General features: G+C 38.2%; 1 protein-coding gene across 1 annotated transcript; it reads left to right on the top strand.

Moving 5' to 3' along the window:
* Positions 1 to 2,684: 2,684 nt before the first annotated feature.
* LSM8 (LSM8 homolog, U6 small nuclear RNA associated) lies at positions 2,685 to 50,917 on the top strand. The gene is made up of 4 exons (XM_053716683.1): positions 2,685 to 2,809; positions 5,638 to 5,678; positions 33,108 to 33,235; positions 50,755 to 50,917. Exons 1-4 carry the CDS (start codon positions 2,779 to 2,781, stop codon positions 50,843 to 50,845), a joined length of 291 nt encoding a protein of 96 aa, XP_053572658.1. The 5' UTR covers positions 2,685 to 2,778; the 3' UTR covers positions 50,846 to 50,917.
* Positions 50,918 to 61,719: the final 10,802 nt, after the last annotated feature.

Here is a 61,719-nt window from a genome sequence, read left to right as displayed (position 1 = left end):
GAAACCTAAAGTTTGTGAAAATGTGAACAATTTTTTTTATTTGATCGCATTTGGCGTTGAAATGGTGGCATGAAATATACCAAAATGGTCCTTGATCAATATTTTGGGATGTCTTCTAAAAATATATATATACATATCTAGGGATATTTAGGGATTCCTGAAAGATATCAGGGTTCCAATGTAACGCGCTAATTTTGAAAAAAAGTGGTTTGGAAATAGCAAAGTGTTACTTGTACTTATTGCCCTATAACTTGCAAAAAAAGCAAAGAACATGTAAACATTGGGTATTTCTAAACTCAGGACAAAATTTAGAAACTATTTAGCATTGGTGTTTTTTGGTGGTCATAGATGTGTAACAGATTTTGGGGGTCAAAGTTAGAAAAAGTGTGTTTTTCATTTTTTCCTCATATTTTATAATTTTTTTTAGTAAATTATAAAATATGATGAAAATAATGTTATATTTAGAAAGTCTGTTTAATGGCGAGAAAAACGGTATATAATATGTGTGGGTACAGTAAATGAGTAAGAGGAAAATTACAGCTAAACACAAACACCGTAGAAATTTAAAAATAGCCCTGGTCCTTAAAGGGACACTGTAGGCACAAAATAACTAATCGATGCTGCAAAGAAAATCATATATTAAATATTTTTATAATGCCCTATCTGTTTCAATTACTTACCGTTTAGAAGATATTTGGCTCCGAATTTTTCAACCTTTCCAAACCCACTCTGTTTTTCATTATGCTCGTTGTCCAATCCGGGCTGACAACACCGGTTGGAAGATGGCGACCTTTATTCTTATTGCGCATGCGCAAGATACCGCGACGTCATTGCTCACGTCACTCTCTGTGTGTCTGTTATGTATGCAGTAGACCCGTTCTATCGATCGCGGATCAGAAGAGTTTGCTGCACTGTTAAGGTAAGTTCATTGCTTGCGTCCCTAAATTAACGAGCAATTAGCTTCATACAATATAATCTCCCTAGAATTAACGAGCAATGTTAGAAAAGTTTTAAACATGATTTGTTAATAAAGACCAATATATACAGTATAGTATAAACGATCTCATATTTATTTTTTATTTCATGCAATAGATCTATTATGGATTGTATACAAGTGAATCTCCCTAGAAAAAACGAGCAATTAAAAATAAACTATATAAAACTAATTGTTTATACGGATCAATATATGAAGTATAAACAATCTCTTATTGATAAATAACTTTATTAATACATTTATATTGGTAAATCTTTATATTCATATATGTAAGTAAATAGTATTACATTTATAGATATAAAGATATAAGGCATTGAAAAATTCTACAGTTTCGATTGAACATAAAATGGCTTGATAACAGATTTCATGGATTCAGCATAACAATACACAAGCATGAATCCAATTAACATATGGGCAGTTTCGGCTTCAGACAAAACAAACACGCATGCACAAACCGTAGTAATCCTCTGATAATTATATGCATAAAATAGGGCTAGGATAGGTTACTGATTTCAGATATGAACTGCCCATATTGGAGGGCTGGATTAGGTGACGTCAGGATTAAAAAATAAAACTTATTTTTATGCTGTTATTCAGCTTCGTTTGAATCTGAAAATAGGTTAGTGAGTTATTTATTATATATTTATTTTGAAATATGGGTTCCGTTTTTGGTCAAAAATCCAAAAGATAGTAATCCTTTAAAGGGACAGTAAACCTCAAAAATAATGTTATATAATTCTGCACATAGTGCTGTCATAATTCTGACAGCAGGAGCGAGCTGCACTTTGTGTTATGGCGCGGTCGGGCCGGGCTGTGACTATACAGCTGGCCCGATGCGCTGTGTGAATAAAACAGACCCGCTCAGCAGAGAGCAGAGAGTGGGTCTGTAAAACAGCCGGGTTTTTTTAAAATTAAAAGGGAATATTACGTTTTATAAAGATAAGGCTAATATAATGTTACATAATTCTGCACTATGTGCAGAATTATATAACATTATTTTTAAGGTTTACTGACACTTTAAGGGAAAGAAATTGAAAAATGGCCTTGTCCTTAAGGGGTTAAATATTGTTTCTATCCTGTGAACTTTAAATAAGAATTTTCTTTCTTTCTCAATTTAAATTAGCATTTTACGGTATAAATGTAATACAAGGTATAATTTATAGTATTAATGCAACTTTTATTGTGCATTTTGATAACTATTTTGCATTGTACTAAACTGGAAAAACAGAAATGTATGGAAAGAGCTCATATTGTAAAATGTGCTTAGCCGAATACATGTGAAGGACCTGCTAGCAGTGACATTTTTTTGTGTGATAATTCCTTCCTTGAGTGGAGAGGTGGCCTCTGAGACTCTTTAAAAAAAAAAAATCGAATGTAGCCTCAGAACATTTTTATATTTAGGTCGGTGTCACAGTTAATTAATCAGCTTTTCTTTCTAGTAGCAGAAGGAAAACGAGTGTACGTGCACTATCCAGACAACAGTCACTATAATGCTGCCTTCTACATTATTCAAAAGAAGCGGGTACGCGCTCCGAATTGACATTCACCTTATTTTTTAATTTTTTATATATTTTGTTTTTGCAAAGCATCTTTGGCCACGCCCTCTCAATATACTACATCAGAGTATTGTCAGATTGTGCGTGAAGGTGATTGGTTATTATCATGTCGCTGTAAGATGACGTTCAAGCAGGCGACTTCCGTCTGATTGGTGTCGCGGGTTCTTTGCTTTTATTAGTACAGTACACGCTCGTTCTGGACCAGGCAGCTGTTGGGGATCCTGGATAATGACATCGGCATTAGAGCATTATATCAACCGTATCCTGAACCTGTGCTGTGTGTAGTACGTGAGAAATATGCTGTCAAGGATGTAGAACTAGTGCGCCGATTAAGTTAGATACCAGTTTTAAAATAGTTCATTTTGATTGTTATATTCACTGCTAATGCATCCAGCTGTGCTGCCATATTTATTTATAAGTGCTAAGGAAAACTGTTAAGGATCGAATCAAGAGTAGTTATAGAAAATCTAACACAAAATCCTGTATATGCCTCCATTAGGGAGGAGAGTGTCAGTTCTGGTGTCACGTCAATAATCGTCTCCAGGCATCAAATGTATGATTTTGTTTTTGTGAGTGAAAAACTGTGTGTGTCTTTTCTGCCTGCCTTGGACTGTAAGTAAAATTACAGCATTACTCCAGGTTACAAGGGTGTTTCTGGCACGGCAATGGCAAGCATTGCTTGTTGATATGAATATAGCAAATGCATTATCTTATTTGTAGCATTTCTAAAGACTGCTATTTGGCACACAGAGTGATTTAAAAAGAGATATTATGGTTATGTGGAAAATTTGAAGACATCTGGTATGCATTTATATCATTGAAGAGATATGAATGCATTTAAATAAAAGCAATTTTGTAGTTTAACATACTAGACATTTTTACTAATGTTATTACTATTTCAGCAGCATACACACATATGCTACATGTGACTAGAGCATTAATATTCAAACACCCCAGACAGCTTGCAGTGGTGTGTATTGCATCAGTGAAGACTTACCCAATAGACTGTATATATACGTCATGCTGTACTTTGCCTATTGTAACGCATGACGTGTATATACGTCCGAGCTGTAGAAAGCTTTACATCTGAGAGCTCGAGTTCCTGAGCACCAGGCATCTGCCTGCATATGGTGCTCCGGTTCCATATGAAGACAGATGCCTGATCGTTACAGACGGTGACTCTGCGTGTGTTACCGTCTGTAACCATCATCTACTGGTGCCGGTGGGAGGTGGTCCAGCAGCAGAGTAAGTGGGATGGGCCCTACACGTCTGGAAAAAATATGGAGGAAGGAAGTTAACAATTTATTTTTTCATTTGATCGCATTTGCTGGTGAAATGGTACTAAAATGGCCCTAGATCAATATCTTGGGTTGTCTACTTAAAAATATATATATAGTTTTTGACAGGTAAATAACCACACAAAAAAACAAGGCTCTATTTCTGTTTAAATGGAGTGATAGCAAAAATGCTTAAAGTTCTCTGATATTCCCGGTAGCGAAGAGTTTAAATGGACTTGAAACCCAATTTTTTTTTGCTTAGATGATTCAGGTAGATAATGTTATTTTAAACTACTTTCCTATTCACTTCTATTATCTGATTTATTTTTTGTTTTCTTGATATCCTTTGTTAAAAAGGATACCTAGGTAGGCTCAGGAGCTGCTGATCGGTGGATGCACATATATGCCTCATGTTATTGGCTCACCCGATGTGTTAACTAGCTTCCAGTAGTGCAATGTTGTTTCTTCAACAAATGATACTAAGAGAATTAAGCACATTTTAGAATTGAAGTAAATTGGAAAGTTGTTTAGAATTGTGTTCTCTTTCTGAATTCTCAAAGAAATTTTTTTGGTTTCATGTCCCTTCAATTTCTGTCCTACAAGCTGCTGAGAAGGTGTGTTGTCTGGATGCTGGTGAATGGAGCACTCACTGCATATATGTGTGTATGTCTCTTAAAGGGATAGTCTAGTCAAAAATAAACTTTTATGATTCAGATAGAGCATGTAATTTTAGGCAGCTTTCTAATTTACTTCTATTATCAATTTTTCTTCGTTCTCTTGGTATCTTATTTTAAAAAGCTGGGGAAGTAAGCTTTGGAGCCGACCCATTTTTGGTTCAGCACCAGGGTAACACTTGCTGATTAAATGGCTACATTTAGATACCAATCAGCAAGCACTACCATGTGCTGAACCAATAATGGGCCGGCTTTTAAGCTTTACATTCCAGATTTTTTTAAATAAAGATACCAAGAGAACAACGAAAATTGATAATAGGAGTAAATTAGAAAGTTGCTTAAAATCCCATGCTCTATCTGAATCATGAAAGTTTTAATTTTGACTATACTATCCCTTTAAAATCGGTAATAACTTTTAATAGAAGCGTATTTGCTAATAGAAGCATTTTTGCAATATACAGGTGGCCCTCGTTTTACAACGGTAAAATTTACACCGTTTCAGAATAACAACCTTTTTTTCCAGTCATGTGACTGCTATTGAAAAGCATTGAGAAGCAGTGCATTTATTAAAATAGCCAGTAGGTGGAGCTGTCCGCTTGTGTTGCAGCAAAGCCAAGCAAGCTGAAATGAATCAGTTTAACCAGACCTGAGCTATCGAGCAGATTTCAAAGGAACAAGATCTTCCTGTCTATAAATCAGTCCAGATTGGAATGCATAGAAAGAACTGTTTGCAGAAAAATGCAAGTAAAGTCTGTGTTGTGTGATTATTTTATTAGGTTTATAATGCTGTTTAGCATTTAAAGTCTTCATTTCAAAGCTTTAAAAATAATGTATTAGGTGTTACTTATGACAATTTTAGAGGGGCCTGGAACCTATCTGCCTCACTTCCCATTGACTTACATTATAAACTGGGTTTCAATTTACAACGGTTTCGATTTACAACCATTCCTTCTGGAACCTAACCCCAGCGTAAACTGAGGGCTACCTGTACTTCTATTTAAATGTGCCCATGCACATTTCTATTTTGACCTTTCTATTCCCTTTAGCACATATTCTGTGTTCATTTATACTAAGGATCTTTTATCAATAACTACGGTTTCCATTTTCTCAGTACTTTTCCTTGACACAATGTTTAGGAACGGTTGCAGTAATCACAGCAGATGGGAGGATGATTGTGGTAAGAAACATGTAAATCATTTTTGTTGGAAGGCGTGGTGATAAAAGTAAACTCTTTTTGTATTTCCTTGAAAAAAAATCTAAATACTCTTTCCTTAAAGTTAAGTTTCCACGATTTGAAGGCATAAATGCTACATCACTTATATAATAAGCGGATCGCTACATTTATTTAAACCAATTTTACAAATTTATACTTATTTCAAACATAGTAATCTGCTTACCGTTTGGATGTAAACTCCTCACCACCTCTACTTCCGGATTTTCTATGCTATTTCATATAGAGTGGTCCTACCCGCTCTATACGCATCTCCCAAGCGCATGGACGACAACAGTAAGTATTGCGCATGCGCCAATCGTCGATTTCTAGTACTAAGTACAGCGTTGTTATTCTAATGTTTGGTAGAGTTCCGTGTTGTCCGACTTCAAGATATTACGCCTGCGCGAAATGGGAGCGCGCGCAGAGTCCAAGACGGAGAATTATAGAGTAGCGCATGCACAGTTTAAATAGGAGGCTGGTGACGTAGAATGATGGCCGCCTAACGGCCAGAATTTCAATTGGTTGTTTGAAGAACGTGATCTTGAAAGAAACCCCCCCCCCCCCCCAAAAAAAACTGGTTGATTTGGATACAATGAAAATATGTATTTAATAAGGCGATAATTTAATTTCACGGTGACTTCATACAAGATGAATGAAACATATTAATTTTGGACAGAGAATTGAATTCAAGTTCCAGATACAGGTAACTTAACCTTCACTTTAAAGGGCACTGTAGAGCAAAATTGGCATGCTCTAATTTTCTAGAGCATTAAATTTTAGCACTACAGATCCTGGAAGTCTTTGTATTTAAACCCCTGCGTAGGGATACAACACATTTAAAATACAGCTTTAAAGCTGCAGAGAACTGCCAGTCCCGAGCAGACAGACATTGAGCCAATCAGGAGCAACAGTTGCATTGCTCCCTTGCCAGATGGTGCCTACATACTTTGTTTCAATAAGTTCTAGGTAGTTTTAATATGCAGCTAAGTAACATTTTCAGTTGTAGTTTAAAGGAGTTTTTACTGTAGATCTCAATATTTAAAGTATTTGGTTATAAAGAGAGTGTAAAATTACCCTGGTTATAGGTTACATTTCACTGATCATGTGAACTTGATTTAAGATATCTTGATCATGAATGTCTAAACCTCCGGTTTATGTAATTTGTTTTTTTTCTCCTACAAGATAATGAATTGCCGATAAAGTAAGGATTTTGTGCAGTGGTTATTTGTAGACGAAAGGACACAAATACAATATGAACATTTCTGGGTTTAGATAGAGCATGTATTTTAAAGACTTTTCAAGTTATGATTTATATCAGATTTTCTTAACCTCTTTGTGCCGGCTCAAAAGTTCCGATGTAAACACTTGCTGTAAAAATCAATGCGATCACATGATTTCAGGGCTGGGACTGGATCGTGGGGGACTTCCTAAGCTGTTCGCATGCTCCTTTCCCCCAGGCAGACTCTTGACTGCGTCAAAGGGAGAAGCTACAGGATGCCAATATTAAAGGGATAGTCTAGTCAAAATTAAACTTCCATGATTCAGAGCATGCAATTTTATGCAACTTTCTAATTTACTCTCATTATCAATTTTCTTCTCTTGTGTTTTTTTTTTTTTTTAAATTTTATTTGAAAAAGCAAGAATGTAGGCTTAGGAGCTGGCCCATTTTTGATACAGCACCTGGGTAGTGCTTGCTGATTGGTGCCTAAATGTAGCCACAAATCGGCAAGCACTACCCAGATGCTGAACTAAAAATGGCCGGCTCCTAAGCTTACATTCTTGCTTTTTTAAATAGACACCAAGAGAATGAAGGAAATTTGATAATAGGAGAAAATTAGAACGTTGCTTAAAATTGCATGTTCTATCTGAATCATGAAAGTTTAATTTTGACTGGACTATCCCTTTAAGGTAGGATGTTCCATGCCGTCCTAACGACGTTAAAGCCCAGTGCTGTTAGGACGACATGGAATTCTGTAACGGTGTGAAGGGGTTAATGTTGTTTGATAGACAATATAAGCACTTCACTTTTTTTTGTCCAGAGAAAACTAAAATACACTCGCTGTTCATAATATTAAAGGGCCATTATAGTTGAAAAAAATCACATGCTATAATTCCTTAGCGCATTCAATTGTAGCACTGAATACCCTGTGACTTTCGCTAACTGGAAGACAGGGGAAAATTGTTTATATCCTGTGGTTTTAATTAAAACCAGAGGTGTGTTAGAGGTAGCAATTTAACTATTACTTAGGTATAGTAAGTTTAAATAGATACTTGGTGAAAGACGCCTCTTTCACAGTTCAGATATTGTTTAATACAATCAAAGCTTGTAATTTAGATAAACATTCCAGAAATAAAATATAACTTTTATTGGACATATATAAAAAGATCCAGATTTTAACTGGACTAATTGCTTACAGTTAAAGTACTACACTGGGTAATGCAGAATAAATAAGGGGAAGATTACTTGTGTGATAACATGTACTAGGGAGTATTGAAATATATTTCACTTATTATAAACTGATTAAATATTGTTATATCCGCCCTATAGCCGGTACTGTCCATGAATCAAATTATATATCCCTTTTATTTATTGGTGAAACCTCCAGTGAGTATTCATTAAAAAAAAAAACAACTAAAAGCAACTTGCTGTAGCTTTGTTTATAATGGTATTAGTAGCAGATATGTTGTGATTGTTGTATGTGTACAAATATGTTTGTAGGTACTCGCCTTGTGTAAGGTTCTTGTTGCTCAAGGTGATGTTAATAAATTTAGCAAATAAGATATTTCATTATTCACAATGATGATAAAGGGACACTCAAGTCAGAGCATGCAATTTTAAAGGGACACTCAGGTTAAATTAAATTTTCATGATTCAGATACAGCATGTAATTTTAAACAACTTTCCAATTTACTTCCATTAAAAAAAATGTGCACAGCCTTTTATATTTACAATTTTTGAGTCACCAGATCCTACTGAGCATGTGCAATAATTCAGACTATACGTATATGCATTTGTGATTGGCTGATTGCTATCACATGGTACAAGGGGAGTGGAAATTATTCATAACTTTGAAATTTGTTATAAAAAATATACTACTCATTTGAAGTTCAGACTAAGTGATATTGCATTGTCTTATCTTGCATGTTTGTTTATTATGCAAATCTAATGTGTTGACTGGTCCTTTAATCCTTTAAAAACTTTCCAATTTACTTCCATTAACAAAATGTGCACAGTCTCTTTTATATTTACACATTTTGAGTCACCAGCTCCTACTGAGCATGTGCAAGAATTCACAGAATATATGTATATGCATTTGTGATTGGCTGATGGCTATCACATGATGCAGTGGGTGTGGAAATTGACATAACTTTAAATGAGTATTAGATTTTTTTTTTTTCTGAAAAATGTCAAAGTTCAGACTAAGTGCTGTTGCATTGTCTTTTTATCATGCATCTGTTGATTATGCAAATCTACTGTATTTACTTTTCCTTTATATAGTTATATGCACATTTGCACCTTCCCTTAATAGGGGTAACAATTACTCATCACATTAAAGGGGTAACCTGAATGAGGGTAAGCTCCTACAATCCGGGAGCTGATTTAATTTATTAGCTTTCTAGTAGGGTTGCACCAATACTGATACATAATAGTATCGGTGCCGATACCAAGTATTTGCACGAATGCTTGTAGTAGTGCTCTAAAAACTGCTACTATACAGTTGGAAGCCTACCTGTGAGAGATCACTGTACCTCTTTAAGACAAACCCCTGAAGTACTGGGCAGTTGATAAACTGAGATTTCCAGCTCTGGCTAAAATGGCCCAAAAATATCTTTCTGCCCATGCAGTAGTGTGGAAAGTGAGAGACTGTTTAGCTTAGTGTCAAACGTCTGTACTGATAGCAGAAACAGACTTATAGCTGAACATGCAGAGATGCTTCTGTTTCTTAAAAAGAACTTACGATGAACTTTTGAAAAATTATTCTAATTGCTAGATTGCCTGTAACACAGCTAGTTCTCATCTTGCTCAATTATGCTCAAAACACACTGTACTCTGAGGAACATCCTTAGCTTATATAATTGCAGGAAGAGTGTTCATAGGACAAATTAAGTTAATTCCCATGAACACTCATCCTACAATTATAGTACAAGATTTAGATTACATTTGATTGGTAAGCTTTATCAATGCTCTGTTCACATTTCCAGCTCAATAGACTTTAACGGGGTTGGACATCTGAGAGCATTGGTAAAGCTTAACAGTCAAATGTAATCTAGCCCATAGTGTTGTTCCTCCTGATTAGAACAGTCCACTGTTATTTTTTTACTGTATTGCACTTTTGGTTGGTTGTGATTTTACATTTATTTGTTGTTAATATTTTATTGTAATATTTATTTTATTTATAAACCTGTTCTGTGAAATGTCTTCAAGGTTTTACAACTTTGTGACAACAAGCAAATAAACGGTTATTATTTCATAATGTTTTTTGAGTTACAGTTCTTAATAATTATTAAGAAGCTATCTTAAATCATTAGTCTGTATTGTGCTTGGGAAACTGTCACATGACAAAGTGTTGGTACTTATACTCGGTCTTAAAAAAAAAAATTGTATTTGTGCAACCCTACTTTCTAGTATCAGTACATTCTCATACCACATGTACTTTTGAGAAACGAATAGTCTAATAGAAAATGATTTCTTAGCATTTAACACTAAAGCAAGCATGTGTAAAAAGAGGAGGAGACAACGTTCCCTCAAGGACACAAAGGTGTTTTTTTTTTTTGTTTTTTTTTTAATACTCACCGGAGTTTTCACCAATAATTTTTAAAGGGATATATGATTTGATTCATGGACAGTACTGGCTATAGGGTGGATACAATAATATTTAATCGGTTTATAAGTGACAGATGTTTGTTTCATGTAAGTAGCAAGAGTCCATGAGCTAGTGCCGTATGAGATATACATTCCTACCCGGAGGGGGCAAAGTTTTCCCAAACCTCTAATGCCTATAAATACTCATCTCACCTCACTCATACCTCAGTTTTACAAACTTTGCCTCCTTAGGAGGTGGTGAAGCATGATGTGCTTGATTTCTTCTGTGAAAGGCGCTTCTATGCATATTGAAACCAAGTTCCTCTCTAAGTACAGTATTTGAGGGATGTGAAGGGAGTATTTCCTGATGATACCATGTTTTCGCCTATGGGAAATCTATTCTAGGGCTCTCTGTAAATTCGGTCGCGGGGATTCAGTTGCTGCCTCCCTTTACAGATGGACATTATACTCCTCTACCATTACCTCTGCTGATATGTTTCAGTTCTGGTTTGGCTGTCTGCTATATGTGGATGGGTGTCTTCTGGGAAGTATATATCATTTTTAAGACGCTCTCCGCTATGGAAAGCACTTTATATTATAAAGTTCTTAATGTTTCTATAAGTACAAATACATCTACTGTTATTCCTTCTCAGTCTATTGTATCTGATATTCCTGCAGACGTAATTTTTTTTATTGCTGCAGCCATAAAAAAGGCTATGACTGCTATTCCGCCTTCAAATAAACGTCAAAGGTCATAAATCTAATGAATTTTGGTCAAAGGTCATAAATCTAATGAATTTTGTACTGAATTACAGCATAATGAAATATCCTCTACTGATGAGGGTTCCTCTGACTCAGAGGATCCTGTATCAGAGACAGAAATTGACAAATCTTTTTTTATTTAAAATTGAACATATTTGTTCTCTATTAAAGGAAGTATTGTTTACTTTGGGTATTGAGGAGTCTATTTCTCCTGATAGCAAAGCTAATAATTGTTTAAATTCTGTATTTAAGACTTTTGAGGTTACTCCTGAAGTTTTTCCTATTCCAGATGCTATCTCCAATATGATTACTAAAGAATGGTCTAAACCTGGTACCTCCTTTTAACCCTTCATTTGTGATGCTATATTTGATTTCATTAAGATTAATGTAAAATCTATGTCTTTAGCTATTCTATCTAGAAGAGCTTTATGGTTTAAATCTTGGAATTCTGACATGGTGTCTAAATCTAGATTATTATCTCTATTCAGGGTAATAATCTGTTTGGTTCTCAATTGGATTCTATTATCTCCACTATCACTTGAGGTAAGGGAGTTTTTCTGCCCCAAGACAAGAAATCTAAGGGTATATTTAAAGCTCCCAATCGTTTTTGTTCCTTTCATCAGAATAGAGAACAGAAACCTCTCCTTTCCTTAAGGCCTCTGGCTCTAATTGGAGGCCATCTCCAAATCAGACTAAATCCAAGCCTTATAAAAAAAACAAATCCAGCCCCTAAGACTGCATGAGGGTGAGGCCCCCAAACCAGTTTTTCTGGTGGGGGCAGACTAAAGTTTATTTTAAGACCTTTGCACAGATTCTGTCCAAAATTAGTGGATTCAGAATATTTCTCAAGGGTATTGAATAGGTTTCAGAATGACCTCCCATGGGAATATTCTTTCTTACTCATGTTCCAACAAACCCTGTGAAGGCTCAGGGTTTTCAGAAGTGTGTTTCAGACCTAGCGCTTTCAGGGGTGATTGTACCAGTTCCCCAGCTGGAACAGGGATTGGGTTTCTATTCAAATCTATTCATTGTCCCAAAGAAGGAAGATTCTTTCAGACCAATCCTGGATCTGAAAACTTTAAATTATTTTGTAAGAGTCCCAACTTTCAAGAAGGTGACTATAAGGACTATTCTGCCTTTTGTTCAGCAAGGTCATTTCATGTCCACAATAGACTTACAGGGCGCTTATCTTCACATTCCGATTCATCCAGACCACTATTGTTTTTTGAGATTCAAAAAAAAAAAATGCCAATTCATCAGGGTTAGGAGAAATTGCTCCGGCACAGATGAATATGAGGTACATTCTAAAAGTCTAGCCGATAGCTTGACATCCAGAGGATATGATGCACGAATGGTACACACCCTGAGAGAGCAAGTTAGGCAAGTGGACAGACAGGATCTTTTAAGTGATAGGTTGCACCCTACACAGAACACAAAAGATAAAAAGAAGGAATTCAAGGGTATTACCTTTTGTAACTAACTATAGCCAACAGTTTGAGTCTATCTGTAAGATAGTAAAAAAGCATCTCCCTCTACTGGTGGCGGATGGTGGTCTGGCAGATGTGATAACCAAAGGTTGTAGATTCTCCAACAGGAAGGCCAAAACTATAGGGAATATTGTATCACCTACTGAACAGACCTATACAGGTAGGGTCTTGGTTAACACACAAAGGTGTATACAAATGTAGCAATCGAACCTGTAAGGCCTGCGAATACCTCACACCAGGGAAAAATTTCAAAAGTAAAGTGACAGGCAGAACCTATGAACACAGAGAGGTCTTTAACTGCAGATCATATAATGTGGTGTATTTGTTGACAAGCATACAGTGCCATGTTCAATACACAGGTTTAACAACACGCAAAGTCAGGGAAAGGATGCGTGAACATTTAGGGAATATCAAGGCAGGAAAACTCACTACACCATTGATCCAACACTTTAAACATAGACATTCTGGTTCCTTAGAAACACTTAGATGGACACTAGTGGAAAAGGTTAGATCCAAAAGTAGAGGTGGGGAACTAGAATATGCCCTCTCGAAAAGGGAAGTCTTTTGGATTTTCAAACTGGGCACGAGGAAACCACAAGGGTTAAACTCTGAGTTTGATCTAGTGAATTTTTAGTACTAAATTGAAAATTGTAACTTTGGATACTTACATCAAATGATGTGCCCAACCAATACAAAGACTAGACAAGATAAAAGGTAGATGTATCGTGTTAGACACAATGTAATGTATTTGCATAATTGATGAACGTATAAAAGCTATAGAGAGGAGATTCTGTATACTACTCATGAGCATACCCTTGTCTCTTCATACTGTATAGATAATGATTATTCTTTATTATTTCTGTTCTCCCCACTTTCATGCATTTTGTCCAGTCCTTTATTATTATATTATTATTATATAACACTATATAATCTTTTAGTATTCTTTATCATTATCATTGTTTCTTATTTCAGGGCTAAGATAGTGCCACAGTCACATCATTGAAGCCAATAGACGATTTATCTAGAGGGATTCCTTTAGAGTTCATTTGTGTATATAATTTGCTCCTCTACATAGATAATATGTTCGAGTATGAAAAGGCAGGAGGTATACTCCATCTAATTTATGGTAAAGTATAAATAAAGAACAGAATACTAAAAAAGATTAAAAAATGATCATAAGAACAGTTTATAATACACGTTACATGTTATTAGTACAACAATTACAGGACATTTTGAGTCTTTTCAAAAACTGTGCAAGGTTGAATAATGCTCTGGAAATTTGTTTAGTAGCACAAATATATATACATATGTTGTATTACAGGGCTCGACAAACCCAGGAGCCTGGGAGCCACTGGCTCCTAGAATTTTACCCCTGGCTCCTAACTTTTTGGGTTATTATCCATATATCTATATACAAATCCAACTGTCTGGCTCCTAAAAATATGCCTGGCTCCTAAATATTCTTTCTGGCTCCTAATTTTTGAACATATTTGTCAACCACTTTTGTATTATATAAAAAACAACCAACACAATAATTTTTCAGTATCCATTCTGCTGTTTTAGACTTATACAGGAAAGTAAAACACGTTAAATGTTTGAATATATTATTAATTGTTGGCAAATTAAACATTGCCTAGGAAACCGGCCCCTATATGTGCTTATATACTTTGAATATATGAGAGATTATGAATTTATGTATAAGCAATAATCGTAATTCACAATATGAAATGTTTGGTGGGTGGGTCGGCAGCGTCATTTATTTTAAAGCTGTCCTGAGAAGGACACATGGTATAAGATTTCTTCTGTTATGTGTGATCAGTCCACGGGTCATCATTACTTCTGGGATATAACTCCTCCCCAACAGGAAATGCAAGAGGATTCACCCAGCAGAGCTGCATATAGCTCCTCCCCTCTACGTCACTCCCAGTCATTCTCTTGCACCCAACGACTAGATAGGATGTGTGAGAGGACTATGGTGATTATACTTAGTTTTTATAACTTCAATCAAAAGTTTGTTATTTTACAATAGCACCGGAGCGTGTTATTGCCTCTCTGGCAGAGTTTGAAGAAGAATCTACCAGAGTTTTTACTATGATTTTAACCGGAGTAGTTAAGATCATATTGCTGTTTCTCGGCCATCTGAGGGAGGTAAAAGCTTCAGATCAGGGGACAGCGGGCAGATGAATCTGCATTGAGGTATGTAGCAGTTTTTATTTTCTGAATGGAATTGATGAGAAAATCCTGCAATACCGTTATAATGACATGTATGTATACTCTACACTTCAGTATTCTGGGGATGGTATTTCTCTGGAATTACTCTGTTAAAAGTACATTAAACCTTTGAATAGGTATTTATTATGTTAAACGTTTTTGCTGGAATGTAGAATCGTTTGCATTTTCTGAGGTACTGAGTGAATAAATGTTTGGGCATTATTTTTCCACTTGGCAGTTGCTTGTTTTAAATTGTGACAGTTTCGTTTCTCTCTCACTGCTGTGTGTGAGGGGGAGGGGCCGTTTTTGGCGCTCTTTGCTACGCATCAAAAATTTCCAGTCAGTTACTCTTGTATTTCCTGCATGATCCGGTTCATCTTAACAGAACTCAGGGGTCTTAAAACTTCTTTGGAGGGAGGTAGATTCTCTCAGCAGAGCTGTGAGACTTATATATTGACTGTGATTAAAAAACGTTGTGTAATTTTTATGTTTCAAATTTAATTATTGTTACTTTACTAAGGGGAACAAACCTTTGCTAAAAGTTGTGTTGTTTTTAAGGATTGATGCTATAACTGTTTTCAGTTCATTATTTCAACTGTCATTTAATCGTTTAGTGCTTCTTTGAGGCACAGTACGTTTTTGTTAAATAAGATTGTAACCAAGTTGCAAGTTTATTGCTAGTGTGTTAAACATGTCTGATTCAGAGGAAGATACCTGTGTCATTTGTTCCAATGCCAAGGTGGAGCCCAATAGAAATGTATGTACTAACTGTATTGATGCTACTTTAAATAAAAGCCAATCTGTACAAATTGAACAAATTTCACCAAACAGCGAGGGGAGAGTTATGCCGACTAACTCGCCTCACGTGTCAGTACCTGCATCTCCCGCCCGGGAGGTGCGTGATATTGTGGCGCCTAGTACATCTGGGCGGCCATTACAGATAACATTACAAGATATGGCTACTGTTATGACTGAAGTTTTGGCTAAATTACCAGAACTAAGAGGCAAGCGTGATCACTCTGGGGTGAGAACAGAGTGCGCTGATAATACTAGGGCCATGTCTGATACTGCGTCACAGCTTGCAGAGCATGAGGACGGAGAGCTTCATTCTGTGGGTGACGGTTCTGATCCAAACAGATTGGATTCAGATATTTTAAATTTAAATTGGAGAACCTCCGTGTATTACTAGGGGAGGTTTTAGCGGCTCTTAATGATTGTAACACTGTTGCAATACCAGAGAAATTGTGTAGGTTGGATAAATACTTTGCGGTACCGGCGAGTACTGACGTTTTTCCTATACCTAAGAGACTAACTGAAATTGTTACTAAGGAGTGGGATAGACCCGGTGTGCCGTTCTCACCCCCTCCAATATTTAGAAAGATGTTTCCAATAGACGCCACCACACGGGACTTATGGCAAACGGTCCCTAAGGTGGAGGGAGCAGTTTCTACTTTAGCTAAGCGTACCACTATCCCGGTGGAGGATAGCTGTGCTTTTTCAGATCCAATGGATAAAAAATTAGAGGGTTACCTTAAGAAAATGTTTGTTCAACAAGGTTTTATATTGCAACCCCTTGCATGCATCGCGCCGATTACGGCTGCGGCAGCATTTTGGATTGAGTCTCTGGAAGAGAACCTTAGTTCAGCTACGCTGGACGACATTACGGACAGGCTTAGAGTCCTTAAACTAGCTAATTCATTCATTTCGGAGGCCGTAGTACATTTAACCAAACTTACGGCTAAGAACTCAGGATTCGCCATTCAGGCACGTAGGGCGCTGTGGCTAAAATCCTGGTCAGCTGATGTAACTTCTAAGTCCAAATTACTTAATATACCTTTCAAGGGGCAAACTTTATTTGGGCCCGGTTTGAAAGAAATTATCGCTGACATTACAGGAGGTAAGGGCCACGCCCTGCCTCAAGACAAAGCCAAAGCTAAGGCTAGACAGTCTAATTTTCGTCCCTTTCGGAATTTCAAAGCAGGAGCAGCACCAACTTCCACTGCACCAAAACAGGAAGGAGCTGTTGCTCGTTACAGACAAGGCTGGAAACCTAACCAGTCCTGGAACAAGGGCAAGCAGGCCAGGAAACCTGCTGCTGCCCCAAAGACAGCATGAACCGAGGGCCCCCGATCCGGGACCGGATCTAGTGGGGGGCAGACTCTCTCTCTTCGCCCAGGCTTGGGCAAGAGATGTTCAGGATCCCTGGGCGCTAGAGATCATATCTCAGGGATACCTTCTAGACTTCAAATTCTCTCCCCCAAGAGAGAGATTTCATCTGTCAAGGTTGTCAACAAACCAGATAAAGAAAGAAGCGTTTCTACGCTGTGTACAAGATCTGTTATTAATGGGAGTGATCCATCCGGTTCCGCGGTCGGAACAAGGACAAGGGTTTTACTCAAACCTGTTTGTGGTTCCCAAAAAAGAGGGAACTTTCAGGCCAATCTTGGATTTAAAGATCCTAAACAAATTCCTAAGAGTTCCATCGTTCAAAATGGAAACTATTCGGACAATCTTACCCATGATCCAAAAGGGTCAGTACATGACCACAGTGGATTTAAAGGATGCTTACCTTCACATACCGATTCACAAAGATCATTACCGGTATCTAAGGTTTGCCTTCTTAGACAGGCATTACCAGTTTGTAGCCCTTCCATTCGGATTGGCTACGGCTCCAAGAATCTTCACAAAGGTTCTGGGTGCTCTTCTGGCGGTACTAAGACCGCGAGGAATTTCGGTAGCTCCGTACCTAGACGACATTCTGATACAAGCTTCAAGCTTTCAAACTGCCAAGTCTCATACAGAGTTAGTTCTGGCATTTCTAAGGTCGCATGGATGGAAAGTGAACGAAAAGAAAAGTTCTCTCTTTCCTCTCACAAGAGTTCCATTCTTGGGGACTCTTATAGATTCTGTAGAAATGAAGATTTATCTGACAGAAGACAGATTAACAAAGCTTCTAAATGCATGCCGTGTCCTTCATTCCATTCAACTCCCGTCAGTAGCTCAATGCATGGAGGTGATCGGCTTAATGGTAGCAGCAATGGACATAGTACCCTTTGCACGTCTACATCTCAGACCGCTGCAATTGTGCATGCTGAGTCAGTGGAATGGGGATTACTCAGACTTGTCCCCTACTCCTGAATCTGGATCAAGAGACCAGAAACTCTCTTCTATGGTGGCTTTCTCGGCCACATCTGTCCAGGGGGATGCCATTCAGCAGGCCGGACTGGACAATTGTAACAACAGACGCCAGCCTATTAGGTTGGGGCGCTGTCTGGAATTCTCTGAAGGCTCAGGGACAATGGAATCAGGAGGAAAGTCTCCTGCCAATAAACATTCTGGAATTGAGAGCAGTTCTCAATGCCCTTCTGGCTTGGCCCCAGTTAAAAACTCGGGGGTTCATCAGGTTTCAGTCGGACAACATCACGACTGTAGCTTACATCAACCATCAAGGAGGGACAAGAAGCTCCCTAGCAATGATGGAAGTATCAAACATAATTCGCTGGGCAGAGTCTCACTCTTGCCACCTGTCAGCAATCCACATCCCGGGAGTGGAGAACTGGGAGGCGGATTTCTTGAGTCGCCAGACTTTTCATCCGGGGGAGTGGGAACTTCATCCGGAGGTCTTTGCCCAAATACTTCGACGTTGGGGCAAACCAGAGATAGATCTCATGGCGTCTCGCCAGAACGCCAAACTTCCTCGCTACGGGTCCAGATCCAGGGATCCGGGAGCGGTTCTGATAGATGCTTTGACAGCACCTTGGAACTTCGGGATGGCTTATGTGTTTCCACCCTTCCCGCTGCTTCCTCGATTGATTGCCAAAATCAAACAGGAGAGAGCATCAGTGATTCTAATAGCGCCTGCATGGCCACGCAGGACTTGGTATGCAGATCTAGTGGACATGTCATCCTGTCCGCCTTGGTCTCTACCTCTAAGACAGGACCTTCTGATACAGGGTCCATTCAAACATCAAAATCTAACTTCTCTGAAGCTGACTGCTTGGAAATTGAACGCTTGATTTTATCAAAACGTGGTTTTTCTGAGTCGGTTATTGATACCCTGATACAGGCTAGGAAGCCTGTTACCAGAAGGATTTACCACAAGATATGGCGTAAATACCTATACTGGTGCGAATCCAAAGATTACTCCTGGAGTAAGGTTAGGATTCCTAGGATATTGTCCTTTCTACAAGAAGGTTTAGAAAAGGGTTTATCGGCTAGCTCATTAAAGGGACAGATCTCAGCTCTGTCCATCTTGTTACACAGGCGTCTGTCAGAAAATCCAGACGTCCAGGCCTTTTGTCAGGCTTTAGCTAGGATCAAGCCTGTGTTTAAAACTGTTGCTCCGCCATGGAGTTTAAACCTTGTTCTTAACGTTCTACAAGGAGTTCCGTTTGAACCCCTTCATTCCATCGATATAAAATTGTTATCTTGGAAAGTGTTATTTTTAATGGCTATTTCTTCGGCTCGGAGAGTCTCTGAGTTATCAGCTTTACATTGTGATTCTCCTTATTTGATTTTTCATTCAGATAAGGTAGTTCTGCCTACAAAACCTGGGTTCTTACCTAAGGTAGTCACTAACAGGAACATCAATCAAGAGATCGTGGTGCCTTCCCTGTGCCCGAATCCTTCTTCAAAGAAGGAACGTCTTCTACACAATCTGGATGTAGTTCGTGCCCTCAAGTTCTACTTGCAGGCAACTAAGGATTTTCGACAAACGTCTTCCCTGTTTGTCGTGTACTCTGGTCAGAGGAGAGGTCATAAGGCTTCGGCTACCTCTCTCTCTTTCTGGCTTCGTAGCATAATTCGTTTAGCCTATGAGACTGCTGGACAGCAGCCTCCTGAAAGAATTACAGCTCATTCTACTAGAGCTGTGGCTTCCACTTGGGCCTTTAAGAATGAGGCCTCTGTTGAACAGATTTGCAAGGCTGCAACTTGGTCTTCGCTTCATACTTTTTCCAAATTTTACAAATTTGACACTTTTGCTTCTTCGGAGGCTATTTTTGGGAGAAAGGTTCTTCAGGCAGTGGTTCCTTCTGTATAATGAGCCTGCCTATCCCTCCCGTCATCCGTGTACTTTTGCTTTGGTATTGGTATCCCAGAAGTAATGATGACCCGTGGACTTATCACACATAACAGAAGAAAACATAATTTATGCTTACCTGATAAATTCCTTTCTTCTGTTGTGTGATCAGTCCACGGCCCGCCCTGTTTTTTTAAGGCAGGTAAATATCTTTTAAATTATACTCCAGTCACCACTTCACCCTTGGTTTCTCCTTTCTCGTTGATTCTTGGTCGAATGACTGGGAGTGACGTAGAGGGGAGGAGCTATATGCAGCTCTGCTGGGTGAATCCTCTTGCATTTCCTGTTGGGGAGGAGTTATATCCCAGAAGTAATGATGACCCGTGGACTGATCACACAACAGAAGAAAGGAATTTATCAGGTAAGCATAAATTATGTTTTTTAGTCCGGATAGGCAGGTCACACAGCTAATGCCATTGGCCGAAACGCGTCAGCTGACCTGTGACGCTGCTGACACATCCGGATACTGTGATTACAGTGGAGGAAGAAACACTGGTCGTATTTTAAACGTGAAAGAAATAAAGGTGTTTTTATTGAAGCAAACTCCCCGGTTCATTCTTATGATGTATCAGTACATTTTTGCCTGATACCGGGTGGAGCCAAAGGAGACACGGCACATGCTGGGAGAGGAAAGTTTTTGCACTGGGCAGAAATGAGGAAGCCGCCATTGATCACAGCTTACCCTGAGAAGGAGATACAGTGGACGGAAGGGTGCTATTTTCAAACAGACAATATCACAGCAGTAGCATATGTCAATCATCAAGGGGGGACTTGCAGTCCTTTAACAATTAAAGAAATATCTCTGATACTTTCTTGGGCGGAATCCAACTCTTGTCAAATCTCTGTGATTCATATCCCACAATTGGGAAGCGGATTATCTCAGCTGTCATTCTTTACATCTGGGGGAGTGATCTCTCCATCCAGATGTGTTTTTTCAACTTGTGCAGATGTGAGGTCTTCCAGAAATAGATCTGATGGCCTCTCGTCTAAACAAAAAAGTTCCCAGATACCTTTCCAGGTCCAGGGATACTCAGGCAGAAATTATGTATGCTCTAGCAGTTCCCTGGTTTTACCAACCTGCTTACATTTTTCAACCTCTGGTTCTTCTTCCAAAGGTGATCTCCAAGATCATAATGGAACAATGTTATGTGTTTCTGATAGCACCAGCATGACCTCACAGGTTTTAGTATGCGGACCTTGTCCGAATGTCCAGTTGCCAGCCTTGTTCACTTCCTATAAGACCAGACCTTCAGTCTCAAGGCCCAGTTTTCCATCAGGATCTCAAATCTCTAAATTTGAAGGCATGGAAATTGAACACTTAGTTCTTAGTCATAGAGGTTTCTCTGACTCAGTAATTAACACTATGATACAGGCTCTTAAGTCTGTTTCAAGGAAGATTTATCATAGGGTTTGGAAAACATATATTTCATGGTGTTCCACTCATGATTATTCTTGGCATTCATTTAGAATTCCTAGGTTTTTACAGTTTCTTCAGGATGGTTTGGATAAAGGGTTGTCTGCAAATACTTTGAAAGGACAAATCTCTGCTCTTTCTGTCTTATTTCATAGAAAGATTGCTAAGCTTCCTAAAATTCACTGTTTTGTTAAGACTTTGATTCGTATTTATTAAATCAATTTCTCATCTTTGGAGTCTCAATTTGGTTTTAAAGATTTTGCAGGCTCCTCCTTTTGAGCCTATGCATTCGTTGGATATTAAACTACTTTCTTTCTATTTCTTTCTTTTGGATATCTCTTCTGGTAGAAGAGTTTCTGAATTGTCTGCTCTCTTGTGAGTCTCCTTATCTGATTTTCCATCGATAAAGCTCTTTAGGTCAAGTGCACTCAGTGTTGTGAACGGTGGAGCCTGTATTGAAATGGCTGAAGCATTATGCAGTAGCCAGGTAGGGACAGTATAGTACAAAGCATGTCTTGTGATAGGGAGTGTTACCGTCCGCAACTTGTCTTGTAGGCGTTTTTCAGTCCTACCGCTTTAGCGGAGACGGAATATATTGTGTCCTACCTTGTTTGCTGCCTTCGCTCCCTCCCTCCACTGCCTCGTATCACTTGGCTCTCTGCACTTTCCTGGAACAGACCACGGCTTCTTGCCGTCCTCTAGGTCTTCCACTGCGCTTTTTTGCAATGCTTCTTGTTATAGTCCAGGATAACTCCTTTCCATTCAAAACTTCTGAGACTCGTCTCATGCAAACTGCATATGGTCTTTCAAGTTAAAACAAACCAGCCGACTCGCGTTTCACCCGTAATCCTTTGCGAAAAGGGCTTCATCAGGGCTGTCATTCATTGGGTATGCCATTCTTTTATCAGGCTTGCTCCGCCTCTCTTTGCTTAATGGCATTTAAGGTGGACTATTGTTATTACAATGTACTTCACTTATTTCATTAGTCTTAATCCTTCTCATGCAAACATATCATTCGCTTTCATACAATGGCATTCACACTGTATATACAGTCATATATACATATTTACATCTTAATTCAGGAGATAAACCTCAACCTAGTTAAGATTTTCCAGGGTATACGTATACAGAAAGAAAACATACTTTAACCATACATGTAAACATTGATAATGTAGAATTAAACACCTTTTCATAGGATAATGCACATTTCTAGAATTCGGTTTATATGTACCCATCTATTTTCATCAATTTTACATATACATTCTTTAATTATTAGTAGAAAAGGACTTCTGTCCCAGTACGGTATTTCTTACATCTTTTGTTTTTACACATTTTTATATACAGTTGTGCTCATAAGTTTATATACCCTGGCAAAAATTATTTTTTGTGTTATTCATATTCTCTGAAAAATGGCCAAGAAATCTTGGCCATTTTTCAGAGAATATGAATAACACAAAAAACTTTTCCTTACACTCATGGTTAGTGTTTTGCTGAAGCCATATATTATCAATCAACTGTGTTTACTCTTTTTAAAGGGACAGTCTACACCAGAATTTTTATTGTTTTAAAAGATAGATAATCCCTTTATTACCCATTTCACAGTTTTACATAACAACTAAATATACCCTCCTAGCGCGATATCAGTACAGTAATCTCCCGGTCTGCAAGTTTCTTATGAAACCGTCGGGAGATTAGATACAGCGCCTCAGAGACAAATTAGTATAATTACACCCGCCTAGGGCAATGTCGGTACAGTAAACTCCCGGTCGGCATGTTTCTTATGTAACCGCCGGGAGATTAGATAAAGTGCCTCAGACTAAGCCTTATAACAAACAGGTAAACTAAATAAACCCGCCTAGGGAGAAGTCAATACAGTAATCTCAGAAACTAAGCCTATCAGTACAGTCATCTCCTGGTCGGCATGTGACAACAGAAACTACCCAAATGACCCTGATCAAAAGTGTGCATACCCCAGTTCTTAATACTGTGTATTGCCCCCTTTTAATATCAATGACAGCTTAAAGTCTTTTGTGGTATTTTTGGATGAGGCTTTTTATTTTCTCAGATGGTAAAGCTGCCCATACTTCCTGACAAAAAGCCTCCAGTTCCTGTAAATTCTTGGGCTGTCTTGCATGAACTGCACGTTTTGAGATCTCCCAGAGTGGCTCAATGATATTGAGGTCAGGAGACTGAGATGGCCACTCCAGAACCTTCACTTTTTTCTGCTGTAGCCAATGACAGGTCAACTTGGCCTTGTGTTTAGGATCATTGTCATGCTGGAATGTCCAAGTACGTCCCATGCACAGCTTCCGGGCTGATTAATGCGAATTTTCCTTCAGTATTTTTTGATAACATACTGCATTCATCTTGCCATCAATTCTGACCAAATTTCCTGTGCCTTTGTAGCCCCCCCCCCCCCAAAAAAAAACAAAAACATTTCACAGTAGGAATGGTGTACCTTTATTCATAGGCCTTGTTGACTCCTCTCCAAATGTAGTGTTTATGATTGAGGCCAAAAAGCTCAATTTTGGTCTCATCACTCCAAATGACTTTGTGCCAGAAGGTTTGAGGCTTGTGTCTGTGCTGTTTGGTGTATTGTAAGTGGGATACTTTGTGGCATTTGTGTAGTAATGGCTTTCTTCTGGCGACTCAACCATGCAGCCCTTCTTTCTTCAAGTGCCTCCTTATTGTGCATCTTGAAACAGCCACACGTCCTGTATTTCACACAAATTTATTTGTGGGTTTCTGCATCCCAATTTTCCTGGCAGTTGTGGCTGAAATTTTAGTTTGTCTATCTGACCGTGGTTTGGTTTCAACAGAACCCCTCATTTTCCACTTGTTGATTAAAGTTTGAACACTGCTGATTGGCATTCTCAATTCCCTGGATATCTTTTTATATCCCTTTCCTGTTTTATACAGTTGAACTACCTTTTCCCGCAGATCCTTTGACAATTCTTTTGCTTTTCCCATGACTCAGAATCCAGAAACTTCAGTGCAGCACTGGGTGAAAGATGCAAGGGTCTGTCAGGAGTCCAGAAACTTGTTGACCTTTTATATATATACACACACACACACACACACACACACACACACACACACACACACACACACACACACACACACACACACACACACACTACAAGCAAACAGATCACAGGTGAGGATCGTTACCTCTTTAATAGCCATTCAAACCCCTTTGTGACAACTTGTGTGCATGTTATCAGGCCAAAATCACCAGCCTATGTAAACTTTTGATCAGGGTCATTTGGGTAGTTTCTGTTGTCATTATGATTTAAAGAGTAAACAGTTGATTGATAATAAATGGCTTCAGCCAAACACTAACCATGAGCGAAAGAAACGTTTTTGTGTTATTCATATTCTCTGAAAAATGGCCAAGAAATGATAAATTCTGCCAGGGCCCAGAGGCAGAACTTTTAATAGTGAAAAATTTTCTGCAGTGTCTCTATGGAGCCAGTGTTGCTGTGTTTGTTGCCCTTACTCGGTGTGCATGAGGACAGGTTCATGTACAGGCTCGCTGATGTCTGCTGTACGTTCCCACAGTGTCAGTCTGCCTGGGAACCTGCTCTACTGTACTGCTGGGCATCTTTATGCTTATTTTGGAGGGACTGCTGCTTCATGCTTATACTGCTGATGTATTATATATGCTTCCTAAAGAATGGCACTTTTTATTTATATATATATGTGTGTGTGTGGAGATCACAGAAGCTGAAACTTTACCAAATAAATGTATTGGATAAATGGGGTTGTGCACCCTTACCAAGCCTCATTTGGGAAAAGCTTCAGCCTTTGTCATGTATAACAGAATATTTTTTTTCAACTCCTGAGGTTGTAATAAAAAAAAATAAATAAATAAAAAAAAAAATATATATATATTTATTAAAGAACAAAAAAACAAGTATTTTGTTTGGCTCCTTTACTCCTAGAATACATTTGTTAAGCCCTGACTTACCTTTTCTGCAATGTGCTGTTAACCTGTACCGCACTGGATTTCAGGAAGTGGGAGGAAATTTAAGAGTGAGGAACGTAGCAAATATTTACATTGAGATAGAATGGAACAGTGACAAGTGCAGGCAAATGTTTTCCACTGCCGTTCTTTCTGTGTTCTGCCTTGGGGTGCCAGGGTACGTAAACTTATGAGCACAACTGTATAGCCCAAGCAGGTTTTCAGTATCAAGATAGGCCTCGGGTTCTTGGATAGGGGGATAGATTCTCTTCAACTCATCACAAAAATGATCTTTTATTTATTATTAATGTTACTATAGGAAATTCAGTACTTATGATTTTTGTTTCTTATTATAAGAAACTGTCATATTCCATTTTTTCATTCAAGCCAAATGGGGATAACGTTTTCAAAGTATACATCCATTTAGTTTCTTTTTGTAGCAGGCATTTATCATCATCACCACCTCTTCCAGATATTATTCCTCTATCAATACCAATAAACTTAATTGATTCCGGATTTGATTCATGGTATTGCAAAAAATGCCTTGCCGCACTCGTGTCCCTAGAGGAGGTAATATCATCTCTGTGTTCTCTTATGCGGTCCTTGATTTGTCTTAGTTTTTCCGACCTAATACTTTGGACACGAACAATAGAGAAGATATACCACCCGAAGGACTCACAATTAGTAAAGTGCTTTATCTGACCTGTACCAAAAACTTTAGTTCTTACCATAAAAGGGCAATACATACATTTTCCACAAGGTGAATTACCTACTACTCTTTGTGAGCTTAGCCAATTGCCCATATGCGCGGATCTTACATAGTTGCTTGTCACCAGAGCGGGTCTTAAATTTTTTGCTCTCCTAGCCGTCATTAGTAAGATTGTTCCCACTACTTTTACACCTTCATCTTGAAGTAAGCAATGCCAGTTCTTTTTAAAGATTGATCTCAGGGTTTCCCACTGGCAGTTATATTACTAAATGTATCTAATTGACTTTCACCATATTTTCCCCCCTTTTCATATAGGAGTTTGTCTCTTTGTGTGTTTCTTGCTCTTTTTTATGGATTTTTTTTTAATAACCTCTTCTTAAAAATATGTTCTGCATCTGGTCTGCATGTTCCTCAAATTTCTTATTAATTGAGCAGTTCCTTCTTATCCTAAGGAACTGTCCCGTTGGTAAACCCTTCTTTAAACTTAGTGGGTGTGCACTAGAGGCATCAAGAATTTGTGGCTGTACTAGAGGCATCAAATAACTATTTGTGGCTGTACTCTTTCTATAATTCTCTGTAGTCAGAGCTGTACCTTGTTTCTTGATCTTAATATCCAAAAAATGCAATTCTAGCTTATTTCATACATTAGTAAAATAATGGAACTGAGAAGCGACTACAAACAAAGTTGCGGAAGGTAACACTCCCTATCATAGGGCATGCTTTGTTGCAAGCACTTATTAACAGCTAAACACTAACAACTGCTAACTTGCATCTGCTTAAACAATACGCTAATCTGCTTCTGCTGAAACATACGCTATATGCGTGCAAAATATCTGTGACTAAGTTGAGATATTAACTGACAACTATCTGCATATATGAACAGAAACTTGCTCCTGATTAATAATAACTGGATATGCTGTGAATTGCATGTCTTTTCTTTTTAACAGTGTACCAGCGCTGGCCACTACCAATTTAACCCCTTAACCACCGACGACGTATGGGGTACGTCCTCCAAAAAAATACAGTTAATGACCGAGGACGTACCGTCGTCTGTCTTTGAAAGCGGTGGAAACTTCCAGCCGCTTTCCTGTTATTGCAGTGATGCCTCAATATCGAGGCATCCTGCAATAACAATACTTAGCCATCCGATGCAGAGAGAGCCACACTTATTTTAGTACTGGCAGACTTTCTGCCAGTACTTAAGGTGGCGGGACAATTGTGGGGTGGGGGAGGGAAGAGAGCTGTTTGGGAGGGATCAGGGGGTGGGATGTGTCAGGTGGGAGGCTGATCTCTACACTAAAGCTAAAATTAACCCTGCAAGCTCCCTACAAGCTACCCAATTAACCCCTTCACTGCTAGCCATAATACACGTGTGATGCGCAGCGGCATTTAGCAGCCTTCTAATTACCAAAAAGCAACGCCAAAGCCATATATGTCTGCTATTTCTGAACAAAGGGGATCCCAGAGAAGTATTTACAACCATTTTTGCCATAATTGCACTAGCTGTTTTGTAAATAATTTCAGTGAGAAACCTTAAAGTGAAGGTAAAGTTTGAACTATCTATAAACACTATTCAATTGTTAACATCATAAATAATCTAATCGCTAACTTATTTTCTACATGTCATCATCTATTTCTCCAATAAACATGATTTATATTATCCCTACCGTGGTGTAACGGACTCCTCCCATCAGCCATTTCCTGATGTCTGACGTATAGAGCGGTCCCACTCGCTCAATACGTCTCTCTTAGGCTCGTTTACGTGGATCACAATAAGTACGCATGCGCATAAAGGGATTTCAGCCTCTGATCTTGTTTCCCATTTGGAGAAAGAAGCCTACGTATTGCAACAATTGCAATAGGCATGCGCAAAACAGGAGCGCTTTTCTTCCAAGGAAGAGAAAAGAATAGGAACGCATGCGCATATTGTCAAACAGGGCAATGACGTTGAATGACGGCCAGAATCTCAATTGGCTGCTGGAAAAACGTGACCAGCAAGTAAAAAAAAATTACATGAACGGGTTGAATTTACATATTGAAATAAAGTAAGTAAAAACGGCGAAAACAGACTTTAGAATAAAATTTTAAAAAATTGATGAATGAAAGTGCCATTCATTTAGGCTGGGCTGTATAATGCAATAATGAGATATAACTAACTTTACCTTCACTTTAAAGTTTGCGAAAAAGTGAGCGATTTTTTTTTTTTTTTTTTTTTTTTAATTTTTTTTTTTGTAATTTTTTTTTTTTATTTGATCGCATTTGGTGGTGAAATGGTGGCATGAAATATACCAAAATGGGCCTAGATCAATACTTTGGGTTGTACACTACACTAAAGCTAAAATTAACCCTACAAGGGGGGCGTGGCCAAGCAGTTAACATGGAAGGACGCATTATCTGCAGCTCGCCAGAAAATTTACCTAATCTGCCGAATTTTGCTTTCTAAGGACAGAATTTACAGCAGGGATTCCTGTTAATGGAAGTATGAGCTCAGGGCGAGCTGCTGGAACCTATTCTCAGCTATATTAAAAGTCTCTATTTTTACACTCGAAGGGCTGCGGCCTACCCGCATGAACTTGGCGTTTCCCCCCCCCCCCCCCTGGCCACCTGGGTTAAGGGGCCGTATACAGAGTCTTAAAGGGACATTATACACTCATTTTTTCTTTGCATAAATGTTTTGTAGATAATCTATTTATATAGCCCATAAAGTTTTTTTTTTAAATTAATGTATAGTTTTGCTTATTTTTAAATAACATTGCTCTGATTTTCAGACTCCTAACCAAGCCCCAAAGTTTTATGTGAATACGCTCGACTACCTACTCCAGCTTGCTCCTGTTTGTGTAAAGGGTCTTTTCATATGCAAAAGAAGGGGGAGGGGGGGGAGTGTCTTATTTGCCACTTGCAGTGGGCTTTCCAACTGCCTTTTCAACAGAGCCAAACTGACAGCTTCTAAGTAAGTTTTTAAACAGTTTTATACTGGATTTTTATATCAGTATCTGTGCATATTATTCTTTATACTAGTGTCTATTACATGCAGTTATATGAAAATGAGTGTATACTGTCCCTTTAAGGGAAGCTCCTACCACACCATCGGATAACACTCTGCCGTAGACCGTTTCCTTACCCTGCCTAACAGCTATGGATCGTGCCCAGAATTTGACGTGGGGGACTAGTAAAGCTTTTGAGGGATCACTACGGCCGACTAGAGCAGCATATGGATTCATTCATTGAGAGCCGCAAGTACCCAGAGGCAACGCAATCAACCTCCCCCCTTACAACGAATGTCCTGCCTAACATAACAGTTGCAGCGGAGCGGCAGATCTGACTGAGATACGCAGTAGGAGTGCACACACGGAGGTGATCTTTCTCTTATGTGAGGTAACTGGAGCCGTAGCTGCAAAAAGGCCCGCTCAGCAACCGGACTATCATGGGACCATGATGAGACTTGTTCAGGGGAAGTCTCAGACACCTGTAAGTAAGAGAAGATCTCAGGGAACATCCACCTATGTGTCTGTATGGCAGCTGGATTTGCTGCCCCGGTCCACCCTCACTGAACTACTTGAGTGCAAAATTGTACAACGTCCCTACTCACAAACGTTGGTTTGAAAGTCTCATGTGCTGCAGCCATAGAGTAAACCGGAGTGGGTTAGCTCTGAGAGTTCCGTGAGGGGCTATGTGCTGAACTTCAATGTGGACTTGATTTCACTGATTTTTTGCACAGCAGCTTAGTTATCTGTGTTCCCTTTTTTTTTAATTTTATTAGCTACACTTCTGTTTAGCTGGACATAATATTGGGTCCCTTATCTCTCATCCAGGTTAATGACGACTTTGCTGTCTGATGTTGTATTTTATATGTACTGGCTCTGAAGACATGCTTATAACTCAAACTATTGACACTCTAACCAATTACTACAGTCTCCTTACTATCATATGCTAAAAACCTCCTTGTGTGGGGGGTTGGATCATGGGTTATTCAATTGATTCATGTAAAACAGCTTATCCCTGTATTTTATAGTGCATATCCTAGTAGAATGTAAGTTCTCATATTTGCATACTAGCCTGTTTGAATGTTTTGGGGATGTGTAACTGTACATAGTGACAAGAGGGCTTGCCAAAGCTCTAGAGTGCTATTGAGATTTATTCATAGTGGTAAGGAGAGTATCCTGAAGACTGTAGTAGACAGCTTTTATAGTTGAACTTTTGAAGATAGAGGTGTAGGTCCTGGGTAAACCCTTATTGCAATGTTATTCCTATCATTAAAAGCCCTGGAGCGACTATAGCAGTCTAATAGATCTCCCGGGATTAAACACCTAGCAATAGTATCTGTACTAAACCTTGTCTCACATGGGAACATAGAGGCACAGTTACCCCTTTTATATAATATCTTCTGCTTCTTTACCCTTTACTATCCTCTGTTTATTTGGCAGAGTTAAGTAGTCTCTGCCCTGCTCGGAGAACCTTAGTTTGCTCTCTGAGCCCCACCACAGTGTATGTTGAATTTATATATCTTTATGTCCTCCCCTTACCCTTTTGTCTTTTTGTTTTATTCTTGGACCCACGTGGTCCTTGTGGCATAGGAGGATGAGCGAGTAGTTTAGGTCCATAAGTGACCTATCTTTACTTAAAACCCCCAGCTTAGTTGGCTTCATTAAGGCCCAAAAGTGGCCTCTACTGTTTTGTTTGAAGACTGGGACAAAAATGAGGGAAGTTTTAGGTTTGCTCCCCTAGCATTGTACCCTGCAATCTGTAACTAGCTACTGAACCTGTTATATGTGAACTTTAATGTAATGTGAGCAAAATATGTGTTTGGTTTTTCTCTCTCAATACAAATTTATAAAAATTAACCCTACAAGCTCCCTAATGAACCCCTTCACTTCTGGGCATAATACACGTGTGGTGCGCAGTGGCATTTAGTGGCCTAATTTCCAAAAAGCAACACCAAAGCCATATATGTGTCTGGTATTTCTGAACAAATGGAATCCCAGAGAAGCATTTGTGCCATAATTGCACAAGTTGTTTGTAAATAATTTCAGTGAGAAACCTAAAGTTAGTGAAAAAGTGAATGATTTTTTTTTATTTGATCGCATTTGGCGGTGAAATGGTGACATGAAATATACAAAAATAGGCCTAGATCAATACTTTGGGTTGTCTTCTAAAAAAAATATATATATACCTGTGAAGGTATATTTAGGGATTCCGGAAAGATATCAGTGTTCCAATGTAACTAGCGCTAATTTTGAAAAAAAAAGTGGTATAGAAATAGCAAAGTGCTACTTGTATTTTTTTGCCCTATAAATTGCAAAAAAAGCAAAGAACATGTAAACATTGGGTATTTCTAAACTCAGGACAAAATTTAGAACTATTTAGTATGGGTGTTTTTTGGTGGTTGTTGATGTGTAACAGATTTTGAGGGTCAAAGTTAAAGTGAATGTCAATTTTTCTGTTTTGTGTAATCTAGTTTTGTAGTGATTACTGAGATTAAGCATACCGCCGCAATAAATGTTTAATAAAATGTGTATTTTAATGTTTATTTTATATATGGCATATCGCTCATTCGCTTACCCGCTCCTCCCACTCACTGCTTCCTAATTTTCATCCATATTACGTAAACAGCAGTCCCACCCGCTGTTTACGTATAGGCACTGCACGCTCCCGTGTCTATTTTACATTGCGCATGCGTTACTTTTACGGAGACCTTTTACATCCACTAATCCAAAATTGACAATACAGAGGAAATGAAAGGAATCCGTATAAGAATGTAACGCTACCCGTGTTTATTAGTATTGCGCATGCGTGGAATGTGCACGAGCTTACAATAGATTAGCTCGGCACCAAAGACGAACGCATGCGCAATAAGGACCTATTACGTAATGAGAAGAGGGTGGGTCCCCCCATGGTTAGAGCCGTTATTGGCTATTAAGACATCAATCAAAAAGGTGAGCAACAGAGCGCGAATGCCGGGCGGAGGACGGTTTAGCCGCAAATTGATATAAATTTATGAAAATAAAGGTATCGATCTAGAAAATTTAAATTTGATGAATGAAACTCGGGTTTTTTATTGATATTTGATAGACTGCTGTTTAGAACGAAAGATGAGTTTACATTCACTTTAAAGTGTGTTGGGTTTTTTTTTTCTCATATTTTATAAAAAAAAATTTTTATAGTAAATTTATAAGATATGATGAAAATAATGGTATCTTTAGAAAGTCCATTTAATGGCGAGAAAAACGGTATATAATATGTGTGGGTACAGTAAATGAGTAAGAGGAAAATTACAGCAGAAATGTAAAATTAGCCTTGGTTCCAAACGGTCAGAAAATGGAAAAGTGCTCTGGTCACTAAGGGGTTAAAATAGATCAGTTTCTTTTTTGTGTGCACACATTTTTTTGGTTCTGGCAAGGACAGTAGACTTTATAGTTATAACAAGGAGCCATATATGCTACTCTATGCTCTAACTTTATATGGTTGTTTTTTTTTAATGTATAAATGGGTAATAACCTTTACTGCACCTGCAATATTCTTTTGGTTTCAGTCCTTGATTTTAGAACTGTATAAATAAATAGCTGTTTTTTCCAATTAAACAAGAGTGCTGTTTTCCCTGTCATCTAAAGGTATCTCTAGACTTTGAGATCCTAATCTCTATCTGGTATTTTTTTGTTTGAATTAATGCAATCTAATTTTACAATATCATGTAGAAAAAACTGGCCGCACTCAAATGAGGTTTAAAATTTCTTTGTTAAACAAGAGTTTAAAAAAAGAATATATGGGAGTGTTCCAAAAATGTCTTGTTTGTTTCACGCCTACATGGATGCTTACTAAAAGACTATATAACTTTTTTTTTTTTTTTTTTTTTTTTTTAAAAAATCAGTTATTTTTCTGTTTGTGTGGGGTTGTTTTTTTTTTTTTTTTCTTCTAACCCTTGTTTATCTTTGCCATTGATTTTCTCTCTTTATTTCTGCGTTTAGGGAACCCTCAAAGGTTTTGATCAGACAATAAACTTGATTTTGGATGAGAGTCATGAAAGGGTATTCAGTTCTTCACAAGGAGTGGAACAAGTAGTGTTGGGATTGTATATTGTAAGAGGAGATAATGTGTGAGTATAATATTATTTTTTTTTTTTGTTTGTTTTTAACAAATCTGTTTCCTTTCCTATGCTCATCGGTTAGCAGACTTAAAGAGATACTAAACCCAAATATTTTTCTTTCATGATTCAGCTAGAGCAGTGGTCTCAAAGTACAGGCCCTGGGGCCATTTGCGGCCCCCAAGATAGTTTCATAGGGCCCTTCTTTGTTTAATAGATAAACCATTAATTTTGGCTGTCAATTCTTTTTTAGGGTTCTTAGAAGTGTAACTAGTTGATGTTCTATATAGGCACTCGCACAATAAATACAGGGAGTGCAGAATTATTAGGCAAATGAGTATTTTGACCACATCATCCTCTTTATGCATGTTGTCTTACTCCAAGCTGTATAGGCTCGAAAGCCTACTACCAATTAAGCATATTAGGTGATGTGCATCTCTGTAATGAGAAGGGGTGTGGTCTAATGACATCAAAACCCTATATCAGGTGTGCATAATTATTAGGCAACTTCCTTTCCTTTGGCAAAATGGGTCAAAAGAAGGACTTGACAGGCTCAGAAAAGTCAAAAATAGTGAGATATCTTGCAGAGGGATGCAGCACTCTTAAAATTGCAAAGCTTCTGAAGCGTGATCATCGAACAATCAAGCGTTTCATTCAAAATAGTCAACAGGGTCGCAAGAAGCGTGTGGAAAAACCAAGGCGCAAAATAACTGCCCATGAACTGAGAAAAGTCAAGCGTGCAGCTGCCAAGATGCCACTTGCCACCAGTTTGGCCATATTTCAGAGCTGCAACATCACTGGAGTGCCCAAAAGCACAAGGTGTGCAATACTCAGAGACATGGCCAAGGTAAGAATGGCTGAAAGACGACCACCACTGAACAAGACACACAAGCTGAAACGTCAAGACTGGGCCAAGAAATATCTCAAGACTGATTTTTCTAAGGTTTTTTGGACTGATGAAATGAGAGTGAGTCTTGATGGGCCAGATGGATAGGCTCATGGCTGGATTGGTAAAGGGCAGAGAGCTCCAGTCCGACTCAGACACCAGCAAGGTGGAGGTGGAGTACTGGTTTGGGCTGGTATCATCAAAGATGAGCTTGTGGGGCCTTTTCGGGTTGAGGATGGAGTCAAGCTCAACTCCCAGTCCTACTGCCAGTTTCTGGAAGACACCTTCTTCAAGCAGTGGTACAGGAAGAAGTCTGCATCCTTCAAGAAAAACATGATTTTCATGCAGGACAATGCTCCATCACACGCGTCCAAGTACTCCACAGCGTGGCTGGCAAGAAAGGGTATAAAAGAAGAAAATCTAATGACATGGCCTCCTTGTTCACCTGATCTGAACCCCATTGAGAACCTGTGGTCCATCATCAAATGTGAGATTTACAAGAAGGGAAAACAGTACACCTCTCTGAACAGTGTCTGGGAGGCTGTGGTTGCTGCTGCACGCAATGTTGATGATGAACAGATCAAAACACTGACAGAATCCACGGATGGCAGGCTTTTGAGTGTCCTTGCAAAGAAAGGTGGCTATATTGGTCACTGATTTGTTTTTGTTTTGTTTTTGAATGTCAGAAATGTATATTTGTGAATGTTGAGATGTTATATTGGTTTCACTGGTAAAAATAAATAATTGAAATGGGTATATATTTGTTTTTTGTTAAGTTGCCTAATAATTATGCACAGTAATAGTCACCTGCACACACAGATATCCCCCTAAAATAGCTAAAACTAAAAACAAACTAAAAACTACTTCAAAAACTATTCAGCTTTGATATTAATGAGTTTTTTGGGTTCAATGAGAACATGGTTGTTGTTCAATAATAAAATTAATCCTCAAAAATACAACTTGCCTAATAATTCTGCACTCCCTGTATAAATACAAGCGTCCAGTGTAGACTCCCACCATGCACTGCTTGGATAAATGTAATTTTTAACATTGTTATACAGTTCCAGAACGATCACTTCACTTGGCACTCGCAAGATAAATGTAGACAATTGTATATGTCTGTTGTGGGCTACAACTCCCACCATGCACTACTACTTGGGTAAATGTCACTTCCAGTTCCTAGTATATCTAGCACTTATTCAGTTCAAGCGGCCTCCCTGGGCGAAGAGCACTTGGCCAGGGGCCCCCAGATACATTGAGTTTGATACGCCTTAGAGAGAGCATACCATTTTTTTAAGCAAATTTCTAATTTATTACTTTTATCAATTTGTCTTCATTCTCTTGGAATCTTTATTTGAAAAATCAGGAACAAAAGCTTTGCAGCCAGGCCAATTTAGGTTCAGAACCTGGGTTGCACTTTCTGATTGGATAGCTAAATGTAGCCACTAATCAGCAAGCCCTATCCAGGGTACTGAACCAAAAATAGGCCAGCTCCAAAGCTTTTATTTCTGCTTTTCAAATAGAGATACCAAGAGAATGTAGTAAAATTGATAATAGGAGTAAATGAGAAAGTTGCTTAAAATCACATGCTCTATCTGAATCATGTATTGACATACAAACTGCTTCATGTACTTCCTTTAAGTCTATGGGTTTTTGAAATGTATGTTTTTTTTTTTTTCTTTTTTATAAGAAAACTCTTATTTGGCTTTTAAAGATTATGTACATACTGGGTGCTTTTGATAAGTAATCAGAATTTTTTTTTCTGCTATTGAATGTACTGATATTTTTCTGAAGCACATTTACAATCCAGTAAACAAATCGGGTTTTTGAAATCTTAAACAAATAGCAGCGCTCACCTAGGTGAAGTGTCAGAAAAGAAACTAATTAGCCGAACTTTTAAACCGAACCTTCAAAAATATTAATATATGGGACTGTTCCCTCAATGTTACACTACCCAATTTCACAGATTCAAATAACAATTGTATGTGTATATATACACTTCAAAGATATTTGCACACTTGTAAATATTTGTAATGATCTTAAAGGCTATACCAGCCTTAAAACATACTTTATCTTCTGAGGAATGTCTATTTCCTGCGTGCAACAATATCTTTAATTCAATCTTGGAGTCTGGTGCCGCCTTTCTCAAGGACTGCGATAGCCTGTCAGTCCTCTGGAAACGAATACTGTGAAATAGACAAAAAAGGGACAGGCGCACCAGCGACTCATGGTATCGATTTATTACAGCTTAAAGGGACAGTCTACACCAGAATTTTTATTGTTTAAAAAGATGGATAATTCCTTTATTACCCATTCCCTAGTTTTGCACAGCCAACACAGTTATATAAATACACTTTTTACCTCTGTGATTACCTTGTATCTAAGCCTCTGCAAACTGCCCCCTTATTTTAGTTCTTTTGACGGACATCCATTTTAGCCAATCAGAGCTGGCTCACCTGAACTCCACGTGCGTGAGCACAGTGTTATCTATATGACACACATGAACTATCACCCTCTAGTGGTGAAAAACTGTCAAAATGCCCTGAGAGAAGAGGCAGCCTTCAAGGCCTAGAAATTAGCATATGAACCTTTCAGGTTTAGCTTTCAACTAAGAATACCAAGAGAACAAAGCAAAATTGGTGATAAAAGTAAATTTGAAAATGGTTTAAAATGACATTCTCTATCTGAATCATGAAAGTTTATTTTGGTCTAGACTCTCCCTTTAAGTACACACACACATACAATATATTGCACTTACTATAAGTAAGTAAAAAAACAAGACTTTATAAAAATTATTTCGGATAGTTCTTTGTATGCTCCCAAAGCTACCGGTTCCTCTGATCGAGTGTCTGTGATGTCAAATGGATGGGGCTTATTATAGGTGGCATAAATCTGAGCTCAGGATACCACCACCACCTGTAATAAGCCCCATCCGTTTGACATCATGGACACTCAATCACAGGAACGGGCAGCCTTGGGAGCATACAAAGAACTATCTGAAAGGATTTTTATAAAGGCTCGTTTTTGTTACTTCTAGTAAGTGCAATATATTGGGTGTGTGTGTACTTAAGCTGTAATAAATAGATACCGTGAGTCGCTGGTGCTCCTGTCCCTTTTTTTTTTTTTTTTTTGTCTATTTCACAGCTTTTTTTGAAATGGTGCAACAATTCTATATGTGCAAATGGCATAGGAGAGAAGACTTAATTTTACTTTCAATGGTGGCAGATTCAACAGATATTTTTAACAAAATCCTACTTTAATAAAAATAGATAATTAAGTAGATTAGATTTCTAATGGAATGGATGAGTGCAAGTAAGGGTTTAGAGTCTACGGATATTATACTTATTCTCAATTTTGACATACAAACTGCTTCATGTACTAACAAAGAATAACATTAAATGGACAGTCAACACCATAATTTTTGTTGTTTTAAAAGATAGATAATCCCTTAAAGGGACAGTTTACTCAAAATATTTCTACCCTTTAATTTATTCCCAATGATCCACTTTACCTGTTGGAGTGTATTAAATTATTTACAAGTAGCTCCTTTACCCTTATATTGACATTTGAAATAGTTGATTTAGCATGTGGTATCCCCACCTATTCTGAAAGTTTGTGGCCGCAGGTCCAAGCTATAGATAAGCTTTGTAAACACAGCCAGTAGAAGAAATTGCACTCCTAGTGGGATATAGCTGAGATAAGGTAATACAATGTTGATTTCCCATTGTTCTCTCCAAGTACTGGTGTTTGTTTTATGGACAGATATAAGATAAAGAAGCAGGTATATGTAGATAATGTGATAAAGTAATGAGATCTGATTATACCTACAAGCTCAACCCATTTTATTAGGTTGTGGCTTCAAAACACGAAATCAGAGCTTTAATAGACACAAATAATCCTTAAAAAGCTAATTTTCATAATTTTTTTACTCTGCAGTTGGTAAAAAAGCAATTGTAAACACATTAAGGGAAAACATATTTCACAGTATACTGTCCCTTTAATTACCCATTCCCCAGTTTTGCATAACCAACACATTTATATTAATATACTTTTTACCTCTGTGATCACAGTGTATCTAAGCATCTGCAGACTGCCCCCTTATTTCAGTTCTTTTGACAGACTTGCAGTCTAAGAGAATGAAATAAGAAGAGGGCGCCTCATAGTGTAGTACGACCTTTGTGATACGGTATGTAATAATGGTAAAAAGAGGCTTACCAGAAATTATGGCACTGTACTATGACCAGTGCTATCAGACGGACTAGCACTTTCCAGCGGCTAGCACACTGTTTCCCCGTGTTCCTCGTCAGGGGCAAGATCTAGCGAGTGTGACAACTCAGAATGTGAAGACGGACAGCACCAGAACAGCAATCAGGCGGACAACTTCGTTAATGTTTAAAAGGTAAACGCTTTAGTCACATGCAACGCGTTTCTCTACCACAAACTGGTTGTTTCATCAGGCAATTGTAAAAGCGAATACAAAGTATAGTAATTGCTACAATTAAATACATTTTCAAGGTAAAAAGCGGAAGTTGTCAGACTTAGGTGTGTCCAATGGGCACAGGTAATACAAATGAGTATGTGATCTTGTGAAACAGTTCTCCAGGTGAAGGAGGTATAATCAGTAATACAGATGGTAAAATATTCAAATGTGAGCCATAGCGTATGATTGGTACATATTCCTCATTAGAAACGTCTCATCAATAAAAACAGTCTATCATGAATATGAAGATCGTACATAAATACACAATAAAAATTTTTTTTTAATAAAAACATGAAAAAAAAATTATGGTGTTTCTTATATTCTTATATATTCAACATATAAATCTTTATAGTACGGGATAGGAAATTTTTATGGCATTTTTGGAGGCTTACATGCCCAAATGTCAATCGATTGCTTTATGGATAATGGAACAAAGCACATCGAAACCAACTAATACAAAGAGAAAGAGAGAATGATGATATTAATCTATATGAAAAATGATAATAATCTGTATACATCTAATGTATTTGAATTTAGATATTTATCCAGGACTAAATATGTTGATGGATTGAATGTTTGCGCCAGTGTAAATATGAACTCATGTCTAAACCTAAAGAAAAAACTAGTTAGTGAACATTAGAAGTATAACTAATGTAGTGAGTAGATGAAGGCACAAATCTAAAATGCATTTGTGAGAGGAAATACAAACAAAATTAACAGTGCTAATGAAACACCAGGAATCGCTGCTGTTTTAAAAATGATCCAGATTAGAATTTTTCTTTACTCATAAATCGATATATGAAATCTGTTCACATTATTAAAATATTTTAATTGTTCTTTATTCATTGCTCAATGTGTAGAATGTATTTGAAGAGCAACAAGGAAAAATTGACTATCTTTTATTGGATCTCATTGTGAAGCATGAGATGTGATTAAGAGAAAACTTGCAATATTATTTTTAGTTAAAAGGAAAACTCTGAAACTAATGTATGCGTTGATCGGTTCGTAGTGTATATTCAGTGTATCAGTGATTTTAATATTCATCAGAATCACCTATATGATTGTATAGGCCTCATAGGTGTGTCTCCTAATATTATTATAAACAATCATAACGAAATACTGGTTATGATATTAACCAAAATGTTTTGTGTGAATATATAAAGATGTTTAGTGTGAATATGTAAAAACTAATGATCATTGTATATTATGCCCAGTATCATCATACTAGGTCTACAATCAACTTATGATGACATTTGCCAAGATGTATTGTGTAAATATATAAAACTGATGATCATTGTATATTTAAAATATTATTGGCCGTGGTAATTACCCTATTCGTATTCTGAAAAAATGAATTTCAAATTCTTGCAAATATTTTGATGAAAAGGAATAATATAATGTTGAACAGATAAAATAGTAAACATGATAATTATTAAAACATGCTAGGGTATATAAGACGGATATATATTAAGGGTACGAATCATTCAATGTATGAACGTGTGGGCATGTGTTAGTTATGAAATTACCAATGAAGTGAGCAAATGAGTTTGTGATAGTTGGGATGTATTTGTGAGTGTGTCTAATATGATAGGGAATATATGTATCTGTATGTCTAATATGGTAGCAAATATTTGGTGATATGTGGTTCATCTACAGTGAACAATCTACGTGAACGAGAGGAAATGGAACATATTAGTCAAGAAAGCAAACCTATGTAAGCTAGTATAAAAGTGTCTAAATATATCGCGTAAAAGCAGAGAATGGGTGATAAGTAATCCATCTACAGTCTACAATCTGCATGAGTCAAAGGGAATGAAACAATTGAGTCCGCAAAGGGATTAGGACGGTTGGCATGTAAACATTTATTGGAGGGCCAGATGTATTGGTTAGATTAAATTAGGCATAAAAACAAGTCTATGGAGTCAAAAAGAAATGGAAATGATAAAAAATTTAGTTAAAAGCTGCTAAATTGAGATTCGCGTTTAGACCTGATGGATAAAGTGTCTTTAGTTTGTAAATCCAATAGGTCTCACGTTGTCTTAGTTTAGTTAATCGATTATAATCAGACGATTTGGGAATATAATCTATTGGGAAAAATCTAAATATACCCGATTCCCCATTGTGTTTGTGTAAACAGTGATTTGGAATACTATGTTTAATTTTAATTTTTCTACAGTTCTTAGAGTTACGAAAATGTTCTCCCCATCTAGTTCTGATGGTCCTGATAGTGCGGCCTACATATTGTAGGCCACATATGCACTCTATTACGTAAACCACAAAGTTTGTTTCACAATTGAGGAAACCGGAGATGCTAAAGGTTTCCCCTGTGGCCATCGACTTGAAAGTTTTCAAGCCTGATTTGATGATCCACAACCAGTTTTACTTTTATACTTTGTATCCGCTTTTACAATTGCCTGATGAAACGACCAGTTTGTAGTCGAGAAACACGTTGCATGTGAATCAAGCGTTTACCTTTTAAACATTAACGAAGTTGTCCGCCTGATTGCTGTTCCGGTGCTGTCTGTCTTCACACTCGCTAGATCTTGCACCTGACGAGGAACACGGGGAAACAGTGTGCTAGCCGCTGGAAAGTACTAGTCCGTCTGATAGCACTGGTCATAGTACAGTGCCATAATTTCTGGTAAGCCTCTTTTTACCATTATTACATACCTAATCACAAAGGTCGTACTACACTATGAGGCGCCCTCTTCTTATTTCATTCTCGTAGAATCACCTTCCACCGGGTTAAGAGGAGCTGCCTGAACTCACGTTCACTGCCTGCAGAGGATTCCTTTAACCGCCTGCAGAGGATTTTTTAACTGCATTGGAAAACAAGCAAGTTTCTACATATGAACTCTGTTTCATTTTAAATTTAGATTTTAATCCGCTTATTAATTACCATACTAATTACTCGTTTCACAGCAATTTTTTATTGTTACATTCTTTGTCATACATTTTTTTGTTATATTATTTCATATCCATTTTTTATCAATTAATTTTTTCAGAGAGCGCTCCTCTATTAGATCCCCCTCTGGGATCTATATATTAGACTTGCAGTGTAGCCAATCAGTGCTCACTCCACGGTAAATTCACGTGTATGAGCTCAATGTTATCTATATGAAACACATGAACTAACGCCCTCTAGTGGGGGAAAACCTGTCAAAATATTTATATAAGTGGCGGCCTTCAAGGTCTAAGAAATTTGCATATGAACCTCCTAGGTTTAGCTTTCAACTAAGAATACCAGACGAACAAAGCAAAATTGGTGATAAAAGTAAATTGGAAAGTTATTACATGCTCTATTTGAATCGTGAAAGTTTTTTTTTTTTTTTTTTTTGGACTTGACTGTCCCTTTAAATAAACATGTATTTTACCTGATCCTCAAATAGCACTAAATAGGACTAAAATTGTTATTGATAGTTTACATTGTTTTTTTTACCTTAAATGGAATTTTGTGTCATCTCAAAATGTAATATGTTTCTTTAAAATTAATTTTCTTGTCCTGAATACAAAAACATTTGTACTTGTCAGTCTTGCAAGGGCATGTGTCTCTCTTTACTGATAGAACTGTGAAAGTTACCAATTTGTAGAACTTGCACATCTGCTGATGCTGTTTTTCATGTTAATTTGAACCGTTTAAAAAAAAAATTTGATGTAAAAATATTTCCATGTGTTTAAATGCTGTTTTTTATGTTCATGATATAAAATGAAATGGACAGTCAACACTAGAATTTTTGTTGTTTTAAAAGATAGATAATCCCTTAAAGGGACACTGAACCCAATTTTTTTTTCTTTCTGTGATTCAGATAGAGCATGCAATTTTAAGCAACTTTCTAATTTACTCCTATTATCAAATTTGCTTCAGTCTCTTGGTATCTTTATTTGAAAAGGAAGAATGTAAGTTTAGATGCCGGCCCATTTTTGGGGAACAACCTGGGTTGTTCTTGCTGATTGGTGGATAAATTCACCCACCAATAAACAAGTGCTGTCCAGAGTATTAAACCAAAAAATAGCTTGGCTGCCTTCTTTTTCAAATAAAGATAGCAAGAGAACGAAGAAAAATTGATAATAGGAGTAAATTAGAAAGTTGCTTAAAATTGCATGCTCTATTTGAATCACGAAAGAAAAAAAAAATGGGTTCAGTGTCCTTTTAATTACCCATTCCCTAGTTTTTCATAACCAACACAGTTATATAAATTCCCCTTTTTCCTTTTGTAATTACCTTGTATCTAAGCCTCTGAAAACTGCCCCCTTATTTCAGTTCTTTTGACAGACTTGAATTTTAGCCAATCAGTACTCACTCCTCAGTAAATTCAAGTGCATAAGCTCAATGTTATCTATATGAAACACATGAACTTACGCCCTCTAGTGGGGAAAAACTGTCAAATGCAGAGGTGGCCTTCAAGGTCTAAGAAATTAGCATATGAACCTCCTAGGTTTATCTTTCAACTAAGAATACCAAGAGAACAAAGCAAAATTGGTGATAAATGTAAATTGGAATGTTGTTTAAAATGACATGCCCTATTTGAATAATGAAAGATTAGTTTTTTTTTTTTTTTTTTTTTTTTTTAACTTGACTGTCCCTTTAAGTGCAATGACCCTTTTAAATGGCACCTCCCCTTGTACTTTCATATCAAGTACGTAGTCAGTGGCCTTTGTACTCCATACTTTCTGGAAATTAAAAATGGTTTTTTTTGTGGTACCATAAAGCATCACTTATTGTTGCAGACTACTTTTAAAATTTCTCCCCTTTAATGTAATGTCTCTTCTAGTTCATGTGTATATTTTTATTTATATATATATATATATATATATATATATATATATATATATATATATATATATATATATATATATATATATATATATATATTCTCAAACAAAGGAAAAAGGTTAGTGCTGCAAAGCATAAAATGTAAAGAAAACCTAATGCAAGATAAATATATTAGGTATAAATAATGAAAAAAGTAAAAATAATCATAAAAACAAGACTAAATAAAGTCCATAAACACATAGGTAAAGTAATAAGTCAGGAGCAAAGTGTTGAATGTTCCAAATGTTCCCAGGAAATCTTCAAATACAGTTCCCCCAAGGATGTAAACTTACTTGAAGAACCCTCAATCCATATGAGGTAAATCAAGACGTAATCACCATCCAATCCCTCTGATTTCAGCAAGCCACTGCTTCCAGATGCAAGTCTCCAATAACTCCTGAAGTATCCGTAGTTAGAAACTTTCAGACCACCTCTCCTCCAAATAAAGCTTCACAGATGCTCATAAAAAGCAAGGAGAAAGAAGAAACACTGATAGTGTAATAACGTTTATTGAAACTTAAAAACACACACAGTGAAGAATTACTCACAAAGGAGACCTCAATAAATGAGGTAAATTTCCATCAAAACACCAAAGAACTGTGGCATCCAATCAAATCAGCTGGGATCCAGTAAAATTAGGCAGTCAGTAAGATCCTTACGCGTTTCAAAGGCCTGGGTGACTTTCGTCTGCCTTCTTCATCAGAGGTACCTGTATGCTATCCAAGATCAAATCTCAGATAGACAAATACCAGACAGATCTAATTGCCTTCAAAAATAGGAAGTTAGAAACTGTCAATCAGGATTATATACAAGGAAAGGTCTATAAATGGTTAACATCCACACCAGACACAAGAACCAGGAGGAGACAGAGAAGTAGACGGGTTCACTTTGATACAGTAGATACAAGTGGGGGAGAATCCACGGATACTGACAGAAACCCCTCTAATACTTCTCTAACTCCACCTGGTACATATAGACACCAAAATCAGTTTTCTGGTCATGAGTCTAGAACACATTCTACACCCAACCATCTTTTAGGGGTAACCACCCGCTCTCGCGGTGGGGGCGGCATCATAGACCCCATATTAGGCGGGCGGGGCATCAGTCACCGACCCCCCAGACGTCCACGACAGAGGACATAGTCATCAATTTGAGTACACACACCCTCTCTGACTGTGAACGTAGAGTCCTTAATAAAGGGCTATCATTTTGTGCCTAGCACAACTCTATCTGAATTTGATCTTAAATTAGATTTGTACAAATTGAATAAATCTTTGAAGGTCAGGGAGTTTTTTCAAAACACTGTCTATTTAGACTAAAACCCAGGTAGAACTCAAATGTAAAATACCTAGCAGTTTTGAACCTACTATCAGCAGCCCTAGCACCAAGACATTTGTCAGATTAGTCACTCAACCTGGAAACAGCTAGAAATAACTCTTTATGGACACACAATCTGTCCAAGGATGAACGCCTAGCGATAGACACTCCAAGATGACCCCTCTATAGTCATTAGGCCCGCCGATAAGGGCGGGGCCATTGTTATTTTGAACTATAGTGATTATCGATCAGACATTTTGACACAGTTGACTGAGACATTGACTTATACTGAGTTATCTAATGATCCCACCATGAGATTTAAAACACAATTAGATGGTTTGATCGCACTGGGTTTTGAACAGGGATGCTTGTCCGAACATATTCGTGACTTTTGCATCACTCCCTGCCCTAAAACACCAATCTTATATTCTATTCCCAAGATCCACAAGACGTTGGATCATCCACCAGGCCGGCCCATTGTGTCGGCGAGAGATTCGCTGACACAACCTGTGGCACAATTCGTGGATGTACTATTGCAACCTGTGGTGATTTGAAATAAGGTCATATATCATGGATACAGGTGACTTTATCCGTAAGATACGAACTGTTGACGTCCAGCACGATGACTTGTTGGTCAGTCTGGACGTCAACAGTCTGTATACCATTATTCCCCATGTTGAGGGTCTTAAAGCAGTGCAGGAACATATTACAAATAACTCTCTCTATGAAGGTCCCCCTGTGGAATATTTTCTATCTTTAATTGAATATTGTCTGTATAAAAACTACTTTCGATTCGAAAGTAAGTTTTATTTGCAAACAGCCGGCACTGCCATGGGTTCCTCCATGGCTCCCTCATACGCCAATATATACATGTCCCAATTTGAAAATCTCTATCTGTGGAATGCCGTCAATCCAGCTGTAATATGTTATTACAGATACATTGATGACATTTTTATGGTATGGCGGGGGACCATGGAGGACCTTCAAAAATGGTTTGAAGTGTACAATATGGCCACCAGTAATGTGAAATTCAAAATGACCGTCAATAAGCAGACTATAAATTTCCTTGATTTGACTGTCTTCAAGAATGCTCAGAGACTGGGTACCACTTTATATCACAAACAAACTGACCAAAATTCCATATTAAGAGCAGACAGTTGCCACCCTCCAGCCTTATTAAAGGGTATAGTAAAATCTCAGTTCTTCAGAACTATGAGAAATAATTCCGATGTTACTACTGGGCTTTCCCAATTGGCAGGAGTGGGTGAGAGATTCCGTGACGGGGGGTACAAAACATCAGTTATCCAAGACACCATGACCACAGTGTCCACATTAACCCAAAATGAACTGATCAAGCCTACACCAAAGAGGGATACGAGTAACAAATTAATTATGTCCACCACGTTCACTCCAGCTACTAAAAATACAGGCCGCATTTTACATCATCATTGGCCCATAATGTCCTCCGATCCAAAACTACCATTTACTCGACAGTTGCAACCTCTCAAGCACTCCATTACGTGCACCACTACACACGTAGTGTACCTACTTTTCTGCCCATGCTCGTGCTTTTATGTGGGTAAAACCTCTGGCACGTTACGTGAACGCATGGCAAATCACCGACACGCAATAAGAACTGCATTGAAACAAGGAGACTCTGAACAACCGGTGGCGCGTCATTGTGCCAATCAAGGCCATGCGGTTTCCTCCATACGCTACATTCTGATTGACCACATACCTCCATTGGACCGAGGAGGGGATCGAAATAAAACACTACTTAAACGTGAAGCCCAGTGGATATTCAAACTTGGAACTATATATCCAGGGGGATTAAATACCACGCCTGATTTCAAGAATCTTGTATGATCCTACTGGGTAGTGCTACCTACTTGGGGTACAACCTAGGGGCATTGTGGCTACGTGTAGTTCCTAGTCCCCTTGCGCTTGAGGGAGGCTCGTTACTTACGACATAGACAAAGTAGGAGTATTTGCTCCTATCTCTGTTTGTGGAAGCCTGGCCTTATAGGTATAGTTACCCATTTTTGCACTATATACCCTAGGTGGGGACATTTCTGATACACACACCCCTAAATTGAAGGGGTTAATTAGAGGGACAGCCTTGAGGCATTCAATGGCTCAGACAGCCTGATTATATTTGGACCTATACAAGCTGGTCCAGTTTTTCTGCGGTCTCTATATTAGTGGATAATGAAGAGTCTTTACTATATGTACACCATAATTATCTTTACTATATGTATACTATGATCTTTACTATATGTATATTATGGCATCTTTACTATAAGTATATTAAGGCATCTTTCCAGATTTGGGTATTATGGACATAATATTTGTTAGAGAGAGATACGTGGTAGCTTCTATCTATCTCTCTCTCTCTATATCTATATTCTATAAATTTGATCAGGCTGTGCCCTTAAGGTCTGATAGCCTCTCGCAGAAAGACTGGGTTTGATACATGTGAATACACATTGATAATCTCTTCCCTACAGGGCTATTTAAGAATATGTTGGGCCAAATATATTGGCTGGTGTATTTTTACATATGCACTCACTACTCTCTTGGTAGATTAAGGTTCCAATCTTACTCCCTCCTGATTTTAACACATTTCTTATTAAAATACCCTATCTGAATACATACCTGTCTATAGAACAGAATCCAGTTATAATCAGATACTGTATGCATACAGTCACTTTATATACTTACTATATTATATGCAGTCATTTACCATAACCGAAGTAGACTAAGCCCAGCAACAATTCCCACTTTTATTTTTAAGTTTATTTTAATTTAAAATTGATGTTCTAATTTTTTTTATTTCAAGTTACTTTGTACTTATTTATCTGCACTCTGGCTTTGCACTTATGAGATTAAGAGGTATTGTCTCATATCTACACATATTAGGTTTATGTGGTATTGTTTACATGGTTTAACTCGCCTAGCATGACTCACTGTGGTTTCCAGTAACCATGACTACAATCACCATGGCAAGCTATATACACATATGTACATGATCGGCCAGTATGTTATATAACTATGGCGATCCGAATACCTAAACACATCACATGCTTCAGTTTGATTCACTACTTGCATGTTTGTATAAGTGACATTAATTTTGTTTAAGAAGCATTGTGTATAATTTGAGTTGTTTAAGGTTGTTTAATAACACAGCCGCAAACCGGAAGTGCGATAACACAACTTCCGGTAAATGCCAGCACTGTGGAACGCAGAGTGCGTTCCACGCTCGAGATTTGGCGCACTTTTTGGAGAAGCACTAGGTTTGTGTGTGATATCTAGACACTATAAAAGGTTTGAATTATGTTTGTTCATTTATGCTGATGAAGGGGTTGTGAACCCCGAAAACGTTCCGATAAAAAAAGTTTTGTGAATGTCCTGTGAGTGCATTTACATCTTTCTATGTGCTTTGTATATCTGCACCCAGGCCGTTATCTCTTGGTGGGCTGAACTGGAAATTGGGTTTGTTATATATTTATGTATAAAATGGTCGTTTGGAAGCAAATACGTCCTATCTAATGTAGAAAAATTGGTTACTATGAACCTAATAATAGACTTGTGACAATAGTAAAGGACTAGATAATGGCAGCGTGCTGCCTCTGTATTGAAACTGAGTACCCCTGTTTCTGTAAAAATGTATGTAAAAAGAGCAAAATTCAATATTGTAAAAGAGGCGCTAAGCTATATAATATTATACTTAGTACATCATATAAAGGCATAAAGTTTAGTTCACAAATGATATAGGGTAGTGTTCAGAGATCCAAATATTTGAAATCTTCACAGTAGTTAGTCGAGTAAGAATTTACTGCTTGCCAGCTGTTACCTCCATCATATAAGGTAAGGAATTTGCCCAGTTAGAGATGATGCACTGTGGCTTCTCAGTCTCTGCCCTGGCGAATATCCACGATATTTTGATCAAAAGTAGTCCCTCTTTGGGATACTGGAGCTTATGAGAATGAAAATCCTGGACTCTCTTTGGCGGGATGTATGTGGACTGTAATTAGTCTGTGTATCTCTCTTTTTAATGGTGGTAGGAATCCTTTATCCCTTCTGATTGATATTTAGGGTGGTCTTCCCTCAGATGGTGAGAATCTCCGTTCCCTCAGGTAGTAGTTATGATATTATGCATAGGAGAAAAAGAAAGCACATAGCATAATATTTTTTTAAAACAGTATAAATAATTTATTAGGTAATAATATGCGCTTACATTATAAAACCTCAATCATTTATGAGGTAAGATAAAGACATATAGGTAATATAGGCTGTATCCTGAATTCCAACTGTGATGGTGGTATCACAAAGATAAATCCAAAATATACGAAAAATAATTCATAAAATGTCCTTGGGTTGTATGAGGTGTATAAATCACCTGATAGGCAACAGTTCAGTGTATGTCACTGTATTCCTCAAACAATGAGGCTATGATGTTTTAGTGCTATATGTACAGTGAATACTCTGCAGCAAGAAACAGTAATAAAATTAAATACTGTGCAGCAAGAAACAGCAATAAAATAGGTCAAATCTAAAAATTTATATAAAAAAGCGATCAATAAGCAACAAATCGATGCAATAGACAATTTGTAACAAAAAGTCGTATAAGAAGGCCCTGTCCGCCCACTGTGAGTAACCTTACGCGTTTCGAAGTCAAATGCGACTTCTTCGTTTCTTGCTGCACAGTATTCAATTTTATTACTGTTTCTTGCTGCAGAGTATTCACTGTATGTGTGTATATATATATATATATATATATATATATATATATATATCACTTAAACATCATAGCCATCATCTCTAACTGGGCAAATTCCTTACCTCATATGATTGAGGTAACAGCTGGTAAGCAATAAATTCTTACTTGACTAACTACTGTGAAGATTTCAAATATTTGGATCTCTGAACACTACTCTATCATTTGTGAACTAAACTTTATACCTTTATATGTTGTACTAAATATACTATTATATAGCTGAGCGCCTCTTTTACAATATTGAATTTTGCTCTTTTTAAATACACACACACATATATACATATATATACATACATACATACATACATACATACACACACACACACACACACACACACACACACACACACACACACACATGTACGCACGTGCTCCCGTGGAGTTATTTAAGAGTCATCCCTGATTGGCTTAAATGCATGTCTGTTAAAAGAACTGAGATAAGGGGACAGTCTGCAGAGGCTTAGAAATAAGGTAATCACATAGGTAAAAAGTGTATTAATATAAGTGTTGGTTATGCAAAAGTGGGGAATGGGTAATAAGGGTGATTACTTATCTTTTTAAACAATTGATTCGGGCATAGACTGTCCCTTTAAGATTGGGGGCCCCAAGGATGAGTTTATAGGACGAAGGGGGCAGTGACGTTCTTAAAAAAGTAAAAAAAAAAAAAAAAGGTAAGTGTCTTAAAGGGACAGTCTACAATAGAATTTTTATTGTTTTTTGAAGAACGATAATCCCTTTTATTACCTATTCCCCAGTTTTGCATAACCAACAGTTATATTAATTGACTTTTTAACTCTGTGATAACCTTGTATCTAAGCATCTTCTGACAGCACCCTGATCACATGACTTTTTATTTATCTATTGACTTGCGTTTTAGCCAATTAGTGCTGTATTCTGCTGACTCTTCAATAACTCAACGGGCGTGAACACATTATCTATATGGCCCACATTAACTAGCAGTCTCTTGTGAAAAGCAAATAAAAAAGCATGTGATAAGAGGCTACCTGTAGTGGCTTAGAAACAGGCAGAAATTTAAAAGTTTAAATGTTATCAAGTATATTAATATATCAATGTTGGTTGTGCAAAACTGGGGAATGGGTAGTAAAGGTGTTTTATCTTTTTAAACAAGAACAATTTTAGTGTGACTGTCCCTTTTTTAAAGTGGTTGTGTCTGTCTGTGGTTGTCAGTTTTTTTTTGTTTTTTTTTTGTTTTGTTTTTTTTACTAGTTTTCTAAAATACTTTGTTTTTTTCCAACAGGGCAGTTATAGGAGAAATTGATGAAGAAACCGATTCTGCACTGGATTTAGGGAATATACGAGCAGAACCTCTGAACTCTGTTGTAAATTGATTTGACAAGGAAAGGAATTTGTACATTTTGGTTGTATATGAAATTACTTGATAAACTATTTTTACAAACTGATTGGAAAGAACATTTATTTCTGCTGTTTTTTCAAGTTTTTATTGATGATACACCTATGTAAATGAATTATTTTTTGCCTTTTTAAATCTTTCTTCAACTTAAACGACCATAAATGTTTTCTACTTCTGTATAGAAAGTTTGGAGTCTGTGACTGCATTGTTTTGATGTTGTTTTTTTACCTAATACTTGGTTACTTGAATCATTTAGAATTTGACACACAATTTATTTTTCTCTGGTATGTCAACATACATAATTACATTATACCTCCTTGAAGGCAGCTTTTTATTACCTGAAAAAGATGATTGGCTGTCTAATGTTCTATGGTGACTTTTGATTGACCAGACAGCTGTCAATGTTTCCTCAATTCAAGTTGTAATATATATGTTTTATGCTTTTCTAAGTGTGCGTGTGTGCAGAATAAGAATAAGTATTTTGATGTTTTCTTATTGTAAGATGTGCGAATGAACAAAAACTACTACTAAAATAGGACAGATCTTAAGGAATCTGACAAGGGAATGGATTTAAAGTGAATGTAAACCCGGTGTGTGTCCGGATTTTAAAAATCCTATTAAAAACAGGGGGCACTTTCATCAAAGTTTACATTTTAGCCGTTTTGTTAAAATACTTACCTTTTCTTCTTGCAAAGCTGGATCAGCGCTCCCCCCGCCCATCGCTCGTCTCTTCTTACGTCAGCAATGACTAATCCAGCTTCCTCCAATCACGGCCCCCCCTGGACAAACATTGCCTGAGGCCATGCCGTGATTAGGGGAAGCCGGAGTCTTCATTTCTAACCTACTAAGAGACGAGCGTTGGGCGGGGGAAGCGCTGCTCTGGCTTTGCAAGAAGAAAATGTAAGTATTTTAACAAAACGGCTAAAAATTTAAACTTTGATGAATGAAAGTGCCCCTGTTTTTAATAGGATTTTTAAAAACCGGGCACACATTCCTCAAAGTTTACATTCACTTTAAGGATGGTGGAGTTTTATTTATTTTACCATTTTCAACTTATGTTTGGATTTAATGTAATGTGGAAAACAAAATTAAACTTTAATGGTTCAGATACAGCATTTAATTCTGAGACTTTTCAAGTTTATCAAGTTTACTTTGTTCTTATAGTATCATTTGTTGAAAATCATACCAAGGTATGCTCAAGAAGAAGCAATGCACTACTAGGAGCTAGCTGGTGACTGGTAGCTACACACAAATATCTCTTGTCATTGGCAAAACTAGATGTGTTTAGTAAGGTCTCTGTAGTGCATTGCTGCTAGGGATCTAAATTTTTAATTATGTTTAAAAGAACACTAAAATCAGAATTATATTTTCATGATTCAGATAGAACACTCAGTGTTAAACAACTTTCCAATTAACTTCTATTATCAAAATATGCACAATCCTTTTTTAAAAGCACACTTTCTGAGGCACAAGCTCCTACTTAGCATGTGCAAGTGTTCAGTGTAGATGCATCTTTTTTTTTTTTTTTGGATGCTGTTTGTTCATAGAGCCCTATATATAGCTGGATTTTCTTTCCTAAGTGGGAATCCACTATTGTTTGGCTCATCTTTGATCCCAATACGTGTGGGGCAATCTGAAGTTAACCCTTTGGCTGTTTGACCGGAAGGATAAGCTCGCTGGACAGCTTTGAATAGTTCAGCCTGCACCTGTGGCACTTCTCAAGTGCTTTATATCCAGTAAGTGATCCTGTATCGTTTTGTGGGGGTCCCTTTACCTACGATTTCACACTATTGTGGCGCCTCCTTTTGTCTCCCTTGCATCTTGTAAATGGCTGTCACATGAGGGAAGAAAATGTTTCTTTTACAAGATATGACACGTCCACGGATTTCATCCTTATGGGATTACGCCTCCTGGTCAGTAGGAAGTGGCAAAGAGCACCACAGTATATATATATATATATATCTCCTCCCTTCCCTCCCACTCCAGTCATTCTCTTTGCCTGTGTTAGTGATAGGAAGAGGTAAAGTGAGGTGTTAATTTAGATTTTTCAATCAATAAGTTTTTTTTAATTTTAAAATGGTGCCAGTGAGTACTATTTTTCTCAAGGAGAAATCGTCAGTCAATAACTTCCCAAGAGGAGTGGAGACATCTTATTTTCTGCCCTGATGTTGATGATCTAAGCAAACATTATCGAAGATCTTGCTGGTTCCCACAGAGTGGTTGAAGGTAGTGTAAAGAAACTAGGGATGCACCGAAATGAAAATGTTCTTTGCCGAAACCGAAAATGACAATTTTTTTTAAAAAAAATGGTTTTAAAATATTTTTTTTTTTACTTTTTTTCTACAATTTTATTTATAATATTAGAGATTAATGAATTTAATGAATCTGAAATTAAAAACTACAAGCCAATAAAATAAATAACCACACTTTTATTGAAAGTGACACCAAAATTGGACAAAAAATAAGAAAAATCTGTTTCTGTTATAAAGTATAGATTGAAGAATAATGTATTGTTGATATTAATTTAAAATCAATATACATTCTTCAGTTCTATGCAACAAAATCAGATTTAACAGATTTTCTTAACAATTATCCAAATAAAATATAGTCCTAGAAATTAAAACTATTATATCTATGTAAAACAGTAAGGGCTAGATATTGCATTTACATTTGATTGGTAAGCTTTACCAATGCTCTGTCTGTCTGATTAAATTTCCAACTCCATTAAAGTCAATATGAAGTTGGAAATATAATCAGAGCATTGGTAAAGCTTATTAATCAAATATAATCTAGCCCTATGTCAACTCAAGTAATGAACTCAAACGAAACAGCAGCTTTAGGCTAGATTAATGCAAGTACTAACATTCTAATAATTATAACACATAAGGCAAAGGGCCTCTAGTAATTTCTAACTTGTTTATGTAAACTAAACCATATTTCCAATTTGAAAATTATTTGCAAAACAACAACAGTGCAAGAGACAACAGTAAAACTAACCTCACATTTTAACCAAATGTAACCAAGTCAAGAACAAATGTTTTCAGGGCTACACATTTTTTTTTAACCCCTTAATGACCAAGGATGTACGCCACACGTCCTCAAAAAAATTACAGTTAATGACAGAAGACGTGTGGCGTACGTCCTTGGTCTGGAAAGCAGCTGGAAGCGATCCTGCTCGCTTCCAGCTGCTTTCCGGTTATTGCAGTGATGCCTCGATATCGAGGCATCCTGCAATAACCCCCCTTGGCCATCCGATGCAGAGAGAGCCACTCTGTGGCCCTCTCTGCACCGGACATCGGTGGCCAGTATCGTTGGTGGGTGGGAGCAAGTCTGGGAGGCGGGTGGGCGGCCATCGATGTGCTGAGTGGAGGGGGGCGGGACAGACGGGAGCGCGCGCGTGCACGGGGGGCGGCGGGCGTGCACGGGGCGGGAGCGGGAGGGAACCGCTACACTGCAGAAAAATAAAGCTGTAAAAAAAAAAAAAAAGTTTTGAAAGCTGTAAATAAACAGCTAAGGGATCTGGAAGAGGTGGGGGGTTGGTCTTGGGGGGGGGAAAGCTACACTACAGAAAAGGGCATTTCTTTCATGTAATTAGCAAGAGTCCATGAGCTAGTGACGTATGGGGATATACATTCCTACCAGGAGGGGCAAAGTTTCCCAAACCTCAAAATGCCTATAAATGCACCCCTCGCCACACCCACAAATCAGTTTTACAAACTTTGCCTCCCGTGGAGGTGGTGAAGTAAGTTTGTGCTAGATTCTACGTTGATATGCGCTCTGCAACAGGTTGGAGCCCAGTTTTCCTCTCAGCGTGCAGTGAATGTCAGAGGGATGTGAAGAGAGTATTGCCTATTTGAATTCAATGATCTCCTTCTACGGGGTCTATTTCATAGGTTCTCTGTTATCGGTCGTAGAGATTCATCTCTTACCTCCCTTTTCAGATCGACGATATACTCTTATATATACCATTACCTCTACTGATTCTCGTTTCAGTACTGGTTTGGCTTTCTACTACATGTAGATGAGTGTCCTGGGGTAAGTAAGTCTTATTTTTGTGACACTCTAAGCTATGGTTGGGCACTTTTATATAAAGTTCTAAATATTTGTGTTTAAACATTTATTTGCCTTGATTCAGGATGTTCAATATTCCTTATTTCAGACAGTCAGTTTCATTATTTGGGATAATGCATTTGAATAATCAATTTTTTTCTTACCTTAAAATTTGACTTTTTTCCCTGTGGGCTGTTAGGCTCGCGGGGGCTGAAAATGCTTCATTTCTTCTGTTATGTGTGATCAGTCCACGGGTCATAATTACTTCTGGGATATAACTCCTCCCCAACAGGAAATGCAAGAGGATTCACCCAGCAGAGCTGCATATAGCTCCTCCCCTCTACGTCACTCCCAGTCATTCTCTTGCACCCAACGACTAGATAGGATGTGTGAGAGGACTATGGTGATTATACTTAGTTTTTATAACTTCAATCAAAAGTTTGTTATTTTACAATAGCACCGGAGCGTGTTATTGCCTCTCTGGCAGAGTTTGAAGAAGAATCTACCAGAGTTTTTACTATGATTTTAACCGGAGTAGTTAAGATCATATTGCTGTTTCTCGGCCATCTGAGGGAGGTAAAAGCTTCAGATCAGGGGACAGCGGGCAGATGAATCTGCATTGAGGTATGTAGCAGTTTTTATTTTCTGAATGGAATTGATGAGAAAATCCTGCCATACCGTTATAATGACATGTATGTATACTCTACACTTCAGTATTCTGGGGATGGTATTTCACTGGAATTACTCTGTTAAAAGTACATTAAACCTTTTAATAGGTATTTATTATGTTAAACGTTTTTGCTGGAATGTAGAATCGTTTGCATTTTCTGAGGTACTGAGTGAATAAATGTTTGGGCATTATTTTTCCACTTGGCAGTTGCTTGTTTTAATTGTGACAGTTTCGTTTCTCTCTCACTGCTGTGTGTGAGGGGGAGGGGCCGTTTTTGGCGCTCTTTGCTACGCATCAAAAATTTCCAGTCAGTTACTCTTGTATTTCCTGCATGATCCGGTTCATCTCTAACAGAACTCAGGGGTCTTCAAACTTCTTTGGAGGGAGGTAGATTCTCTCAGCAGAGCTGTGAGACTTATATATTGACTGTGATTAAAAACGTTGCTCTGTAATTTTTATGCTTCAAATTTAATTATTGTTACTTTACTAATGGGAACAAACCTTTGCTAAAAGTTGTGTTGTTTTTAAGGATTGATGCTATAACTGTTTTCAGTTCATTATTTCAACTGTCATTTAATCGTTTAGTGCTTCTTTGAGGCACAGTACGTTTTTGTTAAATAAGATTGTAACCAAGTTGCAAGTTTATTGCTAGTGTGTTAAACATGTCTGATTCAGAGGAAGATACCTGTGTCATTTGTTCCAATGCCAAGGTGGAGCCCAATAGAAATGTATGTACTAACTGTATTGATGCTACTTTAAATAAAAGCCAATCTGTACAAATTGAACAAATTTCACCAAACAGCGAGGGGAGAGTTATGCCGACTAACTCGCCTCACGTGTCAGTACCTGCATCTCCCGCCCGGGAGGTGCGTGATATTGTGGCGCCTAGTACATCTGGGCGGCCATTACAGATAACATTACAAGATATGGCTACTGTTATGACCGAAGTTTTGGCTAAATTACCAGAACTAAGAGGCAAGCGTGATCACTCTGGGGTGAGAACAGAGTGCGCTGATAATACTAGGGCCATGTCTGATACTGCGTCACAGCTTGCAGAGCATGAGGACGGAGAGCTTCATTCTGTGGGTGACGGTTCTGATCCAAACAGATTGGATTCAGATATTTCAAATTTTAAATTTAAATTGGAGAACCTCCGTGTATTACTAGGGGAGGTTTTAGCGGCTCTTAATGATTGTAACACTGTTGCAATACCAGAGAAATTGTGTAGGTTGGATAAATACTTTGCGGTACCGGCGAGTACTGACGTTTTTCCTATACCTAAGAGACTAACTGAAATTGTTACTAAGGAGTGGGATAGACCCGGTGTGCCGTTCTCACCCCCTCCAATATTTAGAAAGATGTTTCCAATAGACGCCACCACACGGGACTTATGGCAAACGGTCCCTAAGGTGGAGGGAGCAGTTTCTACTTTAGCTAAGCGTACCACTATCCCGGTGGAGGATAGCTGTGCTTTTTCAGATCCAATGGATAAAAAATTAGAGGGTTACCTTAAGAAAATGTTTGTTCAACAAGGTTTTATATTGCAACCCCTTGCATGCATCGCGCCGATTACGGCTGCGGCAGCATTTTGGATTGAGTCTCTGGAAGAGAACCTTAGTTCAGCTACGCTGGACGACATTACGGACAGGCTTAGAGTCCTTAAACTAGCTAATTCATTCATTTCGGAGGCCGTAGTACATTTAACCAAACTTACGGCTAAGAACTCAGGATTCGCCATTCAGGCACGTAGGGCGCTGTGGCTAAAATCCTGGTCAGCTGATGTAACTTCTAAGTCCAAATTACTTAATATACCTTTCAAGGGGCAAACTTTATTTGGGCCCGGTTTGAAAGAAATTATCGCTGACATTACAGGAGGTAAGGGCCACGCCCTGCCTCAAGACAAAGCCAAAGCTAAGGCTAGACAGTCTAATTTTCGTCCCTTTCGGAATTTCAAAGCAGGAGCAGCACCAACTTCCACTGCACCAAAACAGGAAGGAGCTGTTGCTCGTTACAGACAAGGCTGGAAACCTAACCAGTCCTGGAACAAGGGCAAGCAGGCCAGGAAACCTGCTGCTGCCCCAAAGACAGCATGAACCGAGGGCCCCCGATCCGGGACCGGATCTAGTGGGGGGCAGACTCTCTCTCTTCGCCCAGGCTTGGGCAAGAGATGTTCAGGATCCCTGGGCGCTAGAGATCATATCTCAGGGATACCTTCTAGACTTCAAATTCTCTCCCCCAAGAGGGAGATTTCATCTGTCAAGGTTGTCAACAAACCAGATAAAGAAAGAAGCGTTTCTACGCTGTGTACAAGATCTGTTATTAATGGGAGTGATCCATCCGGTTCCGCGGTCGGAACAAGGACAAGGGTTTTACTCAAACCTGTTTGTGGTTCCCAAAAAAGAGGGAACTTTCAGGCCAATCTTGGATTTAAAGATCCTAAACAAATTCCTAAGAGTTCCATCGTTCAAAATGGAAACTATTCGGACAATCTTACCCATGATCCAAAAGGGTCAGTACATGACCACAGTGGATTTAAAGGATGCTTACCTTCACATACCGATTCACAAAGATCATTACCGGTATCTAAGGTTTGCCTTCTTAGACAGGCATTACCAGTTTGTAGCTCTTCCATTCGGATTGGCTACGGCTCCAAGAATCTTCACAAAGGTTCTGGGTGCTCTTCTGGCGGTACTAAGACCGCGAGGAATTTCGGTAGCTCCGTACCTAGACGACATTCTGATACAAGCCTCAAGCTTTCAAACTGCCAAGTCTCATACAGAGTTAGTTCTGGCATTTCTAAGGTCGCATGGATGGAAAGTGAACGAAAAGAAGAGTTCTCTCTTTCCTCTCACAAGAGTTCCATTCTTGGGGACTCTTATAGATTCTGTAGAAATGAAGATTTATCTGACAGAAGACAGATTAACAAAGCTTCTAAATGCATGCCGTGTCCTTCATTCCATTCAACTCCCGTCAGTAGCTCAATGCATGGAGGTGATCGGCTTAATGGTAGCAGCAATGGACATAGTACCCTTTGCACGTCTACATCTCAGACCGCTGCAATTGTGCATGCTGAGTCAGTGGAATGGGGATTACTCAGACTTGTCCCCTACTCTGAATCTGGATCAAGAGACCAGAAACTCTCTTCTATGGTGGCTTTCTCGGCCACATCTGTCCAGGGGGATGCCATTCAGCAGGCCGGACTGGACAATTGTAACAACAGACGCCAGCCTACTAGGTTGGGGCGCTGTCTGGAATTCTCTGAAGGCTCAGGGACAATGGAGTCAGGAGGAAAGTCTCCTGCCAATAAACATTCTGGAATTGAGAGCAGTTCTCAATGCCCTTCTGGCTTGGCCCCAGTTAAAAACTCGGGGGTTCATCAGGTTTCAGTCGGACAACATCACGACTGTAGCTTACATCAACCATCAGGGAGGGACAAGAAGCTCCCTAGCAATGATAGAAGTATCAAAGATAATTCGCTGGGCAGAGTCTCACTCTTGCCACCTGTCAGCAATCCACATCCCGGGAGTGGAGAACTGGGAGGCGGATTTCTTGAGTCGCCAGACTTTTCATCCGGGGGAGTGGGAACTTCATCCGGAGGTCTTTGCCCAAATACTTCGACGTTGGGGCAAACCAGAGATAGATCTCATGGCGTCTCGCCAGAACGCCAAACTTCCTCGCTACGGGTCCAGATCCAGGGATCCGGGAGCGGTTCTGATAGATGCTTTGACAGCACCTTGGAACTTCGGGATGGCTTATGTGTTTCCACCCTTCCCGCTGCTTCCTCGATTGATTGCCAAAATCAAACAGGAGAGAGCATCAGTGATTCTAATAGCGCCTGCATGGCCACGCAGGACTTGGTATGCAGATCTAGTGGACATGTCATCCTGTCCGCCTTGGTCTCTACCTCTAAGACAGGACCTTCTGATACAGGGTCCATTCAAACATCAAAATCTAACTTCTCTGAAGCTGACTGCTTGGAAATTGAACGCTTGATTTTATCAAAACGTGGGTTTTCTGAGTCGGTTATTGATACCCTGATACAGGCTAGGAAGCCTGTTACCAGAAGGATTTACCATAAGATATGGCGTAAATACCTATACTGGTGCGAATCCAAAGGTTACTCCTGGAGTAAGGTTAGGATTCCTAGGATATTGTCCTTTCTACAAGAAGGTTTAGAAAAGGGTTTATCGGCTAGCTCATTAAAGGGACAGATCTCAGCTCTGTCCATCTTGTTACACAGGCGTCTGTCAGAAAATCCAGACGTCCAGGCCTTTTGTCAGGCTTTAGCTAGGATCAAGCCTGTGTTTAAAACTGTTGCTCCGCCATGGAGTTTAAACCTTGTTCTTAACGTTCTACAAGGAGTTCCGTTTGAACCCCTTCATTCCATTGATATAAAGTTGTTATCTTGGAAAGTGTTATTTTTAATGGCTATTTCTTCGGCTCGGAGAGTCTCTGAGTTATCAGCTTTACATTGTGATTCTCCTTATTTGATTTTTCATTCAGATAAGGTAGTTCTGCGTACAAAACCTGGGTTCTTACCTAAGGTAGTCACTAACAGGAACATCAATCAAGAGATCGTGGTGCCTTCTCTGTGCCCGAATCCTTCTTCAAAGAAGGAACGTCTTCTACACAATCTGGATGTAGTTCGTGCCCTCAAGTTCTACTTGCAGGCAACTAAGGATTTTCGACAAACGTCTTCCCTGTTTGTCGTGTACTCTGGTCAGAGGAGAGGTCATAAGGCTTCGGCTACCTCTCTCTCCTTCTGGCTTCGTAGCATAATTCGTTTAGCCTATGAGACTGCTGGACAGCAGCCTCCTGAAAGAATTACAGCTCATTCTACTAGAGCTGTGGCTTCCACTTGGGCCTTTAAGAATGAGGCCTCTGTTGAACAGATTTGCAAGGCTGCAACTTGGTCTTCGCTTCATACTTTTTCCAAATTTTACAAATTTGACACTTTTGCTTCTTCGGAGGCTATTTTTGGGAGAAAGGTTCTTCAGGCAGTGGTTCCTTCTGTATAATGAGCCTGCCTATCCCTCCCGTCATCCGTGTACTTTTGCTTTGGTATTGGTATCCCAGAAGTAATGATGACCCGTGGACTGATCACACATAACAGAAGAAAACATAATTTTTGCTTACCTTATAAATTCCTTTCTTCTGTTGTGTGATCAGTCCACGGCCCGCCCTGTTTTTTAAGGCAGGTAAATATCTTTTAAATTATACTCCAGTCACCACTTCACCCTTGGTTTCTCCTTTCTCGTTGATTCTTGGTCGAATGACTGGGAGTGACGTAGAGGGGAGGAGCTATATGCAGCTCTGCTGGGTGAATCCTCTTGCATTTCCTGTTGGGGAGGAGTTATATCCCAGAAGTAATGATGACCCGTGGACTGATCACACAACAGAAGAAAGGAATTTATCAGGTAAGCATAAATTATGTTTTTATTACGTCATTTTTGGCGCGGACTTTTTTGGCGCAAAAAATTTTCGTTGTTATTTCCGTTGTCATACTTGTCACCGGAAGTTGCATCATTTTTTGACGTTTTTGCGCCAAAAGTGTCGGCGTTACCGGATGTGGCGTCATTTTTTGGCGCTAAAAGCATTTAGGCGCCAAATAATGTGGGCGTCTCTTTTGGCGCTAAAAAATATGGGCGTCATTATTGTCTCCACATTATTTAAGTCTCATTGTTTATTTGCTTCTGGTTGCTAGAAGCTTGTTCACTGGCATTTTTTCCCATTCCTGAAACTGTCATTTAAGGAATTTGATCAATTTTGCTTTATATGTTGTTTTTTCTATTACATATTGCAAGATGTCTCAGATTGACCCTGAATCAGAAGATACTTCTGGAAAATCGCTGCCTGATGCTGGATCTACCAAAGTTAAGTGTATTTGCTGTAAACTTGTGGTATTTGTTCCTCCAGCTGTTGTTTGTAATGAATGTCATGACAAACTTGTTAATGCAGATAATATTTCCTTTAGTAATGTTACATTACCTGTTGCTGTTCCATCAACATCTAATACTCAGAGTGTTCCTGTTAACATAAGAGATTTTGTTTCTAAATCCATTAAGAAGGCTATGTCTGTTATTCCTCCTTCTAGTAAACGTAAAAGGTCTTAAAACTTCTCATTTTTCAGA

Source organism: Bombina bombina, chromosome 6 (genome assembly GCF_027579735.1).
Source record: "Bombina bombina isolate aBomBom1 chromosome 6, aBomBom1.pri, whole genome shotgun sequence".
NCBI lineage: Eukaryota > Metazoa > Chordata > Amphibia > Anura > Bombinatoridae > Bombina > Bombina bombina.
This window is presented reverse-complemented; position numbering and strand designations above follow the sequence as displayed.

Coding starts and splice junctions, on each gene's coding strand:
- LSM8 (XM_053716683.1), top strand. CDS start 2,779: ATGACATCGGCATTAGAGCATTATATCAACC. Junction 5,679..33,107: donor CAGATGGGAGGATGATTGTG/GTAAGAAACATG, acceptor TTCTGCGTTTAG/GGAACCCTCAAAGGTTTTGA. Junction 33,236..50,754: donor ATTGTAAGAGGAGATAATGT/GTGAGTATAATA, acceptor TTTTTCCAACAG/GGCAGTTATAGGAGAAATTG.